The sequence below is a fragment of the Primulina tabacum genome, chromosome 10 (assembly GCF_025594145.1).
Source record: "Primulina tabacum isolate GXHZ01 chromosome 10, ASM2559414v2, whole genome shotgun sequence".
In the NCBI taxonomy this organism is placed as follows: Eukaryota; Viridiplantae; Streptophyta; class Magnoliopsida; order Lamiales; family Gesneriaceae; genus Primulina; species Primulina tabacum.
This window is the reverse complement of record NC_134559.1, coordinates 14,266,121-14,338,209: the sequence shown is the minus strand read 5'-3', so window position 1 is coordinate 14,338,209 and position 72,089 is coordinate 14,266,121. Positions and strand designations below refer to the sequence as shown.

General features: G+C 39.7%; 4 protein-coding genes across 4 annotated transcripts; 1 reads left to right on the top strand and 3 right to left on the bottom strand.

Moving 5' to 3' along the window:
* The first annotated feature begins 25,107 nt into the window (after positions 1–25,107).
* LOC142504938 (uncharacterized) lies at positions 25,108–59,229 on the top strand. Its single transcript, XM_075617776.1, has 2 exons — positions 25,108–25,993; positions 58,670–59,229. The coding sequence occupies exons 1-2, from the start codon at positions 25,108–25,110 to the stop codon at positions 58,873–58,875; spliced, it is 1,092 nt and encodes a 363-aa protein (XP_075473891.1). The 3' UTR covers positions 58,876–59,229.
* Positions 35,620–39,784, bottom strand: LOC142505787 (fra a 1-associated protein-like). The gene is made up of 2 exons (XM_075618896.1): positions 39,488–39,784; positions 35,620–36,275 (listed from the first exon to the last, which is right to left on the bottom strand). The coding sequence occupies exons 1-2, from the start codon at positions 39,709–39,711 to the stop codon at positions 35,900–35,902; spliced, it is 600 nt and encodes a 199-aa protein (XP_075475011.1). The 5' UTR covers positions 39,712–39,784; the 3' UTR covers positions 35,620–35,899.
* Positions 59,230–62,692: 3,463 nt separating the features above from the next.
* LOC142504936 (uncharacterized) lies at positions 62,693–63,301 on the bottom strand. Its single transcript, XM_075617775.1, has one exon. The coding sequence runs from the start codon at positions 63,299–63,301 to the stop codon at positions 62,693–62,695; it is 609 nt and encodes a 202-aa protein (XP_075473890.1).
* Positions 63,302–63,318: 17 nt separating this feature from the next.
* On the bottom strand, positions 63,319–64,419 carry LOC142504935 (uncharacterized). The gene is made up of 2 exons (XM_075617774.1): positions 64,242–64,419; positions 63,319–63,626 (listed from the first exon to the last, which is right to left on the bottom strand). Exons 1-2 carry the CDS (start codon positions 64,417–64,419, stop codon positions 63,319–63,321), a joined length of 486 nt encoding a protein of 161 aa, XP_075473889.1.
* Between the last annotated feature and the right edge of the window lie 7,670 nt (positions 64,420–72,089).

The following is a 72,089-nucleotide window of genomic DNA, read 5'->3' as shown; positions in this document are numbered from 1 at the left end:
TAATCCCGCAAATCTAGCTTGAAGTTTAATCATCTGGATGATGGATGGCTTAAATTCAAATGCATTTGCTTTTATCGTTGGGCGAACAATGCTTGACTCATAACCTACAACCATTGGTCGATGAAACTCCATCAGAGAACGGTTATCCTCTTCTCCAGCCACATCTTCAGATCTCTATGCAGAATCTTGCTTACAGTTTGTGCCAAATTCTTCTTCAGATTCAAACTCAAGAGCAAGGTTATTCTGCCTCTGGGCTCTACGTATACGTCGAAGAGTGCTTTCAATCTCCAAATCAAGTGGCACGAGGTTTTTAATGTCTCGAGCACAGCTCATATAACATGAGATAAACTCCTGAAATCAAAACAAAGTGCCCAATTAAACCACCAGATGAAAAAAATAATTAGACCTTAAAATAAACAAATATAAAAATAGCAAAAATAAAAATCTAGTCTCAAACAAATAATCAATCCTAATATTAAACAAACAGTCCCTGGCAACGGCGACAAAAACTTGATCGAAGATTTTGGTTTGAAAAACTAGCAAGTGCACTAGGTCGAATAATAATATAGTTGGATGGAGTCTAAGTCGTTCCTACAGAGACTGTTATCGAATTACTAGGATATAAATTATTTAATTTAATCTAATCTAAATAAAAGAAGTGATTTTTTTGAATCATTAGACTAATTAAAATAAATTATATTATTCTAAAAAAATAACACAATTCAATTAAATAACGGATTAAGCTTAGGAGAAATTCAAATAAAATTACCGGGAACACAAAACGATACCAAATATCAATTATTGACACATATTGGATTTGATCAAACAGTAATTATTCTAAAGTCACGATGAAATTTCATATCTTAATTATTAATATATTTCTAGAATTAATAATCTTATTTTTATTTTAACAGTCTAACTATTTCTAATTGAATTTAATTAAATAAAAACACATTCAAAAACTATGGAATTCTAGATCTTTGCCTAAAATCGCACACTAAAGCCGAATGCCATTTTCAGTCGGTTTAACCATGTGTTGATCAATATTTTTGAAGCTATTTTAATCTACCCTCTTTCGATTCAAGACCAAACAACAAACATGCAATTAATTGGCCAGATTAAATACAAGATATCTACGCAAATATCAATCACTAACATAAAATTAATCAAAATTCTAATCAATCCAATAAGCAAACAACGATCACAAGTTTGACCCTATCGTGGTCCAAGTCATAAGACGACTACTTCAAAAATCAAAATTAAACAAAAATCTAATGTTTCAATTTATGAAATTAAAGAAATAAAAATAAAATAAGAAATCTCAACGATGGAGCGTGAGTTTTGCTCTTCCAATGCCTCTTCTCCTCCTTGTTTTTCACGTCTTGGTGATGAAAAGTCCCTTTGAGATTGTAGTCTTTTTGGTGTATATAGGAGAGAGAGAGAAGAATTTAGTTCAAAAATAAATCTCCTCCTTCTATGATAGTTGTAGTGTATCAAGAAGGAAGATTGAGTTTTCATGGAATAAAAAAATCTATCAAATATTCCTTTATCTTAATCTTAAAAGTTTTTTTCTCTCTCCAAAATATTCAATAAATCAAATACCACAATTAAGATTTTTAAATATGGTATTTTTATCATTAATTCAAGCTCCTTCATGTAGTTACAAGGTGGAAGTGAAGCAGACACAAGGCATGGTCATGCATTATTCCAGGACCTCTTATGTTTTGTATTTCGTCCAAAACTCTATCTTGGCAATTTCAAATGTGATAAAAATCACTTTTCTAACCCAAATTTATTCCAATATCATAAAATTTCCTCGACCTTATCATATATATTATTGGATTATAGGAAAAACTCTTCATCAATTATTTCCTTCATTATTGGAAATTCTTCCTACTTGGCATTCAATTCTTTGATCTTATCTCCAAAATTAAACTTTTTTACACCTTTTGGCCAAATCTACAAAAAATAAAAAATATGAATATTTAAGCATAAATCTCGGAATAAAAATGCTAAATAAGCCCGAATACAAAAAAATAAAGTCCTAAAAGAGCTATATGATTCATTCTTATCAATGAATAAAGCTCAGTTCCTAGGGAGAGTGGAACGTATACATAACCTGTTGGATTTTAACCAAGTCCATATAAAGGCGGTTGATAAAACTCCATATAAGATATGGATGGAAAAGCCACCCAAATATTCTTTCTTAAGAATATGAGGATGTCTTGCTTATGTCAAGCAGGTAGTAGAAGACAAAGTAGATAGCAGAGAAAAATTGTGTTATTTGTGGGATATTCATAGAATCCTAATGGATAATATTTCTATTATCCCAAAGAAACAAAAATGTTTGTTTTAAGGAATGTCACTTTTTGGAGAAGGAGTTTCTATTAGATAGAAAATGCAAAATGATAGAATTCGAATAGATTCGAGAATCACCCACTTATGAAATAGTGGAACCAACACTCCAACTGTCAGTTGAAGAAACACAAGCTCCTAGGAGACCCAAAAGTGTCTCAAGGCCACCTAAGAGGATCAGTCTACTTCTTGAAGAAGTCCAAGATTAGCTCAATACTGGATGTGATCTAAGAAGATTCAAAGAATCATTGTCTGATGCCGATTAATATAAATGGCTAAGAGCCATGCATTCCAAGATGGATTCCATGTATTCAAACCAAGTATAGTCTTTAGGAGATACACCAAAAATAAATTGGGGTGAATGGAAAGGTAATGACCTTTAAAGAAAGATTGGTAGTAAAATGATAATCTCAAGGGCAAGGTATTGACTATGAGGAAACCTTTTCTCTAATCCTAATGTTCAAGTCCATTAGGATATTACTGTCCATAGCAGCATGATGTGATTATGAAATATGATAGATAGATATGAAGACAATGTTTCATAATGATGACATTAAGGAAGAGATTTACAAGTCTCAACCTGAAGGATTCACATCAGTAGGAAGTGAGCATAAATTATGCAAACTTCAGAGATCCATCTGTGTACTCAAATAGACATCAAGTAGCTAGAACCTCAAAGTTGACAACACTATCAAAGATTTTGATTTTGTTAAAATCCCTAAAGAACCATGTGTATAAAAGAAGGTTAGTGGAGTGCAGTGATATTTCTAGTACTTTATGTTGATGACATACTACTCATTGGAAATGATGTAGGGATGTTGCAGTCAACTAAAGTATGATTAGATAGTAAATTCTTCAAAATAATATGAGTGAAACATCCTACGTATTAAGAATACAGTTATATAGGGATATATAAAAGAGGATGCTAGGGCTCACCCAATCCATTTATATCGATACCATACTAAAGAGATTCCTATGGAGAGATTCAAGAGATTATATCTCTCAATGTTTCATGGTGTGACTCTATTTTATTCTATGTACCCAAAGAGAAACGATGAGATAGAAACCATCATTCGCATTCCTTATGCATCTTCTATAGACATTATAATATATGGTATGATATCTACTCGGCCTGATGATATCTAATCGACCTGATGTTGCATTTGCACTGAGTATTGCAATTTTATATCAGTCGAATCCCAATCTATTGTATTGGAAATTCGTGAAGGGCATTCTTAATTACTTAAGAAAAACAAAGATTTGTTCTTGGTTTACAGGAGTGGATAATTAAAATTGGAAGATTATACTGATTCTAGCTTTCAATCTGATGTGGATGATTCAAAATCAACTTCTGGATTTGTATTCAAGCTCAATGGTTGTGTTGTCTCTTGGAAAAGTTTCAAACAATACACCACAACAGATTGAACCACTGAAGCCGAATACATAGCTGCATCAGCTGTATCAAAAGATGTTGTTTGGATGAAGAATTTCATTCAGGAGTTGAGTGTCATTTCTCAAATAGTTGATCTTGTCCCGGTCCACTATGACGACATCGGCAAACAAAGAAACTGAGGTCTCGTCAGCGATCCCAACATATACTGAGTAAGTTCCACATAATCCAGAATATTGTGGGAAGATGAGATTTATCAGTGGAGAGAGTCCTTTGCAGATTACATTGTTGATCCACTTATGAAGCCCCTGCCAGGACCATTGTTTGAGAAGCATATTGAAACAATGGGTCTGAAGTATGTGCAAAGTGAGCCATCTTGTGATTTGAGCTTTATTGACTCTTATGTAAGATCAATCTTTATTTTAATAATATTTTTCAATTTTATCTAATTATGACAATTATTTTATCGGTATACTCATGCAAGCTGCATATAAAGCCTTTGAATATACAAGAGGTACCATGAGATCTACATCACAAAGTAAGATCATGAAACTCATTAATAAGTGTACCGTATATTCTAAATAGGTTTCTACTCGAATCAGCCGCCTGAAATAAGGATAAAGCTCGCTTGAGCATGTTACTAGCATCTATGATGTAAATGTCATGCTTCATTTTTAAAAGGCATGAGATTTCCATTAATACAAATTAGTGATCATTTGATGATACACTAAACAACATTCCATCGAACTATCCAAATACTTATAACTTATCGAGTGAAATAGTAAGCAGTTATTTTTGTACACCATTAGTCCTTGTCTCAGGGCAACGTAGATGCTCTATGTCCTAGCATGCAATTTACTGAATCCATTGAGGATCATTAGGTGGCGAGTTTGGGTGTAGTTTCGAAATACATAGAAGCAAATATATTGTAGTCGAGGATTCACCGTTCGCTTACGGGTAAAGATATCACATGTGATTTGATGTATTAATAGTGCAATGAATATCTAGTCAGAGTAAGACATGTGCATTTTGGAAAGGTGTTTCCTCAGTTGCACATACCATGTAACTATTATTACTCAAAGATATATCATATCATTATCGAATTTGTTTGTAACTCTCGATATACCAATGGTCGCAAATTTGACCGTGATATATGAGTGGAAGGGACCATACTGTACGCTAACCATAACTTAATGTTCTTACTAGCACTATTAGTGATACCTAGGAGATCATTGGACGATGCAATTAGACGCTCTTATCATGATCTGATGAGTGCAATAAGACTTGAGTTCTGACATTCTTGTTCAATGAGTTGATGAAAAGAATGAGGATAACTAAGGTACGCCCGAATAAGAATAATGTTATTCTGAATCACATGAAGTTGTAAAATCACGTCTAGCTGTATCCCTGAAACATTGAGGGTTACATGATATTGGATTTTGTGTTCTCGTTGAGAAAGTCAAAGTCCAAGTAATTGAATTTGACGATTGTAGTTTGATGGAGATAAAACATATTGCTTATAAAAGAGTTTATAAGTTGATTCCATATTATGGTAGCTGTGGAATTTAGCTTAACAGCTAATAAGTGAGGAAAGTAAAACTATCTGTTTTAGTGAAGAAATTCATAAAACTGACATCTGCAAGAATTGAATCAGTAGATAATTTTGGCCTTCGAATTTTTAATTTTCATTATATGAACGAGATTTATACCATCGACACATCATTTTTGTCTGATCATCGATCGGAGTTATAATAAGTTCACAATAATTTATTAAGTCATATATATATATATATATATATATATATATATATATTGTATTATCAAAAATTGATAATTATTTAATTATGCATGATATTTTCAAGAGTATAAAATACATACATGAGAGATTTTAAATAATGGAATAACCGTGTCCTGATGTAATTAGATTCCTGATTTGTTCATGAATAAAAAATTATAAATATTTCATTAAGGATTATATTAAATACCATATTTTATCTCTCCTTCTCAAAATTTCGGTCAACCTCTAAACTTTTGAAGAAAAATTTTCGGCCACTTCTTCCACTGTGCGTTGCCGATCTTTGGATTTCTGAAATTTCGACGATTCAATCTCAGTGCAATTCTATTTAGATCTCTAGAGTGATCCATACAAGGAATCCAATTTCTGATCATTGACCTTATTTGATTATCGAAGAAGGAGGAAGATTCGTTAATAAAGATTATTCGAAGGATCAACTCCACTGATCTCGAATTGGTTTGGTGTCCAGTGTTAAATACACCAAGATAAACAAACTAAACACCATATGAATTATTTAAATAATATGATGTCCAAGGAACATTTTGAACGTTAAAACAAAAATTTTAAGCTTTCACTGCGCCTTGGGTGCGAGAAAATGGTATTCCAACACTGGTTGGCTAGATGAACAATAAAACAGGGAAGACTGATCTCTTTTAGGGACATCGCCAGTGACAAGAAACTTGTAAGATTGATTTTGAAGGTGATATGAGACAACATCAGCATTGAGACATTCCCCTCATTTGACTCATAGACTTAACAACCAGACTTATCAACACCAAAGTATGTGTAGTGTGATACATCTTGTCCCACATCTTAAAAATGAAAGATTTAAAATGAGTTTATAATGGCTTACAATGGACTTCTATAGCAACTTGGGTTAATCATTTTCGTAAAGCGATAACGAATATGAAGTAGTTGCTATAGGGGCTCATTGTGCAGTCATGCTGGCGCGGGCCTGAGCTCGGGGCGTGACAGAATGGTATCAGAGCCGGTCACCGGCATGGAACACCGAAAAATAAGTGCTATGCAGGGCAAAGTGCTTCGTGCATGGAGCCACCTCTTGAAACTGCGGGACAAAGTGCTACATGACGGGAGCCACCTCTTGAACCTGTAGGAGCCACCTCTAGATTCTCGGCGCTGGTGGATCGAGTGGTCAGGCCGCGATGAGGACGTCGTGTTCCGAAGGAAGGGTGATTGTGATATCTCTTTTCCCACATCTTAAAAATGAAAGATTTAAAATGAGTTTATAAATGTTTACAATGGACTTCTATAGCAACTTGGGTTAATCATTTTCGTAAAGCGATAACGAATATGAAGTAGTTGCTATAGGGGCTCATTGTGCAGTCACGCAAGCGCGGGCCCGAGCTCGAGGCGTGACATGTGGTCTCATGTTTATCCGTCGCTTAGTACGAGGCTCTATGCTTTCACAAATATAAAGAAATAAATTTGTGTCTCTGCTAACATCTATAACTTTTGGTCTAGTATGTATCTACGTTCAGAGAAATTTCATATGTTAGAAGCTATCGCCCTTTATTTGTTAACAATCTGTCCTCAGGCGGGGCGGAAAGACTCCGAAGTTGCCGATAGAGTGGGATTGGAACCCACGGTATTCCTTTTAATAGTAATTGACTGATGAAATTCACACAAATTATTTTTCAAAACACATTATATATGTTGATCTGTAAAGTGTCAGTAGTTGCTTAGATTGAAGGACAATTGATTTTGGTCGAATTAATGATATTTATAAAAATTATTTTTGTTTTGTAACTGATATATTTTTTTATCAGTCAATCCGGTCTTAGTCCACAACTTGAATTTTTTAGTTTTATTATTTTTCGCCAGAGTGTTGACGTAATATAGGATATGTCAGTAATATCCATCATCATGTCAGCAATTTTCAGCTGGCATGTCATAATTTTTTAGAATCATGTCAATACTCCAATGAAAATAATAATACAATTAAAAAATGTAAATTAGTTGATTAAGACCACGAATCGACCGATAATATGATAAAAAATGAAAAATATACAAATCTCATGATCAAAAATATAATTTTCCCATAATCCTAATACATTGTACGTATTTATATTTTAGTTCTATTATTCATTATCTTTTTGTTAAAATACTGGTTTTAACATGATCGTGTTAGAGTAGGTGCCCGGCAAGCCAACATGTGGCGAGAGCTTTTATTGACTCTAATGTAAAATAATCTTATTTTAATAATATTTTACGATTTTCTTCGATTATGGCATTATACTTTATCTGTATACCCATGCAAGCTGCATAAATAAAGTCCTTGGATATACAATAGGTACCATGAGGTCTGCGTCACAACGTAAGATCATGAAACTCATTAGGAAGTGTACCGTATATTCTAAACAGGTTCCTAGTCGTAATCAGCTGCCTAAAAAAAGGATAAAGGTCGCTCGAGCTCGAGACTAGCATCTGTGATGTAAACGCCATGTTTCATTGGCAAGGGCATAGAGATGTCCATTCACACAGATGAGTGATCATATGATGATGCACTGAACAACCCTCCCTCGTACTGTCCAAGTGGTTCTCATTTATCGAGTGGAAATAGTCCGCAGTTATGGTCGTACACCATTAGTCCTTTGACCCGGGACAATGTAGGGGCTATACGTACTAGCATGCACTTTGATCCGTTTACCGACTCCATTGAGGGTCATCAGGTGGCGAGGTTGGGTGTAGTTTCGAAATACGTAAGAGCAAATGTATTGTAGTCAGGGATTCACCGTTCGCCTACGGGTGAAGATATCCTATGTGATCTGATGAGTTAATAGTGCAAGGAGTCTCTGGCCAGAGCAAGAAATGTGCTTTAGGGAAAGGTGTTTTCCTAGTTGCACATACCATGCCACTATTAATACTCAAAGATAAATCGCATCATTATCGAATTCATATGCAACTCTCGATATACCAGTAGTTGCAGATTCGATCGGGATATATGTGTTGAAGGGACCGTACTGTACGCTAACTATGACTAAAGGTTTTTGTAGGCACTATCAGTGATACCTAGAGGATCATGGGGCGATGCTACTAGACGCTCTTACCATGATCCGATGGGTACAGTCAGAAATGAGTTCTGACATTCTTGATCAAGGTGTTGATTAAAAGAATGAGGTTAACTAGGGTAAACCGGAATAAGAATAAATGTTATTTTGAATCACATGGAGATGTGAACCCACGACTAGCTATATCCCTGAACCATTGAGGGTCACACAAGTATCGGATTCTCTGTTCCCGTTGAGATAGTCAAATTTCAAGGAATTGGAATTTGACGACTATTGTTTGATGGAGATCAAACAGAAAGCTTATAAAGGAGTTTATAAGCTGATTCCAGAAGATGGAAGAAATGAAAGTTAGGATGATTGCTAAATAAGGAAGGAGAGTGAAACTGCCTGTTTTGTGAAGGAGTTCACTAAAACTGGCAGCTGCCAAATATAGTAACTGTCATATATGATAAGTTCTAAATTTGGTAAGTGAAAATTTTGATCTTCGAAATTTTCGATTTTCATTATATGAACAAGATTTGTATCCTTGGTATATCGGCGTTTTCGGATCGCCCGATAGGGGTTATAATGAGTTCGTAATCAATTTTTTAGTGAATTTGGAATTTACTAATTAAATGATTGTGCTAATAGTGGTGACTACTAATATGCACAAATTTCCATTAATATTCTAGAGGAGTCTAGAATTAAATTAACTAAGGAGTTAGTTTATAAATACAACATTAGGGTTCATTAATTGTTAGTGAAAATTTTCACACAAAAAATTCCTTCTTTTCTACCTTGAAACCCACGGCAATCTCATGAAATTTGGTAGAAAGTTTTGGCCACAAAAGCAAATGGGATTTGCTTAATTGTTGATTAAAATAAATAATTAATTGTTAATTATTGGTTAATAATCAATTAGCACAAGACCCATGATTTAGAATCATGGAAGTTTCGGCCACTTGCAAAATTTCAAAAAAAATATTCGGCATTTTGGTTTCTTCCGCCGCTTCGCCGTTTCGTCTCCGGATTTTGAAAATTCGGAGATTACAATCTCAACGCACAAATCGTTTGGATTTACTAGTGCAAACCAAACGAGGAAACCAGTCTCTGATCGTGGACCTAATTAGGGGATCAAAGTAGAAGAGCCGTTCGTAGGGATTTACAAGAAGGGCTATATCCGCCTAAAAATCGGAATAGTTTGAAGTCCAGCGTTAAGAACGCAAAGGTATAATTATATACACCGTATGAATGATTTGAACACACGACGCCCAAGAACAAAATTTTAAACTTACGCTACGTCTTGGGTGCGAAAATACGATGTCCCAATAGTGGTATCAGAGCCGGTTATTCTCAATCGTGTGTTTTAATTAAATTGCGTTGAGTTTATTATTTCTAACCGCGTAAGAATTTTTATGAAAAATACCCCTAAAAATTATTTTTGAAAAAACTGTTTTTGTGAAAAAAAAAAAATATTGTTCACGGGCAGCGCGAACAGTGCCTGCGGGCAGTGAACAATATCCGCAAATTACTGTTCACGGGCAGCGTGAACAGTACCACGGGCAGCCCAGTTTCGGGTCCCGGGCGATTTTCTGATTTTTTTTAAAACTTTGGGTTAAATTGATATTTTATGAAAATACGGACGATTTTACCCCTACAATAATTTTTATAAAATCAATTTCTTACAAAATAAATAATTGAAATATGATTTTAATTATTTATGGTAAAAGGTGTTTTACAAGAATTTTAATTATTTGAAATTAAATAAAAGTGTTTATTTAATTTGATAATTATGGAGGTTAGTGATAATTTACGAAATACACGATTTATTGATAATATGTGATATTATCGGATTTATATAATATATGATATTATATGTTAAAAGGATGATCGAGAGCCATGACCAATGTGCTAGGTGTATGTTAGGATATTTTACGTGTTGTATTTTTGATTATTTGATAATTAAAAGTGGATCTTGTTTATGGTCTGTACCCACCCCCTAAATTTGTATCTCAATGTGCCATGGATATTTAATGTAAATATTAGAATTAGTAGGAGATCAAGATTTGAAGACGGTGGGCCCGATCCTCGGAAAGAGTTTTGAAGATCGAAGACATGTAAAATATTGGAAGCTTATGTAATATTGCATTTGCATCCCTGCATTTACCTAGGTTATGGACATGGATCCGTATGTGGCTTGTACGGATCAACTAGCTCTCGGTTATCGATCATCCTTTATTATTTATGATGTATGTGATATATTATAAATAAGCAGTATGTGCGTTATTATTAATGTAATGACAAGAGTTGCATGAATCCGACAATCATACAAACAATTATGGCACGAGTTTTAAAATTAATTATGAGACAAATTTTTAAAATTAAAATCCCTCATTTTGGATGAGATCCAAAATTTAAATCAAGCTTATTAAAAGGATAATTAAAAGAAAGTTTAATAATTCCTTGCCTTCCATCAACGGTGGTTGCATGATGAACGCTACCCGCGGTTAGTCTCTGGCTCATATTATTGAGGAGGCCTGGACGCCGGAAAGCTGTGACTTCCACTGACATATTTGATGTGAACTACGTGGAACTCCCATGACTTCGGCTCATATTATTGGGGGATCTCATGGCGACCGTCCATTAAGGTTCAACATTGATGGGCCGGGCTCGACATGTGAAGAGAAAGGGGATCGTATTATTGGACCCTCCTCAAACGTGAGACAAAATTACGTAAGGGTTGCAAAGAGTTGCAATTGGGCTCTACTTTTTGGAAGTTATGATTGACTGATATTATTCGGGATCATAATTTCACAATTGGACCTTGCGTACTGACCGACGATTTCGGTGGGAAAAAAATCTAGCAAGCGGACTAGGTCAAGTAATAGTATTTGGAGATGAGTCCATGTATCGTACCCACAGAGATCGATGTTTAATTACTAGAATATGAATTATTTTTCCTAATTTAGGCTAATAAAGTTCAAATGATGGGAGATAGATTAATCAAAACTAAATTACACAATTTGAATAATTTAACTAAAGCAAAAAAAATCCAAATTATTAAATTAGACGAAAATTCAAATTATTTAAAAACAACTAAGGCGCACAACGGTACCGAGACAACTTATAATCTACGTGTCAAATTCATATTCATTAAATTAATTATTTAATTCACGACGGAATTCCCAAAATTATTTATTAAACGATTCCTCGAATTAATAAACCTAATTAAATCTAATAGTCCAATTATTCCTAACTGAATTTAATTAGATTCAACTGCATTAGATCGCTGTGAAATTCCAGTTTTTCAACCTAAAGTCGCACACTGAAATCGAATACTATTTCTAGTCAATTTAACCATGTGTTGATTGATGTGTGAAGCAAATATTAATCTATCGCCTTCCGGTTTTAGATTAACCAATAAATATTCTATTTAATTGGTCAGATTAAAAGAACACGTGATAAATGACATCAATCAATGAATACAATAAATAATCTAATTGAATTAAACTCAAAACATCAAAAAAATAATATGTCTCAGCCCTATCGTGGTCTTAGTCTATAAAAATCTACTCCATAACTTTAAAATAAAAGTGCAAATAACTGTTTAAATTCAATGTAGAAAACTTAATTAAGAAAGGATGAAAAGAATTCTCAATTATTTGTAGCGTGTGTGCGGAATTCTTCCTGCTTCTGCCTTCACTCTTCCTCCCTTATGTTCTTCTTCCGCGGTGGTACTACTTCACAGTAGCTTCTGTTCCTTTCTTTCGCTGTCTTCTGCGCTTCTTTCTTCCTGTACGTTCTGTTTCTCGGTATACTTTTCTTCCTTTTATTCTTCTAAATGGGCCTCTCCTTGTATTCTTTTTAAGCCCATCTCCACTTAAACCTTGTAGATAATAAGATTGTAGATTTTATTTTCAAAGATTAGACTCCATCTTTATCAAAAACTTCAATAATATCAAGATAATAAAATAAAAATATTTTATTTCATTTGAAGTCTTGTAAATTTATTTTATTTCCAAATTTAATCATTTTTCATCTTTTATTTAAATCTACAATTATTAATTCAATTAAGCACATAAATTGAGATAAAAAGTCTAGATAAGCACAAATAAAATCCCAAAAAATCTCTATAAGATTTGGGCTTATCAATCCCCTCACACTTAGCCTTTGTTCGTCCTCGAGCAAATAAAATAAGAAAAATATAAACGAAGAATATTCAATGATTCACCAGAAAATTGACACAGTCAACACCTTTCAACTTTCTAAATTACGTCACACTCAATCAAAAGATCACACGTCAAAATCATAAAATTCACTTTCGTTGCAACTTTAAAACTCAAGCATTCACTATAAAATATCAAAATAATGAGACGTGTGTAGTGTGGAAGTCAAAACTCATATTCCTCAAAGGTGATTTAGTTCAAGGAGTGCTCATATTTTCTAATTTATTTTCTTTCCATATAAAGAAACTCTCCATAAGCTTATCTTTCATATCTTTCTCCACTAAATATTGGAGGAATATGACCCGATCAATAGGTCTTTTCAAGCTTATAATGTTAGGCCACGGCTCACGACTACAATAAAGGTAGGGAGATTCAAAATGAGAGAAAATAAACAATTTAATCATACAGCGCACTCCTTCATCTCTTATCTTCCTTCCCTTATGGAATTTCATCATTCATCCACCTAACGTTTTCATATTCCTTGTACTTTCATTCATATTCCCCCATATTTTTTTCTCTTCCTCCAGTTTTTTTTTTCTTCAACAACATTCCCTTTTAGGTTTTTCAATCACCACATCATACAACGTTCAATCCTCCTTTTTTTCTTTTATAATTATATATATCTTTTCATCAACTCCTTTCTTATTCTTCATGGTTTTTTTCAAACTTCTCCAATTTTTCTTATCAATCAGCATATGAGAGTTATTGAAATTTTAAAGCGCTAAAGAGTTTATTTCTCTCAAAATTAAGGTAGAGGAATAGTGTATGAGCTAAAATTGGGTAGTTGACGTGGGATTGTGAAGGAATACGAATGGGGGCTAATTGTATGTCTTTGACACACTCCATTCGATTTATTAGGCTCAAAAGGGAATACTAGGGATATGAATGATGCATTGGGTAGGCTCGAAAGGTCCAAAGATCGCCTAAATCATCCCTAAGTCATTCTCATCCGTATTTTCGCCTCGAAAGATAATCAGACAAGTTCTAGATTATTATTTTTTTTTTTGACGAGCCCAACTCTTGCCAATTCACAATTAATTCATATAAGTATGACTTAAAGTGCATAGATTATGTCTCAAAATATGATACAAAACTAGTTTGTGCTCAAATCCTTCGGTTACAACTACATCTCATCTCAATTAATTTTAGGTGTGCTTCAATCTCTTGAGTTATCAAAAATCTAGAAAATCAATTAGTATGTCATGTAATCACAAGTGTAGTTTCTCAAAGAATTACCAGAAAAATTTTCATGCTCCAGGATTAAACATTTAAGCACATGCTAAGTGTTGTGACGTGAAACAAACACAAATCAAATTCCCCCACACTTTAGATTTACACTGTCCTCAGTGTCATGCCATTCAAAAAGGATATAGAATTTGGATGTAGAATAGTAAGAGAGAACTTCCCTGACATTGTTGCTTTGAGATCCATGAAGTGCTCTATGGGGCTGGTATAATTCCTCCATGCCTGTAAGATTTTATTTCAACAGTTTAAACTTTCCAAAGTGTGAATCATCTTGCTTCATTCCAATACTCCCTACACACACCAAAATCACCGAGGATTAACCTAATAGAATGAAAAGGTAAAAAAAATAAAATGAAACGAAATAAAATAAATCACTGGATTGCCTCCCAGCAAGCGCTAAATTCATTGTCTATAGCTTGACTACGGAGAAGCATCCATCAAATAGCGGCTTCCGCCCATAGTAAATATCATACAATATTACATATGGGTCTTGATTATATGTGCCCTCAAGCTTGGCATGATATTGACATTGCACGCTCGTCGCTCCAACAACACTCGGCAAAGACTGATTATTAGGGGAAGAACAATCTAATCTATGATAAAGCTCGTAGAGAATGTAATATTCTTGAGTTTGCGTTGATGGAAATAAATAATCTGCTGGTGGAATATATGTTAAGACCATATATGAGTTCAAATCCTTCGACTTGTGTTCTTCTACATCCTCCAACTTCTCTTCTGCCTCATCTTCGCATAGGAATTCCTCGAAGAATTCTTCTTCCTTCAAAAATAAATATTTTAAATGAGGAGGAAGTGGTTTGAGTTTGAGGAATTGGGGTTCTTATATGGATGGTTTAAGTGATTTTGTAATATGTCCAAGCTCCCCAATCTTCGAATTCACCGATCTTGGCAGAGGCTTTGATCCTTCCAAGTAGTTCATACATTCCTCCATCTCTTCTCTGTCCGATTCCGTGGACTTTGGGTTCACCAAAAGCATCTCCAGTGGGTCTTCAATAAAAGTATCCTGCACACTACACTCAACAATATCATCAATAGCATCTATTCTATAATAATCATAAGATCCAGGATATTTCATACTACGAAAAACATTAAAAGTTACCTTCTCATCATTCAACCTCAAAACTAACTCACCTTTTTGCACATCTATATGAGCTCTTCCAGTAGCTAAGAAAGGACGACCTAAAATTAGGGGGATCTCACGATCCTCCTCCATGTCTAGCACAACAAAATCAACTGAAAAAATAAATTTATCAACTTTAACCAAAACATTCTCTATAACCCCTCTAGGATATTTAATAGATCTATCAGCAAGTTGAAGGGAAATAGTGGTTGGTTTAACTTCTCCAATCCCCAATTTCTCAAAAAAAGAATAAGGCATAAGATTTATGCTAGCACCAAGATCACACAATGCTTTGTTAAAATTAGAATTACCTATAGTGCAAGGAATGGAGAAACTACCTGGATCCTTAAGCTTATGAGGTAATTTATTTTGCAGAATAGCTGAACATTCCTCAGAAAGCTTAACAGTTTCAAAATCAACAAGTTTCCTCTTTTTAGTCAAAATATCTTTCAAGAATTTAGCATAAGAAGGCATTTGAGCCAAAGCCTCTACAAAAGGAATATTTATGTGCAATTTCTTAAAAACTTCAAGAAATTTTGAAAATTGATGATCCCAATTGTAATTGCCTTGTTCTTTGAGGAAAAAGAAGTGTATTAATATCAATATTATCATTAGAATACAATTCCTTACCTTTCTTACATGTCTTCCGTGTAGTCTGAGTGTTCTGTTCCTTAGCATCTTCCATTTTTTACTTCATTCCTCCATCATTCTTTGCCTCCATATCTGTAGAATTCTGCCTCTTTGGTTCCTCTTCCTCGGCCTTGATCACTGTACTCACTGCATTCATTCCTTTCGGATTTTTCTCAGTATCACTTGGTAGTGTTCCAAGGGGTCGATTTGCTAATTGATTGGCTATTTGACCCATTTGAGCATCCAACCTTCGTAAGATAGCATCATGATTCTGCAGTCTCATCTCCATTCCCACAACATGTTTCATCATAAAATCCTCATAAATTGGTCTTTGATATTCTTGCTTGAATCCTGGAGGTGCTGCAGGTACCAATAATCCTTGTTGTCTCACTTGTTGAGGAATGGGCAGTGGAGGAATATGTGTTGGATTAAGGGAATTCTCCGTATTCTTCCAAGACAAATTAGGGTGATTCTTCCATCCTAGATTTTATGTGGAACTGTATGGATTGGATTGCTGTCTCCATCGATTCCCCACAAAATTCACTGCTTCTTCATAAAAAATGGGTTGTTCCTCGATGACTATTCCTTGGACTTGATTTGCTTGAATTGATTGCAGCTGAGAGAATTTATGGGCCAACCCATCAATCTTAGCAGTAAGTGCATTCAACACATCCACTTCAAGAACTCCAGCCTTCTTTTCTCGTTTAATATCTGGCCAACCCGCACTATTTTCAGCCATATTTGAAATTATTTCAAGTGCAACTCGTGGAGTCTTCCTGTATAAGCTACCATTGGCTGCCGCATCTAGCATGGAACGCACGGAAGGATCAACTCCATTATAGAAAATCTGAACTTGTTCAGATGAAGAGAAACCATGTTGAGGACACCTCCTTAACATCTTTCTAAATCTTCCCCAAGCTGTATGTAGTGTCTCCCATTCCTTCTGGCAAAAAGATGAAATATCCATACGCAGTTGTGCTAACTTGGCTGGTGGAAAATATTGATTCATGAACATTTCCACCAAACCATTCCATGTAGTAATAGAACCAACTGGTAGATCTCTAAGCCATTCTGCTGCTTCACCATGCAAAGAGAAAGGGAATAGTCTCAATCTTATGGCATCTGTGCTCACTCCATTGAACTTGATTGTGTCACAGATAGATAGAAATCCCTCCAGATCTGCATTAGGATCCTCGGTCTGCGATCCTCCAAATCTCACATGATATTGTATCATTTGAATGATGGATGGCTTCAACTCAAAACTATTTGCTTCCACAATAGGACGAGTAATGCTTGAACCATAACCTCCATTAGTTTGTCTAGTAAGATCATAGACAGTGCGATCATCCTCCTCGTTCTCCATTGCTTCAATCCCTGCTATTTCAACCTTCTCCTCTTGTTTTAATTGTTCTTCCACGTCAAAGTATGAGGATTTCTCCCTTTGTTCTCTATGTCTCCGTCGAAAAGTATTCTCAATCTCTGGATCAAATGGCTCTAATTATGTGTCTCCTCATTCCTGAAAATAAACAAACTTTAAACGTACGAATATGCGTAAAATCAACAAAATTAAATAAAAACATAATCTCAAGAAAATAATAAATCCTAATATTAAACAATTCAATCCCCGGCAACGGCGCCAAAAACTTGACCGACGATTTCGGTTGGAAATAAATCTAGCAAGCGAACTAGGTCAAGTAATAGTATTTGGAGATGAGTCCAGGTATCGTACCCACAGAGATCGATTTTTAATTACTAGAATATGAATTATTTTTCCTAATTTAGGCTAATAAAGTTCAAATGATGGGAGATAGATTAATCAAAACTAAATTACACAATTTGAATAATTTAACTAAAGAAAAAAAATCCAAATTATTAAATTAGACGAAAATTCAAATTATTTAAAAACGACTAAGGCGCACAACGGTACCGAGACAACTTATAATCTATGTGTCAAATTCATATTTATTAAATTAATTATTTAATTCACGACATAATTCCCAAAATTATTTATTAAACGATTCCTCGAATTAATAAACATAATTAAATCTAACAGTCCAATTATTCCTAACTGAATTTAATTAGATTCAACCGCATTAGATCGCTGTGAAATTCCAGTTTTTCAACCTAAAGTCGCACACTGAAATCGAATACTATTTCTAGTCAATTTAACCATGTGTTGATTGATGTGTGAAGCAAATATTAATCTATCGCCTTCCGGTTGTAGATTAACCAACAAATATTTTATTTAATTGGCCAGATTAAAAGAACACGTGATAAATAACATCAATCAATGAATACAATAAATAATCTAATTGAATTAAACTCAAAACATCAAAAAATAATATGTTTCGGCCCTATCGTGGCCTTAGTCTACAAAAATCTACTCCATAACTTTAAAATAAAAGTGCAAATCATTGTTAAAATTCAATGTAGAAAACATAATTAAGAAAGGATGAAAAGAATTCTCAATGATTTGTAGCGTGTGTGCGGAATTCCTCCTGCTTCTACCTTCACTCTTCCTCCCTTATATTCTTCTTCCGCGGTGGTACTACTTCACAGTAGCTTCTGTTCCTTACTTTCGCGGTCTTCTGCGCTTCTTTCTTCCTGTACGTTCTGTTTCTCTGTATGCTTTTCTTCCTTTTATTCTTCTAAATGGGCCTCTCCTTGTATTCTTTTTAAGCCCATCTCCACTTAAACCTTGTAGATAATAAGATTGTAGATTTTATTTTCAAAGATTAGACTCCATCTTTATCAAGAACTTCAATAATATCAAGATAATAAAATATTTTATTTCTTTTGAAGTCTTGTAAATTTATTTTATTTCCAAATTTAATCATGTCTTGTAAATTTATTTTATTTCCAAATTTAATCATTTTTCATCTTTTATTTAAATCTACAATTATTAATTCAATTAAGCACATAAATTGGGATAAAAAGTCTAGATAAGCACAAATAAAATCCCTAAAATCTCTATAAGATTTGGGCTTATCACGTACTCACTAAGAAAATTGGATTTCTCGTTTTTCATCAGAGGGTGGTGAAAATGTCAAAATAGAAGCTAACCGAACACTAATTTTCGAGATTGGCTGGGAAAATTGTTCAAAATTCGAAGAAAATAGCATACACACTAATGTCAGTCTTGCTGAACTGACAAAGCATGCAAGATGGTAGGACCATAGGATGCAAGCTAAAGTGTAATATGCTTGCTTCTATGTCAAAATAATTGTAGAGACAGTTTGAAAAAATTTTGAATGTTGTTGACATTCAAAGACACATGCAAGAGTTGCATAGTGCATGAAACTCGCATAATGATGCACGCCACTTTCAAGGAACACATGACTACACGCATGCAAGATGGGGCTCTTGCCCATGAACATGGTGTAAGTATGATTGGGCCTAATGAGAAGGTGGTGGGCCTGAAATTTGACAAGACCCGATAATTTAGAACATGTATATTTCACTGCAAGAAGTCTGGACATAAGAAATTATCTGGGCCAAAAATATTTTGGCAATGATAAGTGAATGTCCAAGTAAACATAATTTCAACAACAACCATAAGAAAACAAGATAGTCTAAACCAAGCACATTTGTGTCACGTTAGGCTAGGACATATTTCCCAAAGAAGGATCCACAAGCTAGTGGGAGAGGACATGTTTGACTTGTCATACATAAACTCTCTAAGAGACGTGTGAGTCTTGTCTGAAATAAAAAATGACCAAGGCCCCTTTCCTAGGGAAAGTGGAACGTGCACATGATCTGTTGGATTTGATCCATACAAATGTGAATGGCCCGCTAAGTGTTAGCACGAGATTTGGCCATATCTACTTCATTACTTTTATCGATGACCATTCGAGGTTTGGGTATGTGTATTTAATGAAATAAAAGTCTGAAGCCTTTGAAAAGTTCAAATAATTCAGAGCAGATGTAGAGAAACAGTTAGGAAAGAGTATTAAAACACTACGATTAGATCAAGGTGGAGAATACTTGAGTACTGAGTTTCAAGACTACCTTAAAGAGAATGAGATTCTCTCACAGTGGACTCCGCCTGCCACACCCTAGTTGAATGGTGTGTCAGAACGTCGTAATCCGACATTGATGGACATGGTCCGATCTATCATGGGATTCACTGAGTTGTCGCCATCCCTTTGAGGATATGCGCTTGAAACAGGGGCAAGGTTGTTGAATCAAGTCAATATAAAAGCAGTGAATAAAACTCCATATGAGATATGGATGGGAAAGGCGCCCAAATATTCTTGCTTAAGAATATGGGGATGCCCAGCTTACGTGAAGCAGGCACTGGGAGACAAATTGGATAGTAGAGCCAATTTGTGCTACTTTGTGGAATATCCAAAGAACTCTGTTGGATGTTACTTCTATTATCCTAGTGAAACAAATGTGTTTGTTTCAAGGAATGCCACCTTCTTAGAGAAGGAGTTTCTATTGGATAGAAAAGGCAGAATGATAGAATTCGATGAGATTCGAGAACCACCCACTACACAAGTAGTAGAATCCACACCCCAACAACCGATCAGAGAAAGACAAGCTCCTAGGAGATCCGAAAAGATCCCAAGGCCGCCTAATAGGTTGAGTCTGTTTCTTGAAAAGGGCCAACGTGAGCCCATTCCTTGATGTGATCCAAGAAATTTCAAGGAAGCATTGTCTGATGCCGATTCATCTAAATGGCTTGAAGCCATGCAGTTCAAGATGGACTCCATGTATTCGAACCAAGTGTGGTCCTTAGTAGATCCACCTTAGGGAATTGTTCCCATATGATGCAAATGGATTTACAAAAGGAAACTTGGAGCGAATGAGAAGGTGGTCACCTTCAAAGCTAGACTGATAGCAAAAAGATATACTCAAAGACAAGGTGTTGATCCACTGACGAAGCCCCTTCCAGGATCATTGTTTGAGAAGCATCGCGAAGCAATGGGTCTAAGATCTTTGGGTAGTTGGCTATAGGGCAAGTGAGAGATTGTTAGAGTAGGTGCCCGGCAAGCCAACATGTGGCTAGGGCTTTTATTGACTCTAATGTAAAAAAATCTTTATTTTAATAATATTTTACTATTTTCTTCGATTATGGCATTATACTTTATCTGTATACCCATGCAAGCTGCATAGATAAAGTCCTTGAATATACAATAGGTACCATGAGGTTTGCGTCAAAACGTAAGATCATGAACTCATTAGGAAATGTACCGTATATTCTAAACAGGTTCCTAGTCGAATCAGCCGCCTAAAACAAGGATAAAGGTCTCTCGAGCTCGAGACTAGCATCTGTGATGTAAACGCCATGTTTCGTTGGCAAGGGCATGGAGATGTCCATTCACACAGATGAGTGATCATATGATGATGCACTGAACAACCTTTCCTCGGACTATCCAAGTGGTTCTCATTTATCGAGTGGAATAGTCCGCAGTTATGGTTGTACATCATTAGTCCTTTGACCCGGGACAATGTAGGGGCTATACGTACTAGCATGCACTTTGATCCGTTTACCGACTCTATTGAGGGTCATCAGGTGGCGAGGTGGGTATAGTTTCGAAATACGTAGGAGCAAATGCATTGTAGTCGGGGATTGATCGTTCGCCTACGGGTGAAGATATCCTATGAGATCTGATGAGTTAATAGTGCAAGGAGTCTCTGGCCAGAGCAAGAAATGTGCTTTAGGGAAAGGTGTTTTCCTAGTTGCACATACCATGCCACTATTAATACTCAAAGATAAATCGCATCATTATCGAATTCATATGCAACTCTCGATATACCAGTAGTTGCAGATTCGATCGGGATATATGGGTTGAAGGGACCGTACTGTAAGCTAACCATGACTAAAGGTTTTTGCAGGCATTATCAGTGATACCTAGAGGATCATGGGACGATGCTACTAGAAGCTCTTACCATGATCCGATAGGTGCAATCAGAAATGAGTTCTGACATTCTTGATCAAAGTGTTGATGAAAAGAATGAGGTTAAATAGGGTAAACCCGAATAAGAATAAATGTTATTCTGAATCACATGGAGATGTGAACCCACGACTAGCTGTATCCATGAACCATTGAGGGTCACATAAGTATCGGATTCTCTGTTCCCGTTGAGATAGTCAAATTTCAAGGAGTTGAAATTTGGCGACTATTGTTTGATGGAGATCAAACAGAAAGCTTATAAAGGAGTTTATAAGCTGATTCCATAGGATGGAAGAAATGAAAGTTAGCATGATTGCTAAATAAGGAAGGAGAGTGGAACTGCCTGTTTTGTGAAGGAGTTCACTAAAATTGGCAGCTGCCAAATATAGTAACTGCCATATATGATAAGTTCTAAATTTGGTAAGTGAAAATTTTGATCTTCGAAATTTTCGATTTTCATTATATGAATAAGATTTGTATCCTTGGTATATCGGCGCTTTCGGATCGTCGATCGGGATTATAATGAGTTCATAATCATTTTTTTAGTGAATTTGGAATTTACTAATTAAATGATTGTGCTAATAGTGGTGACTACTAATATGCACAAATTCCCATAAATATTCTAGAGGAGTCTAGAATTGAATTAACTAAGAAGTTAGTTTATAAATTAAATAATAGTTATTTAATTTAATATACATATATATATTTTATATGGTGATATAAAATATGTGTATATAATATTATTATATAATGTATTATTAAAGGTTAATAAATACATTATATATTAATTATATGGGAGTTTAAATATAATAAAATTATTAGAGTCCTTGTGGGAGAGAAAATTCTAATTAGATTAAGAGTCTCACTCTATAAATACACTATTAGGGTTCATTAATTGTTAATGAAAATTTTCACACAAAACACAAAAAAAATTCCTTCTTTTCTACCTTGAAACCCACGCCAATCTCATGAAATTTGGTGGAAAGTTTTGGGCACAAAAGTAAATGGGATTTGCTTATTGTTAATTATTGGTTAATAATCAATTAGAACAAGACCCATGATTTAGAATCATGGAAGTTTCGGCCACTAGCATAATTTCAAGAAAAATATTCGGCCTTTTGATTTCTTCCGCCGCTTCGCCGTTTCGTCTCTGGATTTTGGAAATTCGGAGATTACAATCCCAACGCACAAATTGTTTAGATTTACTAGTGCAAACCAAACGAGGAAAACAGTCTCTGATCGTAGACCTAATTAGACGATCAAAGGAGAAGAGCCGTTCGTAAGGATTTACAAGAAGGGCTATATCCGCCTAAACATCGGAATAATTTGGAGTCCAGCGTTAAGAACGCAAAGGTATAATTATAAACACCCTATGAATGATTTGAACACACGACGCCCAAGAAAAAAATTTTAAACTTACGCTGCGTCTTGGGTGCGAGAATACGATGTCCCAACAGATCGATCGATGGACGTATTTAATATTCTATCCTAAACATAGAAAATCATTTAAACCATTTTAAGGCTTAAGCAATTGATGGATGGGCTCCATAGAACTTAAAGATGAGTATTAGTTCAACGGTAGAGTCAGGATTATAAATGTACCTAAGATATTGGAGTTGTCTAGGTCTGGGCTACAATCCATGGTGATTGCTGGCCCGTTTTCGGTGGCGTAAGGGCGGTGATTTGCTGCATTACCATGGAAGAGTTTTTCTAGAGTTTTGACATCCGCATTGATACTCACGGGAAATTTAGGGTCCGATCCACGCAAGCGTCACTAATCCAGACACGGGCTCCAAAATTACCCTGGGCCTGAAATCACAAATAAGACCGTTAGGAGGGGGCAAGGAGGGTATCCTGGCGTAGCCCCTCCGACGCTCAAGTCAGAGACTGAGGATATATGGGGGAGCAGCTAAGGGCGCTGCTGAAAATAATATAGTGAATGCCATATCGTACGCTCAAACCTGGTATTTATAGGAGAATACCTGGGCTTGTCATGGGCCCTTCACCTGTGGGCTACCTGTGGGCCTTAGATATGGGCCGGGGGTTTGGGCCAGATCTTGATGGGCTCATCCATGGGGTATCACCAGTCTCCCCCTCCCGAGTCGAACTGAATCGTAGGTTCAAAGTTCGATTAATGGTGTTGTCCTTGGTTCATCTGCGATGAGGATGTATCGTACCAGAAAAAATTAATTTCGTTTGCCGTTAACGAACGATGTTCACCGCTGCAAAAATTACGGGGATCGACCTGCCCGGTCAGGTCGTGGGGGTGTGGGGGCAACGCCCCCATAATTTTTTCAGAAATAAGCACTCGCAAGGGTGAGGCCTTGCGTTTTTCCTGCCGTTCTCCAGTCTCCCAAGATTAGGAAACAAATCAAATCGCAATCTTAATCTGGAGGGAAATATATCAAATCAAAACACAATCTCCTCCTAAATGGTAAGGTATGGGCTGAGCTCCCCTATAAATAGAGGCCACCTTCTCATTTCATTCTTACTTCTCTCACAAAAATTTCCGCTGAAATTCATTCACCAGCTCCTCCCTGCCCACGCTTTACCTGCGCGTTAACCCTAGCGCCGCCCCACCACCACTCCACCGTCACTTTAGTCCGCCGCCCCGGCCACCACTGTGCGCCGTCCCACTCTCGCTCGAGCCATTGCACGCCTCGTCTTAGCCAGCGCGCGCCTCGCCCGAGCCCTGCAGCGCGCCTCGCCCGAGCCCAAGCCTCCCCTCGTCGAGCCTGCCGAGCGCCCCTGCACGAGCGCACGCCCTCACCCCTACACGCTCCACGCTCGCCGCTCGCCCCTGCCAGCTCCAAGCTCGCCCTAGCCCGAGCATCCAGCTCGCCCTCGCCCGAACGCACAAGTGCACGCTCGCCCACATCGTAAGCTCGCCGCCGAGACGCTCTCCCAGGGCGCACACTCGCTCGCCGAGCCGTTCGCCTCTGCGCGCATACTCGCCCAGCAACACGCTCGCCCGGTGCGCTCCTCGCCCCGCACGAGTGCACGCTCGCCCCTTGCCGCTGCGTGCTAGCCCAGCGCGCACACTCGCCCGTCGAGCCGCTCGCCCCCGCGCGCCTACTCGTCCAGCAGCACGCTCGCCCGGTGCGCTCGCCGCCCCGCACGAGTGCACGCTCGTCCGAGCGCCTCGCCCCTTCCGCGCACATACCCTGCTACGAGCTCGCTCGGCCGCACGCTCGCCCCTGCCACGAGCTCGTCCCGCCGTGCCACACTCGCTCGAGCGCCGAGCGTCCCACGCTCGCCCAGTATCCGAGCACCAGCTCGCCCCTCGCCCTCGCACGCCAGCCCTCACGCGCCGTAACGCACCTTACTCGGCCATTCTTGGGATTTTATTGCTTTGAGTATTTTCCCCTGCCTCATCCGGGTCAGTTCTCTCCTCTTCCTGGTTGATTATCCTTAGCACTTATGTCTTCTTCCGATTCCGATTCCGAGTCTAGTTCTTTGGGTGGTACTGAGGGGTTTAGCGACTCTAGCGAATCCAGCAGGTCCAGCGAGTCTAGCCAGAGTAAGATTTCCCTAGCCGATCTTGATTTTACCGTTGATCCTCCTGAGGAGGAAGTCACCACTCATAGTCGTCCGGGTAAGGAAGTTCGTCACGTGACCCAACAAATGAACATATCTAACGCAGACAACTTGTGGTATGGTCATTTGTCATCCCACATCCCTTCCGGTAGCGAGCCAAAACTTAGAACTTTATGGCACATTCCTTCCTCCCACCAGATTATCATTCCTAGCCCAGAGGACCGGCCCTATCTAGCCCCTAAGGGCTATTATACCTTCTTTCAGCATCACTTTGATGCAGGTCTCCGTTTCCCTTTGTGCGATTTCTTCCAAGAATTAAGCAAGTACTACCAGGTGCATTTAGGTTTACTCACGCCCAATGCTTTCCGTTTGATAAGCTGTTTCGCTGTGTTATTCAGAGCTTTAGGCCTCCCTTTGAATTGCACCACTTTTTCCTACTTCTTAGTTTTGTCCAGGTCAAAAGATGGACCTTTCTACGTAACCTCCCGGTCTGGCCACAAACTGTTCGATGGGGCCCCCAGTCATGTGAAGGACTGGAAAAAATACTTCTTCTTTGTACAGCCACCCAAAGAATTGACTTGCTTTACCGATTGGTACCCTGTCTTCACTAAACCCAAACTTTCCAAGAGTTATAAGAAAGATGAGGAGTACCTACAGATAATGAGTGTACTAGGAGATCGATGCTTTAACATTCCCAAACTTCTATCTGAGGATCTCCTATGTCATGCCGGGTTAAGTCCCGTTAAAATTAAGCTGAAGGAGAATGCTGGTAGATATTCTCATCTGTCCATACTTCTTGTTTTTCTTTTATTTATTATGTTACTTGATAACATTCTCATTTGGTTCCTTGTCTCTGCTTGCAGGTACTAGAGTCATGAACGCCCTATTTTTCCGTGAACTTTCCAAGACAAAGGCCGGGGGTTCTTCATCAGTTTCCCAGAAATCCATTACCCCGGTAGTCACGATGGGCCCAAAGGGAGATTGTTCTGCTGCTGAGAAAAAGAAAACAGGTTCCTGTTCTACCACCGCGAAGAAGCCTGCTAGCTCCCCTAGCTCCCCTACTGCTGCGAAGAAGAAGAAGGCAGGCTCCTCCTCCTCCGCCTCAGAGCGAGCCTCCTCGCCACCTCCTCGCGCCAAGTCCCCTCCTCCGTCTGGTAAGCAAAATGCATCCACTTATCTTAGCCCGTCAGCCCCTCAGCATGGCAAACGCAAGATTTCTGAGATTTCTGTCGTATCGGTCTCTTCTCCAGAGGGGTCCGAGCCCGATGAGGAGCCTCCCCTCGCATCGGCGGTGCATCCTCTATACACTTCGGATTCGGCCATCGTGGGGCGGGGTCCTACTCCTCTAGCTCAGAAGATAATGTATCAGCTTCCTTCCGACGCCGATGCAGCGTTCATGGGTTCACTGGGGTGGTCAGACCTCCTCCGCCGGACATGCAGCAGTGTCACCGAGGTATACTTCTCCTTATAACCTTTAGATTGATGTTTAATATACATTTGATCTTCTTATCGTCTTTTCACCCTTATCTACTTATGCAGGGCATGATGTACGTTGGGGAGTTGGCCGAGCGTGCTCACGCCGCTCGATCTGACTCTTGTCAAGAATTACGCGAGGTTCAGGCTCTCCGCGAACAGCTCCAGGCTACTATTGATGAGATGAAAGTGTCGCATGCCATGGAGCTTTCGGAGTCCCAAGCTCAATTGTCGGAGTCCCAGATCCAGTGCGGCGAGCTCTCAAAACAGAAGCAGGAGTCTCAGCGGCTGATAGAGGATCAAGCTAAAGAGATCAAGAAGCTGAAGAAAGAATTAAAGAACTCACAGGCTGAGCTTAAAGACGCCAAGGCACGACATGTTGCAGAAGCCCCCTCTTTCAAAGAGGAATTTCTCAAATCCGAAGAATTTGTCTAGATCTGTGGCCCGAAAGCTTTTCACTACCTGGGGGTGGGTTTCGAGGGTGCAGTCGGCCTTTTCCACGCTCAGGGCTATCCTCCGCCAGGCGCCCCTACTGACTTTATCGACTTCGAGGGCTTCATATCGAGTCTCCCCCTTGATTCCTAGATTGAGCCCCTTTATTTATGTTATTTTCTGCATTGTTTTATTTTCCATAGGATTATGCGACTTTTGGGACGTTTACATTTGGTTCTTTCCTTTTGCGCACTTTTGACATGTACGAACTCGTTTTATTTATGCAACCTTGAGTATTTTGCATTTGAATTTACTGCTTCTCACGAGTTTGTCTCTGATACTATTAACCTGTTAGGGCAAATAAAATCATCACCCTCTAACTCCTCTGCTAGGTGACACCTTAGCAGGAAAATAAAAATCAACCATCTCCACCCTCTAACTCCTCTGCTAGGTGACACCTTAGCAGGAAAATAGAAATTCACCATCTCCACCCTCTAACTCCTCTGCTAGGTGACACCTTAGCAGGAAAATAGAAATCAACACCATCACCCTCTAACTCCTCTGCCGGGTCATACCTTAGCAGGAAAACAGAAATCAACACCATCACCCTCTAACTCCTCTGCCAGGTGACACCTTAGCAGGAAAATAGAAATTCACCATCTCTACCCTCTAACTCCTCTGCTAAGCCGGGCCTTAGCAGGAAAATAGAAATCAACACCATCACCCTCTAACTCCTCTGCCAGGTGACACCTTAGCAGGAAAATAGAAATTCACCATCTCCACCCTCTAACTCCTCTGCTAAGCCGGGCCTTAGCAGGAAAATAGAAATCAACACCATCACCCTCTAACTCCTCTGTCGGGTCATACCTTAGCAGGAAAATAGAAATTCACCATCTCCACCCTCTAACTCCTCTGCTAGGTGACACCTTAGCAGGAAAATAGAAATTCACCATCTCCACCCTCTAACTCCTCTGCGAGGTGACACCTTAGCAGGAAAATAGAAATCAACACCATCACCCTCTAACTCCTCTGCCAGGTGACACCTTAGCAGGAAAATAGAAATTCACCATCTCCACCCTCTAACTCCTCTGCTAAGCCGATGCCATAGTAGAAAAATTTAATTTTTCTCCACCCCAACTCTGCTCCTCTGCTAGGCGATGCCTTAGCATGAAAATTTAATTTTTCTCCACCCCAACTCTGCTCCTCTGATAGGCGATGCCTTAGCAGGAAAATTTAATTTTTCTCCACCCCAACTCTGCTCCTCTGTTAGGCGATGCCTTAGCAGGAAAATTTAATTTTTCTCACTTTCATAATACACCACCATTCATGAACTGAAAAGAAGAACTTGATTTTATTGAATTCCAATGGATTACAAAAGAAAATTTAGAAAGTAGAATACATCGACGACAGAATCAAGAATAATACTTCCTAAGGTGATAAGCATTCCAAGGCCTCTTCAAAGCTTTGCCTTGCGCATTCTCTAAGTAATAGGCTCCAGAGCTCAACCTCTCGACCACCTTGAAGGGACCCTCCCACTTTGGGTCCAATTTTCCCCTCTGCTCTTCTGGCACCTTCCTTAGGACCAAATCACCCACCTGAAAGTTTTTTTGCACGACTCTCCGATTATAAGACTGTGCAATGCGATTCTTATAAGCTTCCAATTGAATGCTGGCAGCCTCCCTCTTTCCTTCCAAAAGATCAAGGTCAGTAGCGCGTCTTGCCCCATTGTCCTCGTCATAAAACATCACCCTTGCCGATTCCAACCCGATCTCAGCCGGGAGCACTGCTTCATTACCGTAGACCAAACTGAAAGGAGTTTCTTTGGTTCCCTCTCTCGGAGTGGTTCGGTATGCCCATAAGACACTTGGTAGCTCATCCACCCAATTGCCTTTGGCCTTGCACAGTCGAACTTTCAGACCCTGTACCAGCGTCCGATTAGTCACCTCCACCTGGCCATTACTCTGCGGGTAAGCTACAGAGGTAAAGACTTGTTGGATCTTCATCTCTTTACACCAAGCTTCGATTTTGGCCCCTTGGAACTGTCTCCCATTATCGGATATCAGCCTCCTAGGTACCCCATACCTGCATACTATACTCTTCCACAAGAATTTCAGGACGTCGTTCTCAGTGATTCTGGCCAAAGGCTCTGCTTCCACCCACTTTGAAAAATAATCAACTGCTACCAGTAGGAATTTTTTCTGAGCAGGAGCCATAGGAAAAGGTCCCACGATATCCATTCCCCACTGGTCAAAGGGACAGGCAGCCGTGACAGCCTTCATCATCGCGGCCGGCCAGTGATTCAACCGCGCATGACGTTGACAACTATCACAAGACATTACCAACTCTTGAGCATCATGCAGCACTGAGGGCCAAGAATAACCGGCGAGCAGTACTTTTCTTGCTAATGCATAAGCCCCTAAATGATTTCCACAACACCCCTCGTGAACTTCTCGGAGCACATAATCAGCCTCTTTGTAACTTAAGCACCGAAGAAGTGGCCCTGCAAAGGACGTTCTAAACAACACGTTTCCAACCATTACATAGCGTGAACATTTTATCTTCAATTTATGAGCTTCGCGAGGGTTATCAGGAAGCTTTCCCTCTTTCAGGTAATCAATTATGTCAGCCCTCCAATCCTCTTCTTCTTGCTCAGCTGCAGGTGAACTCGTGTGAGGTGTGAGTTCGATTTGAAATACCACATCTCTATTCTTCCAACTTCCCATCGTTCCAGCCATTTTGGCTAGAGTGTCTGCCTTTTCATTTTCTTTCCTGGGAATCTGTTCAAATGTAATCTCTGTGAATTTCTCTCTGATTCTGTTCACTTCTCGAGCATACTCAATAAGCTTCTCATCTTTCACATCATACATCCCCTTCATCTGTTGCGCTACCAACTGTGAGTCAGAAAAAATAAGTACCCGGGTAGCTCCCACATTTATGGCTGCTCGAAGTCCTGCCAACACAGCCTCATACTCTGCCTCATTATTGGATGCTCGAAAGTCCAACCTTACAGCCAACTTCACTTCTTCCCCAGCTGGTGAAATCAGTACTACTCCCACCCCACTTCCATCCTTCGACGAGGAACCATCCACATACACCTTCCAAGGGTCCTCATTCTCCTGATGTACAGTCTCAGCCAGAAAATCGGCTAACGCTTGTGCTTTAATAGCTGTTCTCGGCTCATACTGGATGTCGTATTCTCCCAACTCCGTAGTCCACTTAACCAGGCGGCCGGACATATCAGAATGAGTGAGAATCCTGCCTAATGGACTGTTAGTGAGCACCACAATCGGATGAGATAAGAAGTAAGGCCTCAAGCGTCTGGCTGTCATTACCAACGCCAAAGCCAATTTTTCCAAACCCGAGTATCGGATCTCTGCCCCCTTGAGTGCATGCGAAACATAGTACACCGGCTGTTGAACTGATCCATCAAGCTTGACAAGGACCGAACTCACGGCCCCTTCAGTGGCAGATAAATATACCCACAAAGGCTCCCCCGCTGTCGGTTTGGCTAGAACAGGAAGCTCGGCAAGGTACTCCTTCAGTTCTGTGAAAGCCTTCTCGCAATCCGGCCCCCACTCAAATTTTTTCGCCTTTCGCAGGGTCCGGAAAAAGGGTAAACTTCTATGGGCGGATCTCGAGATAAAACGTGCCAGCGCAGCAATCCTCCCTGCCAACTGCTGAACATCTTTGGGCCCCTGAGGAGAGACCATATTTTGGATAGCTTGAACTTTCTCAGGGTTAGCCTCAATTCCCCTCTCCGTCACCATATAACCCAGAAATTTCCCACTCTTCACCCCAAATATACACTTCTGAGGGTTCAACTTCAGCCCATAGGACCTGAGGGTGGAAAAGGTCTCCACTAAGTCAGGTATGAGCAGGGCTGAATCCTTAGACTTTACCATGATGTCATCCACATATACTTCCACATTCCTCCCCACCTGCTTAGAAAAGACTTTATCCATCAACCGCTGATACGTGGCTCCGGCATTTTTTAGTCCGAAGGGCATGACCACGTAACAGAAAGTTCCTTCAGAGGTGATGAAACTTACTTTATCTTGATCCTCCACGGCCAAGGGGATTTGATGGTACCCCTGATAAGCGTCCAGCATGCACAAATACTGGTGTCCGGCTGTGGAGTCCACCAACTGATCTATCCGCGGCAAGGGATAACAATCTTTAGGACATGCCTTGTTGAGATCTCTGAAGTCCACACACATCCTCCATTTTCCCGAACTTTTCGGAACAAGAACGACATTCGAGAGCCAAGTAGGAAATTGTACCTCTCGAATGTGCCCGGCACTGAGCAACTCTCCCACCTCCTTTTTTATAACTATATCTTTCTCGGGCCAGAAATGTCTTTTCTTCTGCTTCACGGGACGAGAATTCGGCAAGATGTTTAACCGATGTTCTGCTACATCTGGACTCGTCCCTGTGAGCTCTTGGGCTGACCAAGCGAACCTGTTGAGATTAGCTTGTAAACAAGTAATAAGTTTTTCCCTTACCTCTGGGTCAAGGTCAGGGGCTATTCTTAGAGTTTTCTTGTCAGGCCCCAATGTCACGATCTCCGGCCTCTCATCCATCACCTCATGAACCTCTCTCCTTACCACGGGCAACCCGCTTCGCCCCCTTCTAATCATATTGACCTCCACACGTGCCCTCTTCCCCTCTTCTTTCACTATCCCCTCATAACACCGACGAGCGACTTTCTGGTCCCCACATAAGACTCCAACCTCCCTCCCCACAGGAAACTTCAACTTCTGATGATACGTGGACGCTACAGCTCTGAAATCTTTTAGGGCTGGTCGCCCCAGAATTCCATTGTAAGCGGATGGGGTGTCCACCACAGTAAATGTCGTCATCTTGGTCACCCGCCGAGGCTCATGTCCCAAAGATAAAGGAAGGACAATTTGACCCAGCGGCGGGATGGCATGTCCTGCGAACCCATATAGAGGAGTGGAGATTGGTTCAAACTCAAATCCTTCCACCTTCATCTGATCCAGAGTACTCTTGAACAGGATATTAACAGAGCTTCCATTATCAATAAAGATTCGTGCCACATCGTAATTGGCAACGGTGGTCGTCACCACCAAGGCATCGTTATGAGGAGCCACAATGCCTCGGAGATCCTCTGGCCCAAAACTGATGACAGGATCATGGGGTAAGTTCGCACTCCTCGATATTTCAAAATTCTCCAACCTCCTCCCATGCGCCTTCCGCGCTCGCCCGGAATCCCCATCAGTAGCACCCCCCGAGATCATATGATTCATTCCTCTCGTCGGGTGATTATCCTCATTCGTTCTCCTCCTCGGTTCAGCGGGCTCCCGAGGGACATCCTGACCTCGACCCTCTCTCCTCGGCTCTTCGATCCTCGGATGTATCCATGGAGGGCCTCGACCCCGCCTAGAAGACGGGCGAGATCTCAGCTCACTCCCAGACGAGGACCCTTCTTGTCTACCCCGTGGCGGAGGTCGAGCACTGCTCTCGACCCTCTGCGACTTCTCCCCCCTCTCCCCCGACTCCCTCACCTCCATCACCTTATCCCGACTCCTATTCAGAGGAACATGTGATGAGAATTGTCTTCTATCTTTGGTTCTGTCCTCATCTCTTTCCCCTGCACCCCTCTTCTTTCCACCTCTCTCGGCTCCCTCCACCCTACTTCCTCCGGGCCGGTTTTCCATCCTCCTGTATCGTTGAGCATCCTCCAGGTTGACATATTTCTCAGCTCGAGCCAACAAATCATCATAGCTCGACGGAGGCTTCTTGACCAACGACTTAAAAAACTCTCCTCCCCTTAGTCCTTGCGTAAAGGCACTTATCATGATGTCAGGGGTAGCCGATGGTATTTCTAGTGCTGCAGTGTTGAAGCGCTGGACAAACTCCCGCAACGTTTCAGCCTCTTGCTGTTTCATCACAAACAAACTCAAATAGTTCTTTTGATGCCTCTTGCTGCTGGCAAATCGGTGCAAGAAGGCTGCAGAGAAATCCTCGAACGATTGTATGGAGTTGGGCTGCAGGGTATTAAACCATTGCTGGGCTGACCTCACCAACGTGCCCAGAAACACCCTGCACCTGACTCCGTCCGAATATTGGTGCAACAGAGCCGCATTCTCAAATCTCCCCAAGTGTTCCTCAGGGTCTGTATGTCCGTCATACTCTCCAACGTTTGATTGTCGGAAATTCGGAGGAAGCCCTTCCTCCAAGATGGCTAGTGAAAAAGGGCTTCCTCTCTTGGGTACCGGCGCCCTGCTTCCCACCTGCTCCCTCAACCTCCTTATCTCTTTCCACATCTCTCCCATCTCACTAATCTCCCCACTCTGGAGGGGTTGCGTCTCTTCAACCCTGCTATGATGGACCTCAACATTTTCCTCCCGCTCCTGATAGGCGGCTTGTTCCTCTACAAACATAGACTCTTGATTCCTCTTCATGGCCTCATCCACTGTTCGGGTGATAAATTGGCCCAGCTGTTCCAGGGTCAAGTTTCCCACATTCTCATTGGGACGGGTTTGCTCGGCCCTCGTCTCGTGGATGGGCTGCTCAGTTCTGGCCTCTTGACGAGGTTGTTCTTGTCTCGTCTCAAGATGCGGTTGTTCCTGTCCCGCCTCAGCGCGAGATGGTTCGGGTCCCCTCCGAGGACGCGATGATGCTGAGGTGGCTCTTCCACTCCCTCTCCTCCCTACCATCTCTACGTCTTAACTCAAAAGTTCCCACAGACGGCGCCAAGTGATACTCACGGGAAATTTAGGGTCCGATCCACGCAAGCGTCACTAATCCAGACACGGGCTCCAAAATTACCCTGGGCCTGAAATCACAAATAAGACCGTTAGGAGGGGGCCAGGAGGGTATCCTGGCGTAGCCCCTCCGACGCTCAAGTCAGATACTGAGAATATATGGGGGAGCAGCTAAGGGCGCTGCTGAAAATAATATAGTGAATGCCATATCGTACGCTCAAACCTGGTATTTATAGGAGAATACCTGGGCTTGTCATGGGCCCTTCACCTGTGGGCTACCTGTGGGCCTTAGATATGGGCCGGGGGTTTGGGCCAGATCTTGATGGGCTCATCCATGGGGTATCACGCATATATCATAGAAATGTGCATAAGCCGAACCAACAGCAATTCCTATGATCTCGAAGAACAAAATACACATATTTGTCAATGAATGGTTTTCGGATGACTTATGGAAGAGCATTTTTCAATGACAGAATGGAACAAATTGTGAGAAAAAGAAGAGGGACAACATTCTTCACACTGATGGACGTATGTTCAAATTTCGGGCTCATTATGTGGGCTTTTATGAATTATTTTTGGGCCACCTAGAACAATCTCAAAATGGCCCAAAACTAATACATAAAAAAATTAAAAAAAATTGGGCAACCCGCATGCCCTTATATTAGTTTACCGTTTGATGAAAACCTTAATTTTCAATTCTCTCATTAATGATTCATTATTTGGTCCACACCAAGTGGTCAAGTCTCTTCCCTATATATCTCACGGAACCTCAAATACTTGGTTACCCATTCACTAAAACTGAATTTTACACGAGGGCTTTGGTTAAAAAAAGTACAAACTCCCCGTATTGTATAGCGAGAGGCGGAACCCTTCTTTCTCTCCTGTCATGGATGATTGATCAAAGTTTGGTATGTAGGAATCTGAGTATCAATCGATTGGCCGCCAGTTAAATTCACTACTCTAGACTCACTTCCTCCCCGGGTTCCATTTTCATCAAGGGCTCCATCTTCCTAGTATACCTTACAACATTCCCTTCTTTCCCAGGCTTTAGTTTAAATCATATAGAAAGATGAGAGAAATTCCTAAAATAATAATAATTATATTATATATGGTTGATTTTTGGTAGTGGGAGAAAGACTTTATCACAACACACGTTTCTTACCTCGTATGGCATAAAATGATAAACACGCGTTTCTGTAGTATATTGCATATTTATTGTTAGAGACGGGTCTTAGTGCTCCACTTTCAAACGATTTAATTTGATAAAAGGATGAGTATGTCTCTTGTGAGACGGTTTCACGAATCTTTATCTTTGATATTTACAATTTAAAGTAATACCCTTAGCATAAAAAATAATATTTTTTCATAGATGACCCAAATAAGAGATCCGTCTCACAAAATACGATGTGTGAGACCATCTCACATAAATTTTTGCCTAAAAGGATAATGCTATTTGATATCAACTTTAAGGTTAATTTATTTTAGGTTATCGAGTCTTTAGTCCTCGTGCAAACCGTGTAGTCGATGAGTTTAAATTTTGAATATTATAAATAAATTTGTTTATTTTCTTTTTTTTAGTTAACCATGCAGCTATTAATAGTTTGTGGGCAGATAAGTATGCGCCAAAACTCTAATCCCAAGTATATCATTTTTCATTTATAATAGATCTTGATTATTGTGTTTTGGGCATTAACGTGGTCAAATTGCACTCGGCGACCAACTTAAAAATAATAATGCAAAAAAAAAAAAAGGGAATAGTACACATGATATTTTCATTTATAATATTTCAAAAATTATAAACATTATTAAAAATTTTAAAAAATACTCAATAACTTACCATTGTAAAATTATAAATCCCTCACCACCTTATTCACAACCAACTCCATTTTCATGTTCAATAAGAAATGTAAAACAACTTTTACAAAATAAAAAAATTCCACCGTAAGCTGCAAGCAAACTATCTAGTCATTTGTCATAAGAATAGTATTAGGACTCAAATTTATAACATGACCTGTGAACTAAAAGGTCTCCACGACCAAATTTCAAACATCTTTAGCTAAACCAGAGAGATCGATCCCTTCACCAGAAGTTTTCTTGGTTTGAGCTGTGGCGCCAGGATTGCTTTCAATATGAATTCCATGCTTCTTGCGTGATGATGAAGAATTATCATCATATATAGGAGGAAACCCAACTGAATTGAAGAACTCATTCTTCATTTCTTCAGCTGCCTCCAAAAATCGACCAATGCCACCAAAGAAATTACGTTCAATGGCTTCAATATCACCACGTAGCCCAGGGAAATAAGAGCTCGATAGAGGTCTGGGATCTCCCGAGTCTAAAGAGAATTGCCCTTTAGCCATTTTGTCTGTGACATCTTCCTCGACGTATTCTTCAATAGATTCAACCACCTCACTGGGCCTGAGTAGAAAGCATACAACATAAAACTAATACGTCAATGAAAGACAAGGTTCGCACATCGCAGTTCTACGTTACACTTTTCACATCTTTCCACATAATCAAAATACTTCTAACTAAATTTTTAGTCATTTTGCCAAAATAATTATCATAACAATACATAACATTTTGAAGTAATTTCAGTCCTGATTCAATATTTACAATAATAATTCAATTTCCTCTAAACTACCTTCTTTTTTCCAGAACATTTCCCCAAAACTCCCAGAAACAAAACAAACAAGCCCACGGTCTTTATAATAAATGTGATTTTACCAGTTATATTATGCTAGTAATTGACTTGAATTATGTTAGTTTTCGAGCAATATTGAGCGTTTTTGTGTTTGCTTTGTCGTTTGCAGGAATTAAGGCAACCACCAAGTGTACAGTGGAAAGAGACGAGAGCAAGGAAAGAAAGAGCATGGAGTGAAGATTTAGGAAGAAAATTCGAGAGCATGGTGCACCCCCGCCAGGTGATTTGAAAAGAAAAAAATAGCCAAATTTTAATGCCTAGCAGACCCATGCTGGTCCATTGGCGCGAATGTGCCTGTTGGCATTAGAGTTTTGGAAATTTAGGATTCCACGATTTAAAAGGTGGCTAGGTCAGATTTTTGAGGACTTTTAGCGAGATTTTCAGGAGGACGGCTGAGAGACTAAAGAGAATTGGAGAACAAGCAATTTTGGTACGAAGACAGACGGAGTGACCTACGGGAACGGAGAAGCTTATATACCTCTGTTTTTGTATCTTTCTTTCTCCTATTTTCGAATGATGTTAAAAAACATGCTTTGTTTGATTTTTAATTTTGTTATGAACTAAATTTGTTGTCTAGAGGAACGAAATAGCTTGACTAGAAACTATGTTTTTGATATTTTGATTCGTGTATTTGAATTATTCTTTCCATTTTTTTCTTGATTTAATGCTTGCAATTTACTGACCATAGATTGAATGATTTTGTATTAAAATCTATCCTCGGAAGAGGAGATTTTGAATAAAATCGTACGAAAATACATGATTGATGTTTATAGAGTTCAAAAGGCATATATTGAGAATTTTTGGCTAATAAACTAGAAGAATTTATGATATAACTATTGATATGAATTAAACATGGTGAATAGTAAAATGAAGCTGAACCTCTAGAATTTGTCTCTCACTAATTTTTCTCCTTATTAATCTTGTTAATCGTTGACTAATTGTTGCAGTCTTTGTTTTACATTATCATTCTCATATTCGATTTTCTGAATAAAGTTAAGATTATTTTAATTATTGTAATATCAACTTATTCATTCTCTGTGAGACAACATCCGTACTTATTTAAATACTAAAACTTGACACCGTGCATTTAACGGTAAAAAAATCTCGTAACATGAACTGAGGATGTTAAAAGTAGACAATGTCAAGCAGTTTGGTCTTCATCACCATGGCTGCATATGAGACTAATCTCAAACTAAATATGACAGTGTAATCATCATTCTCCACATTTTTCAATAAACTGAAGAAAAAAACAAGTCTTGTAACAAGCATTCAATTAGTTTTTCTATAGAAATTAGAAAGACATTTTGACACATATTACATGTGTCCTAATCAGATTATTTAATTTTCATTTTAAGGAAAATTGACAATAATAAATATAAAGATGACCCCAACATCTCCTTTTCAACATGAGTCGAAAATTCCACGTCAATTATGATGGCACTTCCAAGGAAGGAACGAATAGTATGTAGACACTTCGTGACATGCCATCAAACTTCTATAATCCAATTTCACTTCCTTACAAATTTGAATGACAAAATTATATTTCAAATCATTACCAATATTCAGGTGGTTAACTTTAAGCATTAGTGGTAAACAGGTATTGAACATTCATACATTTAAAATTTATAGAGACTTGGAAAGAAGATAGTGATGCAAGATAAGAACAAGCCAAAACATAACATAGATGAACTTTATTATGCAATGATTTTTTTAAAAAAAATACCTACAAGATACGGTTCGTAAAAGATATAAAATCCTAAAATCAATCCTTAATAACTAAAAGAGCAGTCTATTAAGTTTAAGAGAACCTTAAATTTGAGGAGGTATGTGTAGTTCAAGGATCTTTCCCTGATAGACGGGTTGGAGATGCACTAATATAAATCAGGCCACTTTGGGAAATTTAGACAATTATGGGGCAATTAGAAAAGGACCACAAAATAGTGGTGTTCTATAACTTCAAGATCTAAATGGTGCTCTGTACAATAATTTCCTTATTTTTTAAATTCACACTTGCACTTGAACACTAGTGCACACCACCAGGAGTCCTCATGCTCGGAATTCAAGGAGTCTATAACAAGTTGCCATTCAGGTAACTGTCCCTAACTGAACTCCGTGAAATTCGAAACAAGGTCAACAAGAAATAATGCTCTCATGAAAACAATTCAGTCAATAGACACAAGGTTAGTTACTTTAAGAAACTTCAAAAAGTCACAGTTTCACCAAGTTTACTCCACTTCTCTTTAGGCTTCTCTACAGGTCCGCCCATGATTTTTTAAATTCGTGAATTTCACAAGGCTTGCCTACAAAACCAGACTGGAAAGCATTGTTGCTTCCAGGTTCAACTTACAAATTTCTCAAGTACAGTTTTTACCAATAGAAAGTAGAAGAAAGTAATAATTGAATCCACAACATAGCCGGGGTGAAGGTGAAGTTATGACCTCAATAAATTCAAAAGTTTCAACAACAGTTGCTCCTTAAATCTTTCAATAAATCATGAGCCAGCTTTCGCACTCCTTTTACATGCAAAAATTAGCCTATCCCTCTCCATTTCAACTGCTACATCTCTTTCCCTTATATCTTCAGAAGATTAACGTTTTTCCCAAACAAAAAGTCCAAACTTGAGTCCCAAACAGACACAGAACCTGATTGCAGCTCCTATTGGTAGTATATGTCAATTTCCTCACATCACCGAAAACATAAACAAGCGTTTTCTTCATCAGAACAATAATCTCACTGAAAGCCTAATTCATAATAAATGAAAAAAGGTGGATCGTTTATGTATAAAATTAGCATCCATTCCTAAGGGACATCTGAAACCTAAATAAATTCGTCAATAGATCGAACGAACCCAGTGCAGCACAAACTAGTATTTCCCCACCAAAAGTATAATCCGAATTCAACCTTTCAAAAACTAAAATCTCTGTACCTCCCGATGCAATCTTTGAAAATCTGCTCGGTGTTATTGCACTTGCGGATGAATTTTCCAGGCTCCACTTCCTCCGTGCGGCACCGAGACGTCACGACCTTACGGGTAGCGCAGCGGTCTCCGCTACCGTCACTTTCACCGACCACCGCACTGGGAAACTTGCTGTCTTCACCGGAGTTGGAAGAATTAAATTCTGAATCGTGATCTTTCCACACCCAACCCATTGCTGAAGCACCCTAGTCGCGAAAATTATGAAGAAACTGGGAATTCCGGTGAAAATCGATTCTCGAACAATCGACCAGCGTTTTATAACGAGGAAAACGGGAGTGACCGGAAGTGTTTATTAAAAAAAAAAAAAGGAGTGAATGTTACTTTTTTACCCTTTGTTTTAAATTTATTTAAAAATTAATAAATTAATTTTTTCATCAGTGTATTTAAATTTTTATTTTAATTTTATATATAATAAAATTTATAATTTAATTAAATAAAAAAAACTTACTCGACTCAATTTTTTCCATCTTTTTCGACTCAACTTTAGATCTCATTTCATTCCTTATCTTTACAAAAAATCCTTTTCTTCTCAACCTTTCATCCTCCATACATTGGTTTTTTGGCTAACAATTAATAATGAGTCTGGAAGGTATTCCACTGCAACAAATCCAATGAGAAAACCACGTATTGGTAAGAAATTTATTTTGAGATATGAAATCTATTGGGTCTCGTCAGTGTGAAGAGCTGCTCGAGCTCTTCACGACCCAGGGTGAAGGGGTCACGACCCAAGGTCAGGGCACAAACACGACTCATCTCGACCAATGAACAAACTGTTTAATTTTAAATTTTTACAACTAATAACCTTTTTGTTTGTTTGTTTTTTTTCAGATTTACTTCCCCACTAAACTTGGAAATAATCAATTCTTTGAATGTAAGTTAACTTTAGGATCAAGATACGTTGAAATCTGTAAGAAGATTATATCATTTTTAAATGAGAAAGAGATAGAATATTTGGTGCAGTATACTCAATTTGGTAATTTAATTTTATGTGCTAAGGATTATAACAATTACAATCAATTATTATGGTTTTTGATTAGTAGGCAAAGTTATGACAGTGGAAGTGATGAATTTTGGATGATATATCGTAAACGACCTTTACGATTTTCATTGTTAGAGTATTGTTTGTTAACTGGCCAAAATTGTTCAAATTTTAATCCTATGACACCTGAAGAAGATGAATTTAGGGAGAGACATTTTGGTGGAAGTTACTGTATACGTTTGGGGCATTTGATAGATAGAATTGATGAATATGAGAATGATTTAGTAGAAGAAATAGACATTGAGAATGTGAAATTAGCATGTCTTTTGTTCGTGGTAGGTGTATTAGGCAGACAAAGAAAAAATAAAAATGATACCGTGGATTTAGAATGGATTAGATTAGTAAATAACTTTGATAGTTTTATAAACTATCCCTGGGGTAGAGTAGCTTTCGAAGAAGTAATTTATGGACTTAGAAAAGATCTTGAAACTAAGTTCAGAAGCTATGAAAATTTGGTAGCACGCCGTGGAAATGATCCAGATTTCAGTGGGTTCGGTAGCTTCCATATAAGTGGATTTATTCATCCTTTATAGGTAACTAAATAATGTTCATTAAATGAAATATCCTTGTTATTTTATATCATATTAATGTGTTTATTTTTCTGTGCTAGATTTTGGCTTATGAATATTTTCCAGCAATTGCTGAAGTGTTCGCTAGACATCGAGAAGGTTCCAATGTACCGATACCTCGGATGTGTCATTGATTGACTAAAAAATGGAGTAAAAATCATTTTCCTTCCATGTATGATGTGAACAAAGCATTTAAAAATATATATAACAAGGTAAATACAAAAAATTCATTTTATTATTTTTCGTATTATCTAATATATTTTTTGTTAACCGTTAACTAGTTTCATGTTTATTGTTAATGATTAATATAGGATATTTTGGGGATGCTCATTCCCACCACAGAAGAGCTGGTGTCTGTACATTATATGACAGGCAATTTTGTTGATTCTAATAATGTGATAATCAATCGCATTATGGAGTTAATTTGCCAAGGTATCAAAGTAGTTTGCACTCAAGATCCATTGGGCGACCTAGATGATGAAGTGGGTGTACAGACTGAGACTGAGGATCGATCGTTTCTCCAGCCATTCACATATACATACTCCAGATCATCTCGAGATAAAGTCAGAAAATCTTCTTGGCCATCTCGTAGTCCTTCCCACATGAATCAACCGTCTCCTCCATTGACTCACATGAGACATACATCTATGCATAGAGATCATACATCTCTTGCAGATATGTATGAACTTCGTTTCACAAGTTTGGAGGATAAAGTTGAAACGATACTAAAAGACCAAGCCGATATCATAAATCAATTGAAAAATATGCATGACGATATCTCGAGTTTGAAGGATATAATTGAGAGATTACCTTCAATGAATGTCAATGTTGGTAAGTTTTAACAATATTTATATGATTTTTAATATTGAGTATGAAAATGACAAATTGTATGTATTATTCTCTCAGATCAAGGCGAGACATCAAAACATAGATTTGAAGATATTTCATTTATGAGAGCAGATGAGGTGGATTCAAATATTCGACTTTTGAGCGATCCGTCTTTGACTCGAGCTTTTGAAAAAACTTCAGGCCATAAGTTAAGATTGTTCACAGTGGAGGAAGAGCCTATGACAGATGAGGAACTGCGTCATCATGTTATGAATGATATGATGTCTTTGACTTTTGAGAAAAGAGCTAGAATGTTCGCCAATAGATCGTGGCCACGAGTAAGTGCTGAGATTAATTCTTGTATGGAAAATACGAGGATATATGGGCTGTTTCATCCTATGATAGCTCGTGGTTTCGTGTACTGAGGACACCTGCTTCTTGGCTGACCGAGACCGTAAGTTTTTTCTTATTTTGTTTTTTCACGTTGAGTTACTAATTAACATATTTCACTTTATCAGTTTAAGCATATTCAAGAATGTTGTCGAGGGTTGCTCTAATTACAAAGGACGTACTCACATTTAATGTCACATGAGGTGTCATTGCTGGACATCGATTTTCATCAGCTGGTTTCAAGTGCTTACAATGAGGGCGGAGAGAATAATATATAATGTTTGATGTCCTATGTGAGAGCAGAAATTAGTGAGTGGCCGGCTATTTCCAGGGATCAAAGCCAAAATAATTTTGATACCCTTTAATCTTCCCAGGCATTGGGTTTTGTTAAAGGTTTTGCCTAGCCGTAAGAATATCACAATCATGGATTCAGACCGCAGCGTAGATAGGTCGGGCAAGACATTGCTTAAACTTATTAACCCTTTGTCCCTTATGCTTCGACATATGTTGGGTGTTGATGCTTCAGAAAGATGGAGTATAGTCAGGCCAAAAAATTTTCCTACTCAAAAGACCTGGTTAAAATTTTTTATTTTAAAAATTATTATTTCATTATTGTTTAATGTATATCAATGTATATTTAATGTTTGTTTTTCATTGTAGCGGTGAATGTGGAGTATACTGTTTAGCGGCAGCAGCTTATACCATGTTTAGGGAAAATGGCTATCAACTTAACGATGAGAAGATTGAAGAATTTATGCATTATTGTTGTTGTTGTATTTGAGATAAATTATGGTCATTGGATTAAAACATTTATGTGATACATTATATTGATTTTTAGTTACATTATATTGATTTTTAGTTAATGTATGTGATCCATATACTCAATATATTTTAAACAATGAAAATTGATTCGGTTCATTGGGTCGTGTAGGTATCTATTTTAAACCATGAAACATGAAACAATGTGTATGTGCTTTTTTATATATCTGATATAATGTGTATGCAAAATGAAATCATCAAACAATGCCAAAGAAATGAAAAAATACCAGAAAAATCCGAAGGGACACGAAATCCCCAAACAATACAAAGGAAATGAAAAAATACCAGAAAAATCCAAAAGGACACGAAAAAATGCGAAGGGACGCGTGCAGGCGCCCGCGCCCCCGCGCTGGCGAGCGCTTGCCGAGAGATCTCGGCAGCTACTGGCAGGCGCACCTACTGTTCACCGATAATTTTTTTTTAATTAATTATCCAACAATGACTCGACCCAAAATTGGGTCGAGATTTGTGGTCGAGAAGACCCATAAAGCTAGATTGTAATGTGCACGTAATATCCTTGACTCATTTATATACACATTAGTTTCATATGCTTCGATATATCATTAAAGTGAATATGTAATGAAATTTGTTATGAATTTTTTTAGTTCTATTAATATAAAATTTGTTAAGAATTTTAGTGAAATTATAAAATTTGTTAATGTTTATATACAATAAACATTAATTTTATATGCTTCGATATACATTTATTAAAGTGAATATGTAATGAATTTTTTCTATTATTATAAAATTTGTTAAAAATATTAGTGGAATTATAAAAATTGTTAAGAATTTTAGTCGAGTATAAATTCAACCCACATTGTTAGAATGAGAGGTACATTCTTCTACTTGTTATGAATTTTTTAACTAACATACATAAATTATAATATATAACTCATATTAAAATGTTTACACAAATAAATTTTTTATATATATTTACATTCTAATCATATATAAAGTGAATTATATATTATAAAATGATGAAGACTCAAAATCTCCTATCCACTCGACCCATCTCGATCCAAACTCGACCCAAACCCTAACCCTAAACCAAACCCCTAACATTATCACTCAACCCACGGGACCCAAAATTGAAACAATTTATCATCCGCGCGACCCAAACTTAAAAATCTATTGCACACATTACAATCTTGTCCACTCGACCCACTGACCACCCCTCGAACAAAATTAAAAATTCATCACAAACACATTACATATTAATAAAATCAAATCGATTGTCTTTAAATTCAAACAAATTACATATCATTCAATCCTATCTTCTACCGAATTCTCGTACGGATGGAAATCTGTTTCGTTTTTTCCTTCCACGTCTTCTCTTGATCACAGGTGGCAGTACTAACATATCATCAAGTGGCCACTCGTTCTGATTCAAAATAGGATAAATTGGCTCAGAATAGGCTAAAGACCATATCATAACAGAATAATACTCTGAGCACAAGGAATAAAAATTAACATCACAAAAGTAACTCGCTGCAATTGCATGAGAACATGAAATCTTTTCAATATCAAATTCTCTACAGGTACATCTCTTCGATTCCAAATCCACAATGTCACTATTTGTAGCACTTCGAACATCTAACTCAAGACGGCCCAGCTCATAAACTTGATATCCCCGACCAATATTAAACCTTTCACGCAGAATCGACTCAACAGTTGGAGTGAAATTTTTTGTTGATGCGATGGATGCATTTCAATACCTTGAAAACCAAGATATAGTCAAAGTCTGCAAAGAATTTAGTAGTGCAATGATTGAAAGTTGTCTTTCTTCATGCAATCTTGCATTTATTGATTCAACACCATTAGTTGTCAGTAATGTTATACCGAGATCTTGGGCTATATGCTTGAGTCTATCGATTCAATGAATCACTTTCATTCAAAAACTTTGCAGCATCGGGATATATTTTCTTAAACTTTTCGTACTCCAAGTCAAAGTCGATTTGCTTGTAAATTTTTGCTAACCGCATAAACATTTCGGTACAACCCTTATTTTTGCAATGAATTTTCATATTTTGTGACAAGTGCCATATACAATGACTATGATGTGCATTTTTTGTAAACGTTGGCAACTGCAACAATGATGCCCGGATGTCTGTCTGAGATAATCACCAACTCTTCCTCATCAACTACTACTTCCAAGAGCTTCTTCAAAAACCAACTCCACGAAGCAATGGATTCTACATCAACAACAGCCCAAGCCCAAGGATATTGATGAAAATCTCCATCTTGTGCTGAGGCCACAAGTAAAGTACCGTCGTACTTTACTTTCAACCATGTACCATCAATAGATACGACTTTTCTCATGCATCTATATCCTCTTGCACATGCGCCATATGCTAAAAACAAATACTTGAATCTATTATGCTCATCTACTACTAAATCTATTATTCTACCAGGGTTCATTCTCTAGACCATTTTCAAATATGAAGGTAGAGGACCAAAATTCTTTCAGGATCACCTCTGAAGATATCATGAGCAAGTTGTTTGCCTTTCAAGGCTTTGTAATAGGTAATGTCAACCCCCTTATTCCGCATCATTGTCATAATAGATTTTGGTTGAGGTGTTTTCTGTTGTCCTCGAAAGTTCTCTACCAACATATCACAAACGACAGATGAGCTGGCTTGTCGATGCCTTTTACGCATTCCAGTCAAGTCACAATTGTGTGTGTTGCAGTATGTACGAATCACAAAATCTGTTGAGTTCTCGTGTTTTGAAGTCCAAATTCTCCAGCTGCAACCTTTATTCACACAACAAACCGAATAGATATTTCGAGAAGATTTGACACTTTCAAACTCAAAAGACGAGTTCAAAGCAATTTTGGATAGCACTTTCTTCACTTCAGTTTTGCTTGAAAATCTTTGACCAATAAATAAGCTTGAACCATCGGTAAATGAATATGTATCAGCTTGAACATGAGTCTCAGTATCATTAGCTACACTAATGTGGTGGATGTTGACATCGTTATCATTCACATGTACCGCATCTATATCCTCCACATCATTTTATGTGCTTCTCACATCATTCTCTTGCATATTTTCAGTTGATGTATTTATATCTTCTAATAAATCATTATTGGTACAATGGTCATTTGAGACAAAAGTTCTATCAAAATAGTGATCGTACATATTTGTTTCATCATCGACATACTCATCATCCAAATGAGTCAAATTTAAATCCGGTGACATTATATTTTCAGTTTCAACAATATCAAGAGAAACAACACTTGGTTCAAATTCGACATGAAGTACTGGTCTTTATTTTGCACATCCAAAATATAAGTATGCTTTCAAATCATTACTATCCTCAATATAAATTGGACGAATATTGCAATGCTTCACATCAGGAAGATAACTTAATTTCAAATTTTCTATACCACCTAGATTCATAATTCTGTATATCTCACTTTCTATATATTCCATTGAACAAATATCAGAATCCAAAGGAATAGCTGCCCACTTACCACTCGGCCATGAACGCCATTTAAATTTATTATCTTCATTAATTTCCCATTCTCCGTTGTACTCAAAGAGAATAACGGTTGGCATAACCTACAAAACATAAATAAGAATATTAAATTATAGACAATATTATTTATTTAGAAAAATATGCTAATGAATTGCAACATCCAACATATTTACAACCTCGACCAACACATCACTAGACACAACTCAACCAACACATCACTCGACCCACACATACGAAGAGCTCGAACTTGGGTTGAGTCGAGTGTGATGTGCATCTCGACCCACAGGTTTGAAGAAACGTGGGTCGAGGTGTGCACCACAGTGACCTCGACCCACAGGTGAACCTCGACCCATCCCATATGTGGGTCTAGACACTATCCCATACTATCATGTTTGACTCACACTCCATCTACCTACTCGACCCACACAATCTACGCGTTGCTAGACTGTAAATACTCACACTAACTCCACTAACAAAAATTCTAACAAAATACAACGAGAACTAAATTGAACAACATTCGAGTATATACTTACTTCTCTACGAATCTTCAAATTTTCAAATGATTTTTGATTATTTTATCGTGAAAAACACAAAAATGGGAATAAATGAAACCTCAAATCAAGGAGGTCCCGATCTATCAATTAAAAAAATATTTTTTATAAAAAGTAAAATCTAACTAACTAATTAATGACCTAATAAATGAACTCACCTGACTAACAGCAGTCAACTATCTTTTTTCGATTTAAAAAAGTCAAAATCTCTTTTATTTAATTAAATTTAAAATGGGTTATATATTTTTTATTGTCCCCGTTTTATAATATCTATTTTTTAATATTAATAAATGATACTCACGAAAAATTTAGGGTCCGATTTCAGCAAGTGTCATTAGTCCAGACCTAGGTTTCGTAATTGTCCTGAGCTTGGAATCACGAATAAGGCCGTTAGGAAGAGGCCGGGATGGTGTCCCGACTTAGCCCATCCGACGCTCAAGTCAGAGACTCAAGATATAAGGTGAGAGCAGCTAAGGGTGCTGCTTAAAATAATATAGTAAATGAATGAATTAAACACTCAAACTTGATATTTATAAGAGAATACCGGGCCCTTGATGGGCCTGTCTTCTATTTGAGCTAGGGATGGGCCGAGGGTAGTGGGCCCATCCATGAAGTATCACCAGTATCCCCCTCCTGAGTCGAACTGAATCGTAGGTTCGAAGTTCAATTAATTGTGTTGTCCTCAGTTCGTCGGGCGCAGGTTGTGTATTTTCTCCCTGCCGCTCGTCAGTCTCCAAAAATTTGGAAACAAATCACATCGTAATCTTGATTTGAACGGAAAGATTTGGTCTGTCCTTTCCCTATAAATACAGGTTCCCTCCCCACTTCATTCTCACTTCACCCATACAGAATTTCCTCTTCAATTTATTCACCAGCTCTCCCCCGCCCACGCCTCACCTGGGCGTTAACCCTAGCGCCGCTTCATCATCACCACGCCGTCACCCGCGCAAGCCATCGCTCCACCTTGCCATACCCTCGCGCACGCCACATCCCCTCGCAGCGTCGCCCCTCAAAGCGCTCGCCTCGCCAGCGCCCAGTGCAATGCCCGATATTATATCCTTTTAATCCGAGAGTATTTAATTGACGAATTGAGGTGATTATGGAAAGACGAGCTCCGAGAAAGACATAGGAAAGCATATGATTGTGTGGAGGCCAGAAGATCTCGCGCACATGCGTGGAGATGAGGCGCGCATATGCGCGAACAGCCAAACGCCGAGGCAGAAGACCTCGCGCATATGCGCGAGACTAGGCGCGCATATGCGCGAGCCGGTGAATCTCAAAGTGCCGAGACAGAGAGTCTCGTGCATATGGGCGAGACGAGGCGCGCATATGCGCGAGCAGATGGATTTTCCAAGCGCTGAGACAAAAAGTCTCGCGCATATGCGCGAGCACCAGGCGCGCATATGCGCGAGCAGTGATGTATGAAAATTTGCCACTTGTCTTGCCATGCACTTGAACATGTATTAAATCTCAACCATCTTCATTTCCTTCAGAATTTGCAGCTAAGAACCGAGATTTCCATGGAAAAATCCTCAAGCTTCTTTAGATCGTAGAAATTTGATTGTGCAAGATCCGGCCGTCCAATTTTCAATCCGAGTTTAGTTTCGTGCTTCTCCTGTCAAGAGCTTCAAAGGGATGTAAGTTTTATTACTTTCCTGCATGGTTAAAAAATTTGGTGTTGAAGAAATCATAATTTGATTGATTTTATGTGTTCTTGAGATTATGATAAGCCTATAATCAACACCAGATCGAAGAACGAACAATATATGCAATTGTTATCATTTTTCCAGCCTATGGTTGAATGGGGTTGTACAGATTTTGGAATTGTAATTGTATTTTTTATTGATTATGAGTTGTGGTTTGTATCTATTGATGTTTGAGTTACCGGGTATATCGAGATTGCGATGTTATGCCATCGAAATTTAAGTAGATTGAGTATTGATCAAGTCATGTCTTGCTTTGAGTTGTATGTTGATATTGTACTTCTCAAAAATGTCATTCCACAGTTGGTATTGAAGGCTTCGAAGAACGAACAAAGACAGTTTGAGATTGATTGCGTCAAACCAAGAACTATGAAAAGAAAGGTATAAATTAATGTTAAACCGGGAGAGATAACTCGAGTAAGATATAGCTTGAGTTTCCTAAAACCACATAATAAATTGTTATTGCTTTGATGTGTTTACAACTCTTGAGATTAATATGCTTAGTCTATTGAGTTATAGCAAAGCATGTATTATGAGTCTTTGGCAGAGGTGCCAAGTCACTAGACGTTTGGTTTATATCGATGCGCGTAGGAGATAGATCGACTCCTATTGTAGGTACTCGATATAGTGTACCAAAGTTCGGGAATAAGAACGTACCACCATCTAGAAGGGAAGAGTAGGTGGGAGACTTGTTACGTTCTTTTTCAAACCGGGATCCCTAGATAAGAGTCGAGTCATAGAGTAAGAGTTAAAGAGTTTATTTAAAGCATTGTATCGATTTATGTTTTCTTAGCCTATGATACATGTTGCTTGACAAATGTTATATGCTTTTGTATATACTTGTATGAAATGCATGTATACATTGTTTATACCGGGAAATATGTTTCTCACCGGAGTTATCCGACTGTTGTTGTGTTTGTATGTGTGCATGACAACATGTGGGACAGGATCAGGGTCGAGAAGAGCATGATAGATCGAGATCAGAGTGGTGATCCGGGCTTAAGTGTAGAGCTGTTGTTCAACAATTGATATGTAGTTGATAAACACTAGTTTGTTATGACTTTCTTTTGAACAAGTTTTGTACCTTTGATCATGTTGTAGATATTGAACTCGATCTTGTAATTTGAATAAGAAGGAGCATAACTTGTTGTAGAAATTGTACACTTGTTTATAAGGTGTGCGACTTAAAAAAAAAATAATTCGACCTAGAACATTTAATGGATCCATTTAATCCCAATGATGATTAAAGGAAATGAGTTAGCGTCCAGGTCCCCACAACGGGTGGTATCAGAGCTGTATGTTTCTTAAACTGAAATAGAAGCGAGGGAGCGCGGTACATTGAGTTTTATTTCTTGCTTCTGTGGTACTAGCATGTGATTTATTGTAATGTTGAATTGCATAATTTTATTCTAGTATGACAACATGTTTTACTGCTTTAGAAAATACATGTTTACCTGATTATCTGATTTGATTGGAAACGTGTATTATTGGAGAATGAATCAGAACCGATTCTTGAGCGGAGGTATGATGATCAGAGGAGGACTGAGACAGATTTAATAAATTTAATTACTAACCATTTTGATAATCAGATATGCCTCCTCGAAGATTACCCGCTGTACACCAACCAGCCCCAGAACAGGGTAGTACTTCAAACAATCCGATGGATGTTACAGCGACACCCATGGAAACACTGTTAAAGAGATTTCAGTCATTCAAACCATCGACTTTGAAAGGCACTGAGAATTCTATCGATTGCGAGAGCTGGCTTGATGATATTGAGATGTTGTTTGATTCACTTGACTATACAGATGAGCGTAGAGTCAGACTGATTGGGCACCAGTTACATGAGGTTGCAAAAAGCTGGTGGCTCACAACCAAGCGAGCTTTGGAGCATCGAGGTACGGTGATTACATGGAAGATCTTTAAAGCTGAATTTTATCAACGATTTTTCCCAGTATCGTACGAAAGGACAAGGGTGCAGAAATTGCTAACTTGAGACATGGTCATCTGAATATTGAAGAATATGTGGCCAAATTTTTACCTTGCTACGTTTTGCTCCACATGTTGCTGATAATGATGAAGCTGTGGCTGATCAGTTCATCAATGGATTGAATCCAGATATTTTTACAATGGTAAATATAGGGCGACCAAATAATTTTGCTGATGCCTTGAACAGAGCAAAAAGAGCTGAAGCGGGTTTGATCAAACAGCGAGGAACTTTGTATGTCGCTCAGATACCGAAACAACAACAATCTTCAGCCCAGTTCCACCAACCACCTCCCAGATTTGATAGTGGCGGTAGCAGCAGTGGGAAGAAAGATAATCTGAAAACCCGAGGGAAACAGTTTAAGAAGTCTGGAAGTAGTTCATCTAGCTCCAGTGGTTCACGACAGACTGATTCTGGCCAGAATTATACAGGGGTCTATTGCAGAACATGTGGAGGAAGACATCTAATAGAGCAATGCCAAGGAGTGCTTGGTAGTTGAAACATCTGTCGACAACCGGGACATTTTGCCAAAGTCTGTCCACAGCGAGGTTCTCAACGATCCCAGGGAGCATAATCATCTGGATTAGTGGCTCAGGCTGATAGACGATCATCTGCTGTTCATTCTTTCCAGCCACCAACTACCTAGTTACAGCCGAGGCCAGGAGGAAGCCAGACTATTAGCCAGCCTCCGAGACAGCAGGCCAGAGTGTTTGCATTGGTTGAGGAACAGGCCCAGGAAGCACCTGATGATGTGGTTGCAGGTAACTGTTCTCTTTTGTGGTTACCCTGCTTATGTGTTGATATATACGGGTGCATCCCATACTTTTATCTCTGAGCGATTTGCATTGATACATGATTTTCCTGTTGAGTCTTTATCTACTGTAGTATCTATCTCTTCACCTTTGGGGAGAGATCTTATATCAGTGAAGTCTGTGAGACATTGTATGCTGCAGTATGATGGTAATGAGATAGAGTTAGATTGTATTGTACTAGGTTTGTCTGATTTTGGCTGCATTATTGGTATTGATATGCTGACCAAGTACAGAGCTACCGTAGATTGTTTCCAGAAAATTGTAAGATTCAGACCTGAGATGGCTGATGAATGGAAATTTTACGGTAAGGGTTCCAGAGCTCGAATTCCTTTGATATCTGCTTTGTCCATGACTCGATTATTACATAAAGGAGCAGAGAGATTCCTTGTGTATTCAGTAAATGTACTGAAGTCGAGCCCTTCATTGGCAGATTTGCCAGTGGTATGTGAGTTTGCTGACGTCTTTCTAGATAAGATTCCGGGTTTGCCTCCAGTCCGAGAAATAGACTTCAGCATTGAATTGATACCAGGTACAGTACCTATTTCTAAAACTCCATACAGAATGGCACCAGTTGAATTGAAAGAATTGAAAGATCAGCTAGAAGATTTACTAGCTAAGGGTTACATCAGACCGAGTGTTTCTCCTTGGGGCGCTCCAGTACTGTTTGTCAGAAAGAAAGATGGTTTAATGAGACTCTGCATTGATTATTGGCAATTGAACAAGGCTACGATAAAGAATAAATACCTATTTGATCAGTTGCAGGGTTCTTCTGTTTATTCCAAGATCGATCTGAGATCTGAATACCATCAGTTGAGAGTCAGAGATTGTGATATATTGAAAATAGCTTTCAGAATCAGGTATGGCCACTATGAATTTATAGTCATGCCGTTTGGTTTGACGAATGCTCCAGCTATATTTATGGGTTTGATGAACCGTATATTTCAGAAATATCTTGATGACTTTGTGATTATCTTTATTGACGATATTCTGATTTATTCAAATAATCTGATTGATCATGCTGAGCATTTGAGAATTGTATTAAAGACTCTAAGAACTGAGAAATTGTATGCAAAGCTATCGAAATGTGAATTTTGGCTGAAACAAGTTGTATTTTTGGGGCACATTTTATCTAGAAATGGTATTTCTGTTGATCCTAGCAGAGTTGAGGCTGTGTTCAGTTGGCATAGACCGACATTAGTGCAAAAGATACGCAGTTTTATGGGTTTAGCAGGCTATTATTGTCGATTCATTAAAGATTTTTCTAGTATTGCTAAGTTGATTACTCAGCTAACCCAGAAGAATGCCCCTTTTTTTTGGTCAGAGGCGTGTGAATCCAGTTTTCTGGAGTTGAAAAAGAGATTAACCAGTGCTCCGGTGTTGACTATCCCGTCAGGTATTGGTGATTTTGTTGTTTATTGTGATGCTTCTCACAGAGGACTAGGTTGTGTTTTGATGCAGCGAGGACATGTTATTGTTTATGCATCAAGACAATTGAAACCACATGAGATTCACTACCCGATTCATGATCTTGAATTAGCTGCCATCGTATTTGCATTGAAGATATGGCGACACTATTTATATGGTGAGAAATTTGAAATCTATTATGATAATAAGAGTTTGAAATATCTATTTTCACATTCAGAACTGAATATGAGGCAATGTAGATGGCTTGACTTGTTGAAAGATTTTGATTGTGAAATCAAATATTATCCGGAAAAATCAAATCCAGCAGCTGATGCATTGAGTCGAAAGGTATGTTCCTTATCCCTATAGACGATTGGTGTCTCCAATTTAATTGAATATTGCTGTCTTTCTGGATTAGTATTTGAGAAGATTGTAAACCTTTGAGGCTTTGTAATATTCAAGTTGAAACAGAGCAGATTTTTAGAATCAAAGAAACACAGAAAGTCGACCAGAATATTCAGAATTCGATTGCGATGGTCAGATCAGGGCATCAATCAGAATATCAGGTTCGTGATAATGAGTTATATTTGAATAATCGTCTTGTTGTGCCAAATGTTTCAGACTTGAGACAACAGATTTTGACAGAAGCACACTGTAGTTGTTTGAGTATTCATCCTGATGGCAGAAAAATGTACAATGATCTGAAGAAACAGTTTTGGTGGAAACAGATGAAATCTGATATCACTGATTTTGTGTCTAAATGTTTGAATTGCCAACAGGTTAAAGAGAAAAAAAGAAACCAGGAGGTCTGTTACATAGCTTATCTATTCCAAAATGGAAATGGAATCACATTTCCATGGATTTTGTTACGAAGCTACCACGATCCTCCCGAGGTTGTGATGCGATTTGGGTCGTTATTGATAGATTGACCAAATCAGCGTGTTTTATTCCTTACAGAATGACATACAAACATGACCAGATGGCAGAGATTTATGTCAGAGAAGTGGTCAGATTGAATGGCGTGCCAAAATCCTTTGTATCAGATCGTGACCCTCGTTTTACTTCGCACTTTTGCCACAGTTTGCAAAATGCTCTAGGTACGAAATTACATCTGAGTACTGCATATCACCCTCAGACAGACGGACAATCAGAGAGGACTATCCAGACATTTGAGGATATGCTTAGAGCTGTAGTGCTAGATTTTGGCACTAGTTGGCAAGATTCCTTACCACTTTATGAATTCTCCTACAACAACAGCTATAAGAAGAGTATACAGATGGCTCCGTTTGAAGCTTTGTATGGCAAGAAGTGCAGATCCCCTCTCTACTGGGATGATATCTCCGAGGTACCTGAACTTGGACCTGACATGATTCGAGATATGACTGAAAAAGTAAAGCTGATTCAACAGAGAATGAAGACAGCTCAGGATAGATAGGCCAAATATGAAAATATTCGACGTCGACCTTTAGAATTTGAGCAAGGAGACAGAGTATTTCTGAAGATTTCTTCTTTCAGAGGCGTTGTCAGATTTGTCAAGCGAGGGAAATTGTCTCCACATTATATTGGTCCTTATGAGATTCTGGAGAAGATAGGTAATCGTGCCTATCGTCTCGCTCTTCCACCGTCTCTATCTGGAATGCATGACGTCTTTCATGTGTCTATGCTACGGAAATATCTTCCTGATGCTTCTCATATTCTACAGCCTGATGAGGCAGAACTCGATGAAACTCTGAGTTATTTTGAGAAACCACTTCAGATTCTAGATCGTAAAGAAAATCAGCTTAGAACGAAGACTATTCCGCTTGTGAAAGTTCAGTAGAGTCATCATGGCATTGAAGAAGCTACCTGGGAGACTGAATCAGACATGAGACAGAAATTTCTAGAGTTGTTTCAATGATGTGAGTTTCTTATTCAGCTTGTGTTATATATTCTTATTTTATGTGAATTGATTGCTTGCGATTTCGAGGATGAAATCATGTCTCAGAGGGGAAAAATTGTAATGTCCGAGATTATATCCTTTTAATCCGAGAGTTTTTAATTGACGAATTAAGGAGATTATAGAAGGACAAGCTCCGTGAAAGACATAGGAAAGCATATGATTGTGTGGAGGCCAGAAGATCTCGCGCACATGCGCGGAGATGAGGCGCGCATATGCGCGAGCAGCCAAACGCCGAGGCAAAAGACCTCACGCATATGCGCGAGACTTGGCGCGCATAAGCGCGAGATGGTGAATCTCAAAGTTCCGAAACAGAGAGTCTCACGCATATTCGCGAGACGAGGCGCACATATGCGCGAGCAGATGGATTTGCCAAGCGCTAAGACAGAAAGTCTCGCGCATATACGCGAGCACCGGGCGCGCATATGCGCGAGCAGTGATGTATGAAAATTTGCCACTTGTCTTGCCATGCACTTGAACATGTATTAACTCTAAACCATCTTCATTTCCTTCAGACTTTGCAGCTAAGAACCGAGACTTCCATGGAGAAATCCTCAAGCTTCTTTAGATTGTAGAAATTTGATTGTGCAAGATCCGGCCGTCCGATTTTCAATCCGAGTTTAGTTTTGTGCTTCTCCTGTCAAGAGCATCGAAGGGATGTAAGTTTTATTACTTTCCTGAATGGTTCGAAAATTTGGTGTTGAAAAAATCATAATTTGATTGATATTATGTGTTCTTGAGATTATGATAAGCCTATAATCGAAACCAGATCGAAGAACGGACAGTATATGCAATTTTTATCATTTTCCAGCCTATGGTTGAATGGGGTTGTACAGATTTTAGAATTATAATTGTTTTTTTTATTGATTATGAGTTGTGGTTTGTATCTATTGATGTTTGAGTTGCCGGGTATATCGAGATTGCGATGTTATGCCGCCGAAATTTAAGTAGATTGAGTATTGATCAAATCATGTCTTGCTTTGAGGTGTATGTTGATATTGTACTTCTCAAAAATGTCATTCCACAGTTGGTATTGAAGGCTTCGAAGACCGAACAAAGCCATATTGAGATTGATTGCGTCAAACCAAGAACTACGAAAAGAAAGGTATAAATCAATGTTAAACCGGGAGAGATAACTCGAGTAAGATATAGCTTGAGTTTCCCAAAACCACATACTAAATTGTTATTGGTTTGATGTGTTTACAATTTTTGAGATTAATATGCTTAGTCTATTGAGTTATAGCAAAGCATGTATTATGAGTCTTTGGCAAAGGTGCCAAGTCATTGGATGTTTTGTTTATATCGTTGCGCTTAGGAGATAGATCGACTCCTATTGTAGATACTCGATATAATGTACCGAAGTCCGGGAATAAGAACGTACCACCATCTAGAAGGAAAGAGTAGGTGGGAGACTTGTTACGTTCTTGTTCAAACCGGGATCCTAGATAAGAGTCGAGTCAAAGAGTAAGAGTTAAAGAGTTTATTTAAAGCATTGTATCGATTTATGTTTTCTTAGACTATGATACATGTTGCTTGACAAATGTTATATGCTTTTGTATATACTTGTATGAAATGCATGTATACATTGTTTATAAGGGGAAATATGTTTCTCACCGGAGTTATCCAGCTGTTGTTGTGTTTTGTATGTATGCATGACAACAGGTGAGACAGGATCAGGGTCGAGAAGAGCATGATAGATCGAGATCAGAGTGGTGATCCGGGCTTAGATGTAGAGCTGTTATTCAACACTTGATATGTAGTTGATAAACACTAGTTTGTTATGACTTTCTTTTGAACAAGTTCATGTTGTAGATATGGAACTTTATCTTGTAATTTGAATAAGAAGGAGCATAACTTGTTGTAGAAATTGTACACTTGTTTATGAGGTGTGCGACTTTTTTTACAAAAAAAATTTCGACCTAGCACATTTAATGGATCCATTTAATCCCAATGATGATTAAAGAAAATGAGTTAGCGTCCGGGTCCCCACACCCAGCCTCACCATCACCCTCGCCTCGCCATCTCCTCCTCGCCCCACGCTAGCATTCTCGCCCTTGCCCCCAAGCCTCGCCCTCGCCGACCACTGCGCGCCTCGCCCTTAGCCTCGCCCTCACTGCCCCCCTGCGCACGTCAATGCCCAACCTCACCCTACAGCTTCTCGCCCGAGCGCGCGGCACGCTCGCCCTGCCGAAGCACTCGCCCCAGTGCGTATCACCCTCGCCCGAGCACCAGACGAAGTGCTTTCCCCAGCGTGTCATCGCCCTCGCCCACTCGCCCGATCGCGCGGCACGCTCGCCCGGCGTGCCTTCACCTCGCACGAGTGCCCCTGCGTACAGCGCGCCACCCCTCCGCCAGCTCGCCCCTCTCCCGAGTGCTCAGGCTCGCCCTCGCTCCGCACGAGCACCATCGATGCCCTGCCCGCACCCTCGCCCGGCGCGCCATCTCCCCACATGAGTGCCCCAGACGCCCTGCCCGCACGCTCGCCCCCGCGTACAGTGCGCCGCCTCTCTGCCATCTTGCCACTCGCTCGAATGCGCAGGCTCGCCAGGCGCGCCCCAAATGCCCTGCTTGTACATGCTCGTTCCCTTAGTCTTTTCTCTCGAGTATTTCCTTACGCTTCCTCCGGGTTAGTTTGCTCCTCTATTTATTTGATTATCCTTAACACTTTTGTCTTCTTACACGTCCGAGTCTAGTTCTTCGACTGATTCCGAGAGATTTAGCGGGTCTAGCCAGAGTAGGACTTCCGTAGAAGATCCTAAATTTACCCTTGACTCTCATGAGGAGGAAGTCACCATCCATAGCCCTCCTGGTAAAGAAGTTCGTCATGTGACCCAACAGATGAATATATCTAACGCAGATAACTTAAGGTACGGTCACTTGTCATCCCACATTCCTCCTACTAGCAAGTCAAAACTTAGGACTTTGTGGCATATTCCTTCCTCTCACCCGATTATCATTCCTAGCCCAGAGGACCGACCATATCTAGATTCCCAGAGTTACTATACTTTCTCCAACACCATTTCAATGTAGGTCTTCGTTTTTCCCTATGTGACTTCCTCCAGGAGTTGAGCAATTATTACCAGGTGCATCTAGGTTTACTCACTCCTAATGCTTTCCGCTCGATATGCTGTTTTGCCATGTTATTCCAGGCCTTAGACCTTCCTATAAATTGCACCACGTTATCATATTTCCTGTTATTATCCAAGTCGAAAGAAGGACCTTTCTACGTGACCTCCTGGTCTAGCCGTAAACTTTTTGACGGGGCCCCCAGTCACGTGAAGGATTGGAAAAAATATTTCTTCTTTATTCAGCCCCCTAAGGAATTGACTTGTTTCACGGATTCGTACCCTACTTTCTCCAAGCCTAAGCTTTCCAAGGGTTACAAGAAAGATAAGGAATATCTGCGCATAATGAGAGTATTAGGAGATCGATGCTTTAGTGTTCCCCAACTTTTACCAGAGGATCTTCTGTGCCATGCCGGGTTAAGTCCAACAAAAATTAAGCTGAAAGAGAATGCTGGTAGATATTCTCATTCTTTCATGTTTCTTGTTTTTCTTTTGCTTATTACGTTCCTTGATAATATTCTCATCTGGTTCATTGTCTTTGCTTGCAGGTATTAGAGTTATGAATGACATATTTCTCCGTGAGATTGCGAATAAGAAGAATGAGGGTTCATCATCAGTACCCCAGAAGTCAGTTGCCCCAGCAATCAAGACAGGGATGAAGGGAACGTGCTCTACCACTGCGACGAAACCTGCTGGCTTGTCTACCCCTGCAAAGAAGAAGAAGGCAGGCTCATCCTCCTCCACCCAGGAGTGAGTCTCCTCCCCCCTCCTCAGGCTGAATCCCATCCTCCACCTCCTCAGGCTGAATCCCATCCTCCATCTGGCAAGGAGAAGACGTTTACGGATCCTGGCCGATCAGTCCAACTGGCAAGGAAGTGCAAGATCTCCGAGATCTCAATCACCTCATCCCCAGAGGCGTCTGAATCAGACGATGAGCATCCTTCTGGGCTGACAATACATCCTTCGTATACCCCGGAGTCAGCTATCGTGGGCCGAGGCCCTACTCACATAGCTCAGAAGCTGTTATTTCAGCTCCCCTCCTCCACAGACGCGACTTTCTTGGGTTCATTGGGATGGTCTGATTTATCCCGTCGGACATGCAGCAGTCTCACTGATGTATACTTCTCCTTTCAACTTTAACTTGATATTCAATATACGATTGATATTTCTCTTGTTCTCTTACTTTTGTCTTCTTGATTCAAGGCATCATGTATCTCGAGGAGTTGGCTGAGCGCACCTGATAAGCCGCGGTTTACGTGAAGGTGAGGTTTTTCGCAACCAACTCCAGGCGACCCTAGACGAGGCGAAAGCGACACATGCTGGGGAGCTTTCAGAGTTACAGGCCCGATACGACGAGCTCCTAAAGAAGAACAAATAAGTAGAGGAGGAGAAGGGGGAACTTCAGCGAGTGATAGGTGACCAGGCGAAGGAAATCCAGAAACTGAAGAAGGAGTCGAAGATTTCCCAAGCTGAAGTGGCTCAAGTGCGCTGTGAGCTTAAAGATACCAAAGTGCAGCATGCAAAAGAAGCCTCTTCATTTAAGGAAGAATTTATCAAATCTGAAGAATTTGTCGAGATCTGTGGCCCGAGAGCTTTTCACTACTTGGAGGTGGGTTTTGAGGGTTTAGCCAACCTCTTCAAGGCTCACGGTTACCCTTCGGCCGGCGCTCCCACTGACTTCATCAGCCTTGAGGACTTTGTAGCGAGTCTTCCTCCTGATCTCTAGACCATGCTCTTTTACTTATGCTATTTTCTCATTTATGCATACACCCTCAGGCTATATTTGTCACGTACTGCACTGCTTTACTTTTTGTATTATTATGCGACTATGGATTTTGTGACAATTATATTTGGGTATTTTCTTTTGTGCACTTTTGGCATGTATGAAACTCGCTTTATGCAACATTGAGTATTTTGCATTCGAATTTACTGCTTCATCCGAGGTTATCTCTGATATTATTAAACCACTAGGGCAACTAAAATCTCCACCTCTCCTTCTTTTCTACTTGGCATATCTTAAGCATGTAATATATGATTTTCGATCTCTTCACCACTTCTCCATTATTAGTTGCAGCTCCGATAATAAAAACTTCACATCTCCACCCCATGACTCTCCGCAAGAAGGCTATAAGGACTCCATCCCTCCACTCCTAACCCCTCCGCTAGGCGACACCATAGCAGGAAGATTTAATTTTTCTCTTGCACTCTACTCCTCTACTAGGCGATGTCTTAGTAGGAAAATTTAATTTTTCTCCTGCACTCTGCTCTTCTACTAGGCGATGTCTTAGTAGAAAATTTTAATTTTTCATCTGCACGCTGCTCCTCTACTAGGCGAGGCCTTAGTAGGAAAATTTAATTTTTCTCCTGCACTCTGCTCCTTTACTAGGCGAGGCCTTATTAGGAAAATTTAATTTTTCTCCTGCACGCTGTTCCTCTACTAGGCGAGGCCTTAGTAGGAAAATTTAATTTTTCTCCTCCACTCTGCTCCTCTACTAGGCGATGCCTTGGTAGAAAAATTTAATTTTTTTCCTGCACTCTGCTCATTTACTAGGCGAGGCCTTAGTAGGAAAATTTATTTTTTCTCCTACACACTGTTCCTCTACTAGGTGATACCTAAGTAGGAAAATTTAATTTTTCTCCTACACTCTGCTCCTCTATTAAGCGATGTCATAGTAGGAAAATTTAATTTTTCTCATACACTCTGCTTCTCCACAAGGCGATGGATTAGTAGGAAAATTTAATTTTTCTCATACACTCTGCTCTTCCATTAATTTTTCTCTTGCACTCTGTTCCTCAACTAAGCGAGGCCTTAGTAGAAAAATTTAAATTTTCTCTTGCTCGCTGCTCCTCTACTAGGCGATGCTTTAGTCGGAAAATTTAATTTTTCTCCTTCACTCTGCTCCTTTACTAGGCGATGTCTTAGTAGGAAAATTTAATTTTTATCCTACACTCTGCTCCTCTACTAGGCGATGCCTTAATAAGAAAATTTAATTTTTCTTTTGCGCTCTGCTCCTCTACTAGGCAATGCCTTAGTAGAAAATTTTAATTTTTGCATTTTTCACAATACAAAAACATTCATGAACTGAAAAGAGGAACATGATTTTATTGAATTCCAACTGATTACATTGGAAAAATTCAAAAATGAAATACATCAATGATAGAATCAAGAACGATACTTCCTAAGATGATAAGCATTCCATGGCCTCTTCAAAGCCTTGCCTTGCACATTCTCCAAGTAATAGGCTCTAGAGTTCAGCCTCTCGATCACTTTGAAGGGACCCTCCCACTTTGGGTCCAACTTTTCTTTCTGCTCTTCTTGCACCTTCCTCAGGACCAAGTCGCCTACCTGGAAGCTTCTCTGAACGACCCTCAGATTATAAGACTGTGCAATGTGGTTTTTATTAGCTTCCATGTGAATGCTTGCAGCCTCTCCCTTTTCTTCCTAAAGATCAAGGTCAGTGGCCTGTCTCGCTCTATTATCTTCATCATAAAAAATTACCCTTGCCGATTCCAAACCAATCTCAGCCGGGAGCACTGCCTCATTACAGTAGACCAAACTGAAAGGAGTTTCTTTAGTTTCTTCTCTCGGAGTCGTTCGGTACGCCCTAAGACACTTGGTAGCTCATCCACCCAATTTCCCTTAGCATTGCCAAGTCGAACTTTCAAACCCTGCACCAGCATCCGATTAGTCACTTCCACTTGCCCATTAATCTGCGGGTAAGCTACAGATGTAAAGACTTGTTGGATTTTCATCTCTTTACACCGGACTTGGATCCTAGCTCCTTGGAACTGTCTTCCATTATCGGATATAAGTCTTCTAGGCACCCCATATCTGCACAATATATTCTTCCACAAGAACTTCAGGACGTCGTTCTCAGTGATTCTATCCAAAGGCTCTGCTTCCACCCATTTCGAAAAATAGTCAACTTCTACCAATATGAACTTCTTCTGAGAAGGAGCTATAGGGAAAGGCCCCACAATATCGATTCCCCACTGGTCAAAGGGACAAGCAGCTAGAATAGTCTTCATCAGCGCGGCCGGCTGGTGATGTAACCGAGCATGACGTTGACAACTATCGCAAGACATTACTAGTTATTGGGTATCATGCAACACTGAGGACCGGCAGTAACCCACGAGCAACACTTTCCTAGCCAAAGCATAAGCTCTCAGGTGATTTCCACAACACCCTTCATGAACTTCCTGGAACACATAATCAGCCTCTTGATAACTCAAGCACCGAAGAAGAGGCCCTGCAAAAGACCTTCGGTACAACACTTCTTCGACTATCACATAACGCGAACACTTTGTCTTCAACTTACGAAATTCGCGAGGGTTATCAAGAAGCTTTCCCTCTTTCAAATAATCAATTACGTCAGTCTTCCAATCCTCCTCCTCCTGTTCAACTGCAACAAACTCGTGTGAGGTGTGAGTTCGACTTGGAATAAAACATCCCTAGTCTTCCAACTTCCCATTGTTCTAGCCATTTTGGCTAGAGTGTCCGCTTTTTCATTTTCTTTCCTGGGAATCTGTTCGAATGTAATGTCTGTGAATTTCTCTCTGACTTTGTCTACTTATTGAGCATACTCAATAAGTTTTTCATTTTTCACATCATATATTCCCTTCATCTGTTGTGCTACCAACTGTGAGTCAGAAAAAATAAGTACCCGGGTATCTCCCACGTTTCTGGCAGCTCGAAGTCCTGCCAACACAGCCTCATGCTCTGCCTCATTGTTGGATGCTCGAAAGTCCAACCATACCGCTAACTTCACCTCCTCCCCCGCTGGCGAAATCAGTACTACTCCCACCCCACTTCCATCTTTCGACAAGGAACCATCCACATACACCTTCCAAGGGTCCTCATTCTCCTGATGCACGGTCTCAGCTAGAAAATCAGCTAAGGCTTGCCCTTTAATATCTGTTCTCGGCTCATACCAGATGTCATACTCTCCCAGCTCAGTAGTCCTCTTAACCAAATGGCCACACATATCTGAATGAGTTAAGATCCTCCCCAATGAACTTTTGGTGAGCACCAAAATTGGATGAGATAGGAAGTAGGGTCTCAAACGTCTCACTGTCATCACTAAGGCCAAAGCCAAATTTTCCAACGCTGAGTACCTTATCTCTGTCCCCTTGTGTGCATGTGAAACATAATAGACTGGCTGTTGAGTTGATCCCTCCATCTTGACAAGGACCGAATTCACAGCTCCCTTGGTGCAGATAAATATACCCACCAAGGCTCACCTGCTGCCGGTTTGGCCAAGACAGGCAGCTCAGCAAGGTACTTCTTCAAATCTCCAAAAGCTTTCTCGCAGTCCGTATCCCATTCAAATTTTTTCGCCTTTCGCAAAGTCCGGAAGAACGGTGAGCTTCTGTGAGCAGATCTCGAGATAAACCTCGCCAGCTCAGCAATCCTTCCTACTAACTTTTGCACATCATTGGGTCCTCGAGGAGGAACCATGTCTTGAATAGCTCGAACCTTCTCGGGGTTAGCCTCAATCCCCCTCTCTGTCACATGTAACCCAAAAACTTCTTGCCCCTCACCCAAAAGACACACTTTTGAGGGTTTAACTTCAGTCCATAGGACTTGAGGGTGGAAAATGTCTCCACCAAATCAGGTATGAGCTGGGTTGAGTCCTTCGACTTTACCATGACGTCGTCCATGTAAACTTCGACATTCCTTCCAACCTGGTCTATTAAGACTCTATCCATCAATCATTGATATGTGGCTCGTCATTTTTGAGTCTGAAAGGCATGACCACGTAACAAAAAGTCCCTTTAGAGGTGATAAAACTCACTTTGTCTTGGTCCTCCACAGTCAAGAGGATTTTTTGGTACCCCTGATAAGCATCCAACATGCACAGATATTGATGTCCAGCTGTGTAGTCCACCAACTAATCTATTCGGGGCAAAGGATAACAATCTTTAGGGCATGCTTTATTAAGATCTCTGAAGTCCACACACATCCTCCACTTCCATGAACTCTTCGGAACTAGGACGACATTCAATAACCAAGTAGGAAACTGCACTTCTCGAATGTGCCCTGCCTCGAGTAACTCCCCTACTTCTTTCCGTATAACCTTAATCTTTCCCGGGTCCGAAATGTCTTTTCTTCTGTTTTACTTGGCGGGCATTCGGCAAGATGTTCAACCGATCTCCGCCAATCCGGGGTTGTCCCGGTGAGCTCTTGAGCTGACCAAGTGAATACGCTGAGATTGACCTGTAAGCAAGTAATAAGTTCCTCCATAAACCTTGGGTCAAGGTCAGGGGCTATTCTGAGCATCTTCTTTTCGGGTCCCATCGTTATGACCTCCTATTCTTCATCCATCACCTCTCGAACCTCCTTCCTTACCACGGGAAACCCGCTCCTTCCCCTTCTAATCATATTCACCTCCACCCGTGCCCTCTTTCCCTCTTCCTTCACTATTCCTTCATAACACCGACGTGCAACTTATTAGTCCTCGCATAGGACTCCAACCCCCTTCCCTACAGGAAACTTCAGCTTTTGATGATATGTGGAAGCTACAACTCTGAAATCATTTAGGGCTGGGCATCCCAGAATTCCATTATAAGCGGATGGGGTGTCTACCATGGTAAATGTTGTCATCTTTGTTTTACACCGAGGCTCATGTCCCAAAGATAGAGGGAGGACGATCTGACCCAATGGCAAAATTGCATGTCCTGCAAACCCATAAAGAGGAGTAGAGATCAGCTAAAACTCAAATCCTTCCACCTTCATCTGGTCCAGAGTGCTCTTGAACAAGATATTCACAGAGCTTCCATTATCAATAAATATTCATGCCACATCGTAATTGGCAAAGGTGGCCGTCACCAACAAGACATTGTTATGTGGAGCCACAACGCCTCAGAGGTCTTCCGGCCCAAAACTGATGACAGGATCTTGGGGTAGGTCCGCACCCCTAGATATTTCAATGTTTTCCAACCTCCTCCCATGCGCTTTCCGAGCTCGTACAAAATCTCCATCAGTAGCACCCCTCGAGATCATATGAATAATTCCTCTCGTAGGATGGTTATCCTCATTCGTTCCCTTCCTCGGTTCAACGGGCTCCCGAGGAACATCCTGACCTCGACCTTTCCTCCTCGGCTCCCCGACCCTCGAATTTATCCATGGAGGGTCTCGAACCCGCCTAAGAGACGGGCGAGATCTCAGCTCACTCCCGGATGAGGATCCTTCTTGCCTGCCCAGCGATAGAAACCTAGCATTGCTCTCCATCCTCTGCGACTTCTCCCCCCTCTCCCCTGATTCCCTCACCTCCATCACTTAATCCTGATTCCTATTCAGAGGAACATGCGATGAGAATTGTCCTCTACCTCTAGTCTTGTCCTCCTTCTCTTTCACCCGCATCCCTCTTCCTTCCTCCTCTCTCCGCTCCCTCAACTCTTCCTCCCCAAGGACGCTGCTCCAACCTCTTGTGCCGCTGGGCATCCTCTAGATCCACATATTTTTCTGCCCGAGCTAACAGATCATCATAGCTCGACGGAGGTTTCTTGACCAGCGATTTAAAACCCATGCATTTATTTAATAGTTAAATTATTTATTTAAATTTAAAACGATTTTCTTAGCAATGCATGATTTATTTAATTTTATTATTTTGAATTATTTATGTTTATGTGATGCACGTTAAAATATTTTCTCGAATTTCATGTTTCAGACGATTATTCGATGCGGGATCGAGGAAAAGAGACCGGCGACGATTTTGGCAATTTTAAAATGTGGTATTTTATTTTTAATTAGGATTGGAGCATTTTAAATGATTTAGTTAGTTTTTATCATTTTAAAGCCTAATTTATTTATGTAGTGATTTTAGGATTTTAAAACTTTTAAAGATGTGTCACTTTTGCATTTATTTTAATTAGGAGAGCTTTGTAAAATTAGTGTGAGAATTATATTTTATTAGCATGTTAATTATTAATTAAGCAATTTTTTATTCCCTAATTATTACCTAAACTCACGCACACACACTCACACACCTAAATCGATCGGCATTACACACACACAATCACATTTTAGAATTTAATTTTTTTGAGAGCAAAAAAAAACCTAGGGTTCTTATTGCCAAGAGCAGCCACCCCTTCCTCTGATTTTCCAACAAGTTTTCGTTGATTTTGTTGCAAGAAAATCGTTCCACGATCATCTCGGATCAACCCTCGCTTCTTTCCCGCTTCGGTATCGTCGGTTCGTTAAATTTTAATATCAAAAGGCATGTATATTCTGTTTTTCCTACGTCGATCTAGTCATATTATGTGTTGTGATGTTTTTATGCGTAAAAAACCATGTGTGATGTACAAAGTTTGAGCAGAAAATTGTTGGATCGATTTTTACTGTATTTTTGAGAACTGTGATTTTTCCATCGACTTTCTGGTAAAATTTCCAACTTATAAAACCTAGTACTTTTTGATACCTTCGACTTGACATAAAATTCAAAATATTTGGTTAAGAAATGATTGAATTATGATCATTTTTGTGGGACTGCTCAAACTGTATTTTTTTCTGAAAATGTGTTCTTGACGAATTCTTGAAGTTTATTTGTTGCAGGTTTCGTTGGGAAACGTTGGTTGATTGCTGCTGTGTTTAAGAATTGTGAATATGATATTGGGATGAATTTTGGTGCTTCGTCTTGTGTCATTTGGTTGCATTAGAAATCTTAGGAAACATTTTGGTGTCGAATTGTCGTATTAACAGTTTGAGTTGCGTTGTATGGCTTGCATCGTTGTTTTGGGAATCTGTATGAGTTTGAATAGCGTCCTAGGATGGGTCTCGAGGTGTTGGTTCAAGTCGATAAGGCGTGGGTTAGAGTTTGCAACAAATTTGTGCATTTGGGGTCGAGTTTGCGCAGGGTTAGCGCCGCAGCGCTCAATGAGGAGCGCCGCAACGCCCGACTCTCTCAAGCCTGGCGCCGCGGCGCTGCCCTTGTGGCGCCGCAGTACTAAGGTTGCGGCACTGCCAGTGCCGCAGTGCTAGTGCCTGGTGCCTAGGCGCTATGCAGCGCCACAGCGCTTCCATGCCCAACGCCTAGGCGCTTGAACATGACTTTTTAAATAATTATTCAGGATCATGTCTCCTATGTTTTGGGAAATGTTCACACATCATATTAGGATTTGTTCCGAGGGTCGATGTCATAGTTTAGTACGATGATTAAATGAGGTCAAGTCCTGAGAAATTTAGAACGTCATAAGGAAATTTGTCATTTTGGGGGTGAGCACGACTATACGTCTAAGTCATGCAAGATAGGTATTCGAACTCATGTTAATATGTGCAGCAGTGGTCCCAAGCGAGATCCAACGAATCCCTCAACGCCAAGTAAGTATGTTCGACGTGCAAAAAAAAATATATATAAGTTTTTGAGGTATGCTAAATGTCTTGTGACCAAATTATGTATGAGTTTGGAAGTCGGTGAACGTGGCCGAGGACGTCTCCACCCCGGTAAATCATTACCGGGTTTAGATCAGGATTGGAAAGTGGTAAAGTATGACCAGGGACCAATCCACCCGTTAATGCATGAACGGGGATCTCATGTATGTGGTAGTGGACTTTTCCTGCAAACCCAGTACTGTGGTTTAGTCTGATCAGACACTTTTATGTATGGGTCACTTGATTTGAACATATCTCTACGCAAAATTATGTTATGTATGCTCTAATATATATGAAGCAAGCATGTTTATGAAAAGTTTTATGATGATGGCACGTCTACGTTTATGCTACCACGTTCAAGTTTCAAGTTTGTACGCTCTATTTTAAAGATGCATGTGGTTTTATTATGTATTACTTTTTATATCCAATTTATGTATGTTGAGTCTTTAGACTCACTAGACTTGATCGATGCAGTTGAGGATGACTTCGAGGAGACGAGGGGTGGGGACCAGTGAGCCGACTTGGACTGAACAGAAGGCTAAACCCAAGGACCGCCAATGTTTTAAGACTTGATGCATGACACTTTTAATACTCTTATTTCACCTTTTGGTTTACGGTGTTGAAACAAATATCTTTTTCTTTAGCATATTTTATTTGTAATATTTATTTCAAATCTTTTAGTGGAACGATTTATGGATGAACGAAAATTGAAAGTTGGTTTTGGGTTTAAGAAAATTTTAATTTTTCCGCAAATTTTTAAAATAGTTAAAAGTACGATACGTTACAATTGGTATCAGAACGGTGCTCTTGTAAAGGGTTACGCTTACTACCAGTTGCGAGAAGCTCACGAAGTCAGACCTCAAGTCTGTAAGTTTTAAAGTTTTAAATTATTTCATGTATTGAGCATCTAGTCATGATTTCAGCATGTGCATATTTAAATTCAAATTACGTGCATCTTATGACATTGGTAGTATATTCGTTCATGTTGGGTTTACGTCTTGGGTAAATTTTGGAACAGTATGCCTCCTAGACGTATGGTTAACTGTGAAGCAAGGGAAGAGGACATAGAGACTCGAGATGAAGAGAGGGTCACTCCCCCTCGCCCACCTGCTGATATGCAGGCATAGATTCTTGCAGGTATGACTCAGTTCTTCGCACAGTTTGCGGGGAATCAGGCTGCAATGGACACAGGGGTAGGGCCCAGACCAGAGGCTGTGTATGAGAGGTTCAGGAGGATGGACAAAAAGGAGTTTTCGGGGACCACTGACCCAATGTTAGCCGAGGGATGGATTCAATCCATCGAGGTGATTTTTGCATTTATGGAGCTGCAAGATGCAGATAGGGTCAGGTGTGACACATTCCTTCTGACAGGGGACGCCAGACTGTGGTGGGAAAGTGCATCAGTGTCAGTGAACTTGCAAACACTGACGTGGAATGGGTTTAAGGAGGTCTTTTACTCCAAGTACTTCATTGAGGAAGTACGATCCAGACTGACTAGGGAGGTCATGACTTTGCGACAGGGAGACAGTAGTGTTGCAGAGTTTGTCAGGAATTTTGAGAGGGGGTGTCACTTTGTGCCCCGGATAGCTAACGATGCCTGGGAGAAGCTGGGGCATTTTATTGATGGGTTGCGGCCGGTCTTGCGCCATGACGTGAGGGTTGATGGTTCTACCACTTATACTGTGGCCGTGTCGAGAGCTTTGGCGGCAGAACAGGACCAGGAGGATATTGAGAATGACAGGCAAGGAAAGAGGCCATATCAGGCACCACAGCAACAACATCAGCAGCAACCTCAATTTAAGAGGCCATTCCAGGGGAAACATGGGAAGAAGCCATTTTAGGGACCGCCGAATGGCAAGGGTCCTATCCCTCAGCAGAAGGCTCCACAGAAGCCCGGTGATTACCCAGTGTGCCCGAAGTGTCACTGCCAACATCCGGGGCAGTGTTTATATGGATCCGGCAAATGTTTCAAATGCGGAACAAGTGACCACATGTTAAGGGATTGCCCACAGTGGAGGCAGCCGACCCAGGGAAGAGTTCGCTATGCATGCTCAGGAGGCGAACCCAGACACGACATTATTGATCGGTAAACTCATTTAATTAAGCACCGTGTTATTTTGCCATGGATGTTTTGAATTTGATTTGGGATTATTAGTGCATTAGTTAGTATTTTGGTGACTTGTGTAGAGATTCTCTATTATGCATGAGGTTAAGGTTAGAATGTTGGGATATAAGTTTTGTGTGTTGTGCTAACGTCTCTCAGGGAATATTTTCATAAAGAGAGTAACCACGAAGGCCCTGATAGATTCAGGGGCAACTCACTCCTTTATCTCGGAGACGTTCGTTAATCATTTGGACATCAAGTCCATTGGGCTTGATGTGAGTTATTCCGTGACAGTCCCATCAGGGGAAGATCTATCAGCTACTAGCGTGGTCAGAGACATCGATCTTGAATTGCAGGGCCACTTAGTGTACGCCGATCTAATTATGTTGCCGATGCCAGAATTTGATATTAACTTGGGAATGGACTGGCTAACGAAGAATAGAGTCCTTTGTTGGAACTTTTCAAGTTCGCAATCTTGATTTTGATGTTAAAAAAACTTTTTATTGTGTTTCTAACATATTTACTCAAGTGTGAAGTTGTTAACACAAGAAGCAAACTGAAACCGAATTCTGCACAAACTGAATTTCTGGCAAGCTTCGGTGTTTGGTAGATATCTCTCAACTGGACAATCCAAATAACAATCCGCCAACTGGACTGATTAGAAAACTCAATTTGGAACAAGTTGTATTTCACGTCAGTTGGGAAAAATCGGAAGTTATCTAGGTCAAACTGATCGCAACTAATCGTAACTAATCGTATGAAGACAACAATCAGTTGGGTTTGAGCAGCTGCGGTATTTTGGTCATATCTCTCAGCTCAGTTATTCAAATGAGGCAATTCAGTATGCGTTGGAAAGATAAAACGATGATCTACAAATCATCTTCAGAAGTCAAAGTCTGAATCAAAGCTTAAAATGCTGATAAATGACGATGAAGTTACTGGTTCTGCACAAACTGAAATCAGCTAGGCTGATTTCAGCACACCAGCTGAAACTGAACCAACTGAACCAGCTGAAGACCAGTTGAACCAGACCAACTGAACTGAACCAGCTGCTAACCAGTTGAACTGAACCAGTTGCTGACCAACTGAACTGAACCAGTTGAACTGAACCAGACCAGCTGAACCTGAACCGAACCAGTTGAACTGAACCAGACCAACTGAACCAGCTGCTGACCAGTTGAACTGAATGACCAGTTGAGTTGACCGGAGTTGACCAGTCGGAAAAATGTCCAGCAAGACGACTTTGATTGTTGCAATTCCAGAAACAGTACAGAAAATTTCCAAACGGTCATATTCTTGTGTCTAACGTATATATCAATGTTGGAGCCTATAAATACAACATCTTGAAGATCAAACAAGAGCTTTTGAAGATGATTCAAAGCATGGGCAGTTAGCATGAAGAAATCAGCTAGTTGAGAGCACAAGCCCTTGTGTGAGGATACATTTGAGATGTACACCGTAAATGATAAATTCCTCACACAATCACTCACACATATACAGAGAGTTTGAGCTGAAAAGATTAGTTGAGTGAGTCTTGCACAAAGACAATAAACTTGTGTATGTAGTCTTTGCATAAGAGACATTAAATATTATGCTGATTGTGAGGTGTTGCCTACAATCTTGAGTGCTAGGAGTTCAGTTTAGGCAGTGGTGTAAGTCCTAGCTGAATGGGCTTGTACAAGATGTTGAATAAATCAAAGTCTTCTAGTGAATCCTTCCCAAGGGGAAGAAGGGGTGACGTAGGAGCATTTGAAGTCTCCGAACATCCATAAACAAATTCGTATCTATTTGTTTATTGCATTTACTCATCATTTTCCTAGTTCTAAAGAATCATTGTTGAAGCATTTTATGTGTTATTCAAATACCAAAATGTTGCATATCAAGTGTTTGATAAAATGCTTCAATCAAAAATATTTTTACTCATTCAACTTGCATATATTTTTAAATGCTTTACAATATATTTAATTGGTTTCTACGAAGGATTATTTCGAGTGTTTTTCGCTTGGTTTGAATACCAAACTCGATTTAATTCATCGGTGCTCAATATTTCAAGAATCGAGCTATTGTAGCTCAACGATTACCCCCCTAATCGATCCTATCATCCTTATTGATTTTCAAAAAATGTCAGTATTGGTGAGAACGTGGGCATAGAGCAGTTTCTCTTTGAACCGGATAGATGGAGAAGTTTCCCTCGCATGATCTCTTGCATACAGGCGCGGAGACTTTTTCACAAGGGATGTCAGGCTTTCTTGGCCAGTATTATGTCGGCACCTGATGTGCCCACTCCATCTATATCTGATGTACCAGTGGTCAGAGATTTTCCTGACATTTTTCCTGACGACGTCACAGGCCTTCCACCAGAGAGAGAGATGGAGTTCGCTATTGATCTTGTGCTAGGCACTGTGCCAATCTCTAAGGCACCGTACCGACTAGCTCTAGCTGAGATGTTAGAGCTCAAACAACAGATTCAGGAGCTTCTTGACAAAGAATTCAT

Bases quoted from the DNA above. Each gene is read 5' to 3' on its own strand.
- LOC142504936 (XM_075617775.1), bottom strand. From the start codon at position 63,301: ATGGAGGGATCAACTCAACAGCCAGTCTATTATGTTTCACATGCACAC.
- LOC142504938 (XM_075617776.1), top strand. From the start codon at position 25,108: ATGTCTTCTTCCGATTCCGATTCCGAGTCTAGTTCTTTGGGTGGTACT. The intron at 25,994-58,669 runs GTAGATATTCTC...CTTTGCTTGCAG, and splicing joins TAAGCTGAAGGAGAATGCTG to GTATTAGAGTTATGAATGAC.
- LOC142504935 (XM_075617774.1), bottom strand. From the start codon at position 64,419: ATGGGACCCGAAAAGAAGATGCTCAGAATAGCCCCTGACCTTGACCCA. The intron at 63,627-64,241 runs GTAAAACAGAAG...TACATGTGACAG, and splicing joins TCTTGCCGAATGCCCGCCAA to AGAGGGGGATTGAGGCTAAC.
- LOC142505787 (XM_075618896.1), bottom strand. From the start codon at position 39,711: ATGGGTTGGGTGTGGAAAGATCACGATTCAGAATTTAATTCTTCCAAC. The intron at 36,276-39,487 runs GTACAGAGATTT...CTTTCTACTCAG, and splicing joins TTCAAAGATTGCATCGGGAG to GCCCAGTGAGGTGGTTGAAT.